A 72,089-nucleotide genomic window follows, 5' to 3' on the forward strand; every position below is an offset into this window, starting at 1 on the left:
AACTACTCATTGTTTAATCAATAATATATCATGATATAACACCTAAACAATGTAATGTTGTATTCTTATATTGTGATTATATTAACATAAGAGTACAATAACGTAATATTATGACGTAATGTAACATCATGCCATACCAAATGCCCCCTTAATGAATCAAACTGTTGAATAATAAGTTCTCCAAAAAAAAAAAACTATTGAATAATTAAACTCACTTTGGTCTTATTCGGTCTCTATTCAGTCCACGTTGTTCTTATTGGGTCTATTCTATGCACTTTAGTCCATTCGGTCCTATTCAATCTACTTTGGTTCTATTCGGTTCCATTTGGTAGACTTTGGTCATATTCGGTCCATTCAGTCCACTGTGGTTTTCATATAAGCTTGTGTGATAGAAGCGTTACAATAGGTTTACCAAAATGCCACTGATGGAGCTGTAACGACCAAACAAATCTCGCGGTAATGACTCTTTCTGTAACCGATTCCGAGTCAACACTACCTCCTCTCTCTGTAAACGCAATTGAATGACAATGACAACAGCGAAGAAGAAGAAGTTGATGTCATCGGCGGCATGGAGGGGCGAAGAGGAAGCCACAGAAGAGTTCCAAGACGACAACGATTGATGATTCCCTTGTCGAGGTAACTACCAGGTCTCTGTTTTGTGGTTTTTCTTTTTGTTTCTTGATGATTTGTGTTCCCGTATCTAAAATTTCAGGACTTGCTGTATCCAATGCCCTTTGTCTTCTGCAAAAGACAGCACTTTTTTCTGTCCACAATAGAGAGACCACTTAATGAGTTTCGGCTTCTAACCCACTAGCATAAATGAGGGAGAGACCATTATAGTGTTAGAAGACCATTATAGGTTGCATCTTCTAGGGTGGATTTCCTGCAAGTGTATATTGCCAAAATGGCCCATCATCAGCAAAGAGTGAGACCAGGTTTACTGATGAGACTGTCAGTCGTTATCATGTTCTGGAAGTCGTAAGATGCTTTGTCTTTTATGTATTCAATTTGATTTGGAAATTATGCTATTTTGTTTTCTTCAGGCAGAATTCCTTTTTTTATTTTTTATTGACAGTATTGGTTGGCTGTTAATATGATTGAAGCCTCAGTTTCATGAAGTGAGGTTATATATTTGAATCTTCCATGATTGTAGATTACTGAAATTATAGCATGTTCTGTTTTCCTGTCAATTGACATTTTTATAGCTTATGCGTCATTCACCGCTTGAGGTTAACAGTTTACTAGTTTACGTCTTTGTTTATTTGGTTTACTCCTCTATTTTCTTAAGGTCCCTCCCCCTTGGGGGCGGGCCATCTAAATCCATTCATAATTGAGTTTGAGATATAATACTTCTTTTGTATATGCAGTTTCTTCAACGAGTAATCGGTATTGACACCATCGTGAAACCTCTTCCACCTGCCATGGCCTACAATGTTTCCCGTAACTTGAACTTCTTCACACGCATTTTCACTCAGTTCTTTGGTAAGTTTTGATTTCTTTGTACATTTTATGGGTAGCAGAGAAGATGGAAATAGTACAATTTCTATATAACAAGACAACATCGTCACTCTTAAATAGTTTTGAGGATTCCTTTTAAGTCCCCGCCCCCTCCCCTTTTCACTGAACCTAGAGTTGTGGTATATCTGCATCATAATGAGTATGCTTGTGAAGCTTCTGAACCATTTTTAATGGATTTGGGGTTTTCAAGTCTACAATTTCATTGTAAATAACAGTTTTAATGGGTTTGATTCCTACATCTTTTTGGACAGAAATATAAATTCAGGGAGATAGTTATTTGTCTGTCTATATCTCAATTAAATATATGACCAGCAAATTACTAAATAGATATTAAAATATAATTGGTTTATAGAGATTCTCAATGTCCAATCAAGTATTTTACCTTGTAAAACTTTTAAGCTCAGAATTGGCTGACATTGCACCTGAACCTCTCAATCAATATTTAATCTTGGACATATGATTGCCTCCAAGTTCATTGAGGATTAGGTCATGTGATCAAACCTTTGACATTTTTCCTTCCATTAATGTATTGATGACTGTAACAGGCTAGCTGATATTGGATTTATAATATAGTTTATTTGATGTGTAGCATTGCAGATCCAGAAGGTATTGCAAATGCCCAGAAATCGCTTGGGATAGGACAGGAAGAGAAAGCTCGTCGTGTTCGCTAAAAAAGAAAGATAAAAGAAAAAAGGCAGTCACTAATGAACTTTCCTATCATGCTTGTGTGTAATTGAATTCTCTACCACTATATATGTTGCGTCTAGCCCTGGTTGAAACCAATGTTGCAGAGTAGAAATTCATTATTATATGCCCGAAAAGACTAGATCTTCTTAAATTTGAATTCATTATGCAATTTTCTTCCTTCCATTACCAAACATGAGAAGGTATTCTTAATTTATTTATCTTCTCATCAGCAACCTCTTAACCAATTTGAGCCAAGTTTTTCTATTGGAAATTTCTTTAATGCCACTCATAAGACACAAATGCTGTCAAGAAAAAATATAATATTTTGCATTGTGGGAGAAAATAAAAACAACAATCAAAGTATACCAAAACTTTGAACAAGTACGAGAAATTTTAATTCCTATCTTAAAATGTTAATAAATTGCATGCAGACGTTTGACATAAATTAGTCCAAAAAAGGTGCAAAGATAGCCTTTTTTCTGCCTTTGGTTTTTTGGTACAAAAATGCAGTAAGAGTTGGCTGGTAGTAAAGTTACAAGCCCCAAAAGATGTTCATAAGACTTTGAAGCGAGAGTAGCAGGGCCATTGCCTTTGCAGTGACTCCCCCAAGCACAGCATATATGAACCACTAGCGTTTTCCAACTTCCATGCACTAGTGGTCTTCAATCAGCCTTTGTTAATGCACTTTGAACGGTCAGGGATTGAGCTTCCATTCAGTTTCAAATGGCAGTAACTACAACAGACTACAATAATTATTCCTGCCAAAACTTGATTTTGCTGCATAGGGACAAAACCAATCCATTTGCAATCTCTCTGCTAGTGCTCCTCAACTGTTAGTAACTCCTCCACAACTAGATACACTAGTGCTGGTACTCACTCTCCAGCAGTTACTTTGATCCACCACTTGTATATCATAGGCTTTTGAATACCTGCAAAACAAAAGATTTAGAGCATTAGCACTTCATAAGCAGACTGTTTTGCACTTGTAAACTTCACTTTATTGCAGAGATTATGAAAAACAATCTAGAGAATATTCTAGTTTATGAAATTCTGGATCCTCCATCTATTGAGCCAACCATTGCTTCAAAGAGGAAGGACAAAATGAAATTGGTTCTATGGGTCAAATCTGACCCAAACCATACATACCGAGCAAGACTGCACTTTGGCAATAAATAATCAAAGCACACTTAGTACAATCCACTATGTTTCATTTCCACTAATCTGTTTTAATGGCCATGTACTCTTGCCAACACTTCCACACAAAAACACATATTCAAAGAAAGCTACAAGCTCCGCAGATTTCTCCATCTAAGAGCCATGAAACTCTGATGAGAATCCATTACCTGATCCCTTACTTCCAACGCATGCAGCAATTGGTAGGCTATTTTGATCAAATATCGTCCATGTGTTACATGAGGCCATATCAGTGTATCAGTTGAAATTTGAGCAGCCACTTCAGGAGAGTATAGCTCCCTAACCAGGTCCTGTTTCCAAGTCAAAGAAGCTAACTTCAAATACTTATTAACAGAAGCAGATTGTTTCGACTTTCTTAAGGATATCCCAAAATATAATACAAAAAAATGGAAATACTTCAAAAAAGAATGATTATTAAAGCATAGCATCTTGCCACTATGAAACATAATGCATCAGTCTAAATAACAAAACTAATTAGAAAGTTTTTGAGAGAACTTAAATTCTAGATATAATAAAACAACGGTAAAAACTAGAACAAGAAGCCTTACCAATCCAAGTAGGCTACCTGACGCAGGACAACCAGAACAAAATTGAAATAACAATAAAATAAAGGGATATGACCTAGAAGTCACCTAGGCCTTGCTTGGATTATTAAAGCGTAGCATCTTGCCACTATGAAACATAATGCATCAGTCTAAATAACAAAACAAATTAGAAAGTTTTTGAGAGAACTTAAATTCTAGATATAATAAAACAACGGTAAAAACTAGAACAAGAAGCCTTACCAATCCAAGTAGGCTACTTGACGTAGGACAACCAGAACAAAATTGAAATAACAATAAGATAAAGGGATATGACCTAGAAGTCAGTACCTAGGCCTTGCTTGGAGTCAACACCAAGCGGGAAAACCACTAAGAGTCAACACTTAGGGTGGACCTGGAGTCAGCATCAGACCAAAAGAAACTAAATGGCCATTTTTTCATTTATCAAAATATCAAATATCTTCTCAAGGAGTACAATAGGTTGCTTATAAAGGATTGCTAAATCCTAGTTCTAATTGGCTAGGAAACCCTAATTGCCTTATTACAAAAATAACCTTATTTCCAAATTAAAATACTAATAGCCTAATAAACTACTAGGACCTAAAACATAAAAATACAATTGACTTGCAAACATAAATAATACTAAATAATAATCTTTTTGCGTCTTCTGCATCACTACCTTCTCCAATTTTCAACCTTGTCAGCACAGTTGCTTACGCACCAGATGATATGATTAGCAATTTATAGTTAAGTCTGCTGTATGGGCAGAATTCTCTACTGTCTACTGTTGTCTTTTACTTCTAATTCTACTTGAGTCTCTTTGACAGGCTATAACCTAATTAAGTTACGATTTGGAGATAGGTCTCTTGGTTTGTTTCATCATGTGAAATAGGCACAGTCAGCTTTGCCTGCCCATGATCTGAAATTGGCATGGACAACTTGCAATGAATAATTTAATTCAGAGCAAAAGTTTCTAAAAAGGTGGAGAAACTTTCAAGTACATCAAGAGGCAAAAGCACAAAAGTCTTATGGTAAAAACTTACATAATCAAAGAGCCGCTACATGTTAAAAGAAATTTAAACTGTTAATATTATAGATTAATGAGGAAATTCATGTCGCAGCACCCATTTTCTTTCAAACTACACTGATATATATATATATATATATATATATATATATATATATATATATATAAATAAAATTAAAAAAAAAATTTATGAAACTCCTAAATGTTTTAAAAGAATAAGGAAACCCGGGGTGGGGGGGGGGGGGGGGGGGGAGGAATATCTAGCAACAAAAAGTAGAGAAAGAAGGGATTGCAATATTATTAAGGTCTCACCAATGTTCCTACACAGGCATTACATAAGACAATAACATGTATCATGATTTCATGGCTAAGGCCATTCAAATATACTTACTATTCAATGCTCTATTATGGTAGATCATTGATTCATCGTAACATGTCCAACAATCGAGTAATATATAGTTGTTCATAGCATTGTTTTGGTAATAGATAAAATTGGAATCAAATGCTTTTTACCTTGAAGATTGTCTCTTGCGAGAGCTTTTTATATAGTTGGTTACTGCACGTCTATGAACAAGCTTAGGTTCCTAATGAAGATAGCTTAAGCAAATTACCAAAAACATAACTGATGCTATGGCCTATGGATCAATCAATTATGTACAATGTTGATGATATTTGGATATATCAAGAACTCGGTTGAATGATTTGGTCAATGATTTGCATATCCACATAATTACTCATAAAAGTACGTTATGATCAAGCTCCTATTGTTTGAAATTTGAACATTCACTAACTGAGATTTGATTCTAAAGTTTGTTGTATTATGAGAATTACAGTAACGATGTCCTCAAACATGCTAATACAAATGATTTTAATAACTTTTATAATTGCTATCCTACATTAAAATAATAAAATTTTCAAAGAAAAAGAAACAAGGATAGAAAAATCAGCTGAACTCTTAAACAGATAAAGTGCATTTTCTTTGGTTGAAGGTTATTACAAAACCATAGAAAATCTTCTATGAGGAAGCTAGATGCTATGTCTTTCCAAACTAATCATTCTAATTGTGATCTATACATGAACAAGAGTGCAGATTTTACCCTGCAATCTATTAGATCGAGTGAAAATCAGAAGCATACGTGCATGCACTTGTCTTCTCTCTTGGCCATGTGACAGTTTCTCCTCATGAACAAGTCCAACAATCCTACATCAATGGGGCAACCAACACAAATCACTGAACCAAAATTACCCTAATCATTGTTTATTTTATAAAACTATTTTTTCTTTTTCTTTTTTTTGGGATTAAAAGAGTAGCTTCAAGAATGGGGATGATTCTTTTACAAATTGAACCAATCCATAAGATCTAATAATACGCATATTAAATTAACTAGGTGTACTACTATGTGTTTTTTGATCAAGGAAACAGACCAGATGAGAGCTGGAATAAGTGCCAATAATGAAGCTAAAGCACAGCTAGTAAAATTATATTTTGAAGTTAAACTTAATTAAGTAAAAGTGTCCAAAGGAAAGAAAAAAATATAGTGCAGCAATCAGCAAAACTTTAAGAAAAAATATAATTGATTAAGAAAAAAGGACAAGAAGTTCAACAATCTTTAATGATTCTTTTGTTGTAATAAGTGCCAATAATGAAGACAAGCTGCAGCTAGCAATATACGATTTAGAATTTAAAATTAAATCAAACATAAGTTCAAGCATATGCCAAAGGAAAGGAAAAAAGATGATGCAGCAACCAACAAAACTAAGAGTAAGAAGAAAGACAATGACTTAGAGGTAATCAATTTTTGTACGAGTGAAGTAAGGGGCAAATTCTCTGTGCAATGGTTTTTCAAATCTTGATTTTGTACCACACTTTTGCTTGACACATTCATTTTTGGAGAAGCAGAATTCTGCAGACTTCAGCTTCAACTTCAGCACATGCCTCCCTCCACTCACTAACTCAATACCAATAAAACCCCCAAAATACAAGATACAATGAAATTGAAAGATTTAAATACATCAAAATTTGACATTGAATCAGCCAACGCTCTAAGATCCTAACACAAACAAAATGGTACTTAATGCTTTTAGCTATGAAGATTGTCTCCTGTGAGAGCATCTTAAATAGTTGGTGGTTTCACATCTATTAACATATAGGTACAAGCATCATAGGTTTCTAATGAAGATAGTTTAATCAGATTAGAGGAAATTTTGCATTTCCAAATAAATTTCTCATAAAAGTAAGTTATGATCAAGCTCCTCATAGTTTGAATTTAGGAACATTCACTAACTACGATGTGATTCTAAAGTTTGTTGCATTGTGACAATTACAATAACAACGTCCACAAAGTTTCTAAAATGCATATATACAATATTTTAGTAACATTAAAAACTGTTGTCCTAGTTTAAAATAATAAAAATTTCAAATTTATTCAATTCTCAGAATTTTTTACTCTTTCATTGATATTTAAATATTAAAAAAAAAACAATAAAAAATCAACTTATATTGAGCTGGACTACTCATTAGTTCCAAAATTTTTGGGAGAAATGCTTAATTCTTGTTGTTAGATGTATTATAAATAAAAATTTGATGTACTGTTATTAGTATTCTTGATGCTTATCTCAAAAATAAAATAAAATCATATGCGTAATGCTGTAGGAAGAGTTGTTTGAAACATTTTAAATAAAGAAATATGTTAAATTAAATTACCTATTTTGTAAATGCCATCCAGAGATATTGGCAACTTCTTTCAAAGCATCTTTCCACCTTTGCACCTCCTTTAGATTCTTCTTAAAACGGATTTCATGTTTAACAAAGGCTCGAACTGTGTTCCTTTGTATCCGTATATCAGATGGATCCACTTTGTACAAAATTGCCTCTGAAACTGAGGAAAGCGTCATATTTCCATGTTGCTGTTGAAGGACATGATGACCAATCTTTTTGGGTACTCATGAAAGCTGCTGAAAATATACCGGTAAATCTTGAAACACAAAATAGATTTTTTTTTTTTATAAAAAAAGTACTATCAATTAAGACTGAAGAAAAAAAATTAAATGGAAAGATAAATTAGAGAAGAAGAAAACCATTTGATGCGTATTTTTCATTTCAAAGAGGGAATAATATGAGAGAAATAAATGAGATGGGTGTGTGCAAAAGTGAAAACTTACTTATTTGTGAAATGGAATTGCAGTACTGATCGTGAAAGCTAGAAGCCCTCTTGAAACATTAATTCCCTCCTTAATTAAGGAATAGGCACTGTAATTTCACACAGAGGCGTGGGGACTCAACACAAGTATTTTTTGCGTTTTTGTTTTTAAGTAGAGTGGAGTAGGCGTGCAAGGTGTCCGCTCCTTCCTAGAATATTTTAGCAAAACGATGACCCAGTGAAGTTTAGCTGATCGATAAGAGAAATGTTATATTACTGCAATTTCACGACAAATTGTAAGTTGTTATTTGGTGAAAAAGAAAAAAAAAAAAAAAAAAAAGTAGTGGCCACATATTAGAACTAATATTACCTAAGTTTTGTTGCCAATATATTATGTTCCTAGGATTACTTAAACAATAAAATTAAAAAAAAAGATGATAAAAATATTACAAGTTTTACTTAATGAAATTTACAAAGATTTCAACTATTTTATAACTGAATTTTGAATTGTCTATTTCTAATTGGTAACAATTTTGTTTGTAAGATCAATACAGTAAAACTTGTAGTACTTATAATACTATTCATAAAATTATAGGATAGCATCTAATTTTATACTCAATTTCACTGCATACTTATTTGTGCAAGTAAAAATGATGGACACTTTATGTCCACTATTGATTACATGAACACATTATTTTTTGTCAATTACCTAGGCAGACTGTCATCAGAATATATTAACCACAAAAAGAGGGGGGGGGGTACAAATTTAACTTTTCAGCATGAAATATAAAATAAAAATAGTGTTAAAAAAAAAATCAATAGTTGAGAAAAAGAATTTTGAACCATAAATATCTTAGTTAAAAACACAAACAAACAAAAAAGAATTGTTTTTGTTTTTTAAAAATTTAGAAAAACACCGAAAGCATCGGTTGACTAACAAAAACCTGTAGTTCCTTTTACCTTAGAATATAGCAGTTTCTCCATTAAATTTCCGTGATATGTACTTTGTCCCTTGTGCTATTGTTTTTCGTGAGTTAAACGGAAAATTTGAATTAAAATTTTTTTTTGGTCCAAAGGCACATTAATTTCGTTTTAATACCCATGTTATTTTGCTATAATTAAAGGGATATTGAAAATATTGAAGTTTTCCATAACACTATTGTGGGAATTTTACAATCCCAGCTTCAAAACAATAAACGGTTTTTTTTTGTTTTTTTTTTGTTTTTTTTAAATTTTAATTCCATATGGATATGGCAATACACATACCATCTAACACACTTGAAATTAAGGACCAAATTTGATAGATTGTGATATATATATATATATATATATATATATATATATATTTTTTTTTTTTTTTTGTAGTAATTTTTTTGATAGGTTAAGCCATTTTATAGTTGTACTCTGATTATGCAATTTATTATAAATCCGGTTTAAAACACTATTATTACTATTTTCGTGTGTATTCTAATAAATATTATTATTTACTAAAAAAAATAGGGATGTTTATCCCACATTGGTTGTATGTGTCTAGTGTCCACTGTTTATAACCTCAGTCTACAACTACAGAGGTTATGTCATTTTGTAGTTGTACTATGGTTATGTAATGTATTATAAACTCGGTTTAAAACACTATTATTGCTATTTTCGTGTATGTTCTAATAAGTATTACCAAATAAGTAATTTATCAAAACTAATATGATGCATCCATTTAATTTTACCAGTTAACTTTTTTCAAATAATAGTAAGAGAAAAACTTTTGTAATTTGCCAATCACAATTGGTAAGTATAAATTGTATCAGAGATAAAACAAAAATGAGACACAAAATCCAGGAAAAAATATTTATGTTCCTCCCCTTTCCCTCTGCTTTCTCGTCATCCAAATAGAAATTGAAACACAAACTAAATATAATTTTTTTTAAAAGAAAAGAAGAAGAAGAAAGAAAACAGAGAATTCGCACAAAACATTGCATAAGAGAATAGAGAGGACCTTGAGGATGCGGACCACGTTGTCAAGGTCAAGGAGACGAATATGCTTGAAACAAACAATTGGCGGTAAAAAAAAAAGAAAAATTCCGTGTGCTCAGTTTGAGAAAGAAAAAAAAAATAGAGAGACAATAATTGAAGAGGAAAACTATTATAGTAGTTAAGTTGGAGAGTTAAGGAAAGTTGTAGAAAGTTTCCTGATTGATATTGCCTTTACTATTTATTACCATATTTTATCTTTGTTTGCTTTTCTCTTACCTATCCCAATCCTAAAAAAATCAAAGTTACTGTCTTTTTGAGTTTCTCTCTACCATATCTCTATTATATTACCCAATTTATTATTTTTCTTGATTACTTGCTATTAATTATTTTAAAGTTCATTTCTTTCAGTCTATGTCAATAGTATACCGTTTTGCAGTGTTGGGAAGTTCCTGGTCGTTTCTAAATAGATTTTACATTTTTTTTTTTGATAAATTGGGATTTTTTTTTAAAGACAATTTGGGAAGGTCACATTTTACTCATATTTTTTGTCAGGTTTGAATTTTTTGTCTTTGCTTTTTGAGTAGCAGATAAGATAGACTATAGTACAAATTCTATAGAACAAAACAGCATGGTCACTCTTAATTAGTTCTAAAGAATAACGACTATTTCTATAACATCACATGAACTCTCTCACAGAGTTGTCATTACTCGTTGGTGCCAATCATGCCATGGCGATGCTCAAAGTCAGAAAGAAGAAAGAAAGAAGAAGGACAAGTCCAAACTCCACGATTAAAAAAATGTATATAAGATTTACTCAGCTAGAGCCATTTTATAGTTTATTGAAATGCCCTTATTTAAATTAACAGGAGAATTTTACATAGATTTTCTCAGAAAGAAACGAATATCTTCTATAATGTCTTAAAATGCAGACACTACAAAGCCATAAATTAGTCTAAAAAATCTGTAGTGGTTTTCTGATACAGTAATGCCAGAAGAGTTGCCTAGTAATAAAGTTGCAAGCTCCAAAAGAAGCTCCTTTGAAGCAAGAGTAGCCAGGCCCTTGTCGCAGTGACTCTCCTATGCACAGCATATATACACTACTAGTGTTCTTCATTTTCCATCTTCTATGCACTTGTGGTCTTCAATCATCGCATGAAGTTGCCAAGGAACCTTCTTTCCCAAACTGAGGTCCTCCACTCCTTCAGTACTTATTGAAACAAGTCTGCAAAAACCAAGCTATATGGACTTAGTTAATGCTTTTCGAACAGCTGGGCGTCAAGCTTCCATTCAGTTGCAAGTGGCAGAAAGGTTTTCCTGCTAAAACATGATTTTGCTGCATAGGCACAAAACCAACCCATTTGCACTCTCTCTGCCAGTGCCCCTTAACTGTCAGCAACACCTGCTATCCGTCCACAACTAGATACACTCTTGCTGATACACTCCTACAATTAATCTGACCCACCACTTGTACATCATAGGCTTGTGCATACCAGCAAAACAAAAGCTTTACTAAGAATTATCACTTCATAATCAGACTATTCTGCACCCTCAAACATCACTTTATTGCAGTGATACCCAAGGCCTGCAGAGTTATGATAAACAATCTGGGGATCATAACAGATTTTTGTTAATGAAAATTTGGATCCTTTGTTTACTGAGCCAACCATTGCTTCAAAGAGGAAGGACAAATGAACTCAGTCCTGAGGGTCAAATCTGACACAAACCATACAGACCAAGCAAGACTGCACTTCAGGAATAAATTATCAAAGTTTTCCTCTTCTTCATTGCATAAGACACAGTATCAATCACTATGTTTCATTTCCACTATTCTGTTTCTATGGCTAAGTACTCTTCCCAAAACTTCCAAACAAAAACTCTTAACTTCAAAGGAAGCTTCAAGCTCCACAGATTTCTTCAAAAAAGGGCTATAACCCTACGATGAGAATCCATTATCTGAGTTTCCCTTATTTCCAATGCATGCATCAATTGGTAGCCTATTTTGACTGCACATTGACCATGTGTTACATGAGGCCATATCAGTGTATCAGAAACTCCTCACCTTCAGATACAGCAAGCTAAATTTGAGCATCCACTTCGGGAGTGTATAGCTCCCTAACCAGGTCCTGTTTCCAAGTCTAAGTGTAAAGTTAAGTTCAAATACCTACTAACAAAAGCATATTGTTTTTACTTCCTTAAGAATAAAGCAAAATATCAACAACAAAAAAAATTGTAAATACTTCTAAAAAGAAGGGCAATTATATAGCATCTTTCCACTATGAAATATAATATGTAATGACCCCACCTCAATTGTGTAGATATTGTCCACTTTGGAGCCCATATCCCTTACGCTTTTGTTCTTCCCCCAAAGCACACAGCAATGGGGAAAAAGGCTTCTACACGTTAAAGGAAGATCACTCCTTATGAACGCATCCCCATGTGCTTCCCTAGGCGATGTGGGATTCCATGGGGATGTGTTTATAAGGAGTGATCTCCCTTTAATGTGTAGAAGCCTTTTTCTCCATTGTTGTGTGCTTTGGGGAGAGAACAAAACCATTATGGGTTTAGGCCACAAAGAGGACAATATCTACTTAGTTGGGGCAAGGTCGTTACATAATACGTCAGGCTAAATAAAAAGACCAATGAGAAAACTTAAATTCTAGATATAATACAACAACAAAAACGACTAGAACAAGAGGGCTTACCTATCCAAGTAGGCCACCTTCTCCATTTTTCAACCTTGTCTATATAGTTGCTTGCCTGCTTGGGTTTGATTACTGTAAAGATGAATATGCACCAGATGACAGAGTTAGTAATTTATAGTTTAGCCTGTTGTATGGTCAGAATTCTCTACTGTCTACTGCTGTCTTTTAATTCTAATTCTAATTGAGTCTATATGATGGTATATAGCCTAATCAAGTTACTATTTGGAGATAGGTCTTTTGGTTCGTTCCATCATCTGAAATGGGCATGGTCAGCCAAGGAGCCATCTTTCCCAAACAGAGTTCCACCACTCCTCTACTACTTATTGAAGGAGCAAATCTGCAAAAAGCAAGTTGTATAGCCTTAGTTAATGCTTTTCGAACAGCCAGGCATCTAGCTGCCTGCCAAGGTTGCATATGGCAGAACTGCAACCACCTACCAAAAATTTTCCTGCCAGTGCTTGATATAGCTACAGCCAAAATCAACCCATTCATACCCTCCCTGCCAGTGTCCCTCAAAGCAACACTTAGCAATCCTCCACAATTAGACACACTTGCCTTGGTACATTCCTGCAGTTACTCTGATCTGCCTGGTGCATTATAGACTTATACATACCTGCAAAACAGAGCTTTACTAAGCATTAGCAGTTCTGAAGCAGACATTTTTGTACCCTCAAACATCATTTTAGAGAACATCACATGCATATTCCAGTTTGTGAAAGGTTAAAATCCTCCATCAATTGCGGCAATCACTGCTTCAAAGAGCAAGGATAAATGAACTCAGTTCTAAGGGTCAATTCTGAACCAAACAATACAGATCAAGACAGCACTGCAGGAATAAATGATCCAAGTTTTTCCCTTCCTCACTGCATAAGACACAACTACTATAACTCACTATGTTTCATTTTCACTATTCTGTTTTAATCAGTTAAGTCCTCATGCCAAAACTTCCACAAAATAAATAAATAAAATAACTTCAAACTTCAAAGGAAGCTTCATGATCCACAAGATTTCTCCATCTAAGAGTTATGACCCTTAAATTAGAATCAATTGTCTTATTTTCCTTACTTCCAATGCCTGCAGCAATTGTTAGCCTATTTTGACCTCATATCGACCACGCATTACATGAGGCCATATCAGCTTATCGGTAACACCTTGCCTTAAGATAGGGGTAGATAAAATTTGAGCAGCCACTTCAGGAGAGTATAGCTCCCTAACCAGGTCCTGTTCCAAGTCAGTGCAAAGATAACTCTAAATACCTATTAACATATACAGATTCTTTTGACTTCAAGATAATGCAATAATATAAATTTTTCAAAAAAGGAATGACAATTATTCATATACATATATTTGAATGATTCTCAAAGTGTAGCATCTTTCCACAATGAAAGATAATACATCAGGATTAGAATAACAAAACCAAAGGGAATGATACTTCAAATCTAGATGTAATACACCAAAGAAAGATAACTAGAACAGGAGAGCTAATCAGGCTTCCTTCAATTTTTAACCTCAACTACTCAGTTGCTTGCCTGTTCGAGTCTGATTACTGTAAAGACGAATATGCACCAGATGATTTGGTTAGTAATTTATGATTTAGTTTTGTCATATGCTCAGGTTTCTCTACTGTCTACTTCTGTACTTTAATTCTAATTCTAGTTGATTCTCTTTAACAGGGTATAACCTAATTATAATACGACTTGGGGATAGGTCTTTTAGTTTGTTTGATGTCTTAAGTGGGAATGAAGATTATTAAAAGGTGGAAAAACCATCAAGTATATCAAGAGGCAAAACACAAGTCGTATAGTAAATACTTACATAAATAAAGAGTCTTGATACAAATTAAAAGAGTTTTAAACTTTTAATATTACAGATTGATGAGGAAATTCATACTACAGCATCCTTTTTCTTTCAAACTCAACCAACATCATATATGAAACTCCTAAACGTCCAGAAAGAAGAAGAAAGGGGTGGGCTGGGGGAAGAAGAAAAGAAAAATCTAAGTAACAAAGAGCAGAGAAAAAAGATTTGTTACTTTCAAATGGGATTGAAATATTACTAAGGTCTCACAAAGGCTTTTACACATGCATTACATAGAACAATGATATGTATGATGGTTTCCATACATTGCAGAATACAAGGAGCACATGACAAAGGCTATTTACTAATAGTTACAATTCCACATTTTATTATGTGGCAGGTCTAATAATCGAGTCATTGACAGCAATGTTTTGGTGACAGATAACATCAGACTTGTTTTTGCTTTGAAGATTGTCTATCGTGAGACCTTTTTATTTAGATGGTGATTGCACATATATATACAAGCTCAGATTCCTAACACTCATAGTTAAGCACTTTACCAGAAAATATCACCAATACTGAAGCATATTGTTTTCAGTAAACCCATGGATTTATCAATTATCAGCAATGTTTCTGATATTTTGATATATCAAAAATTTGGAATGCTTTGAAATTATCCACATGGTTGAACTTTTGATTAACATTCACTAACTGCAATTTGATTCTAAAGTTTGTTGGTTTATGAGAATTACAATAATAATGTCCTCAAACATGCTAATACAAATCATCTTAGTAACTTATATGTGTTTAGCATTATGACTTCAACAGAATTTGTTCCCCAATAATCAGGAATAATGAGATTAGAATAATTAGAAAGAATTTGTAAGAATATATATATATATATATATTCAGGGTTAGATTTGTCAACTTACAGTATTGTTCTTCAATACATTAATGATATTCTCATACATCCATAACCTACTACATTCACCAGGCTCTCTGAGGGATTCACGAGAATCACAACAAACAATTTCATGACCCATTTGTTGTAGCAAATCATGCATCCACAAAGTTCCCTCTTCATCAATGGTTATGAGAGATTTATCCACAAGGACTTCAATATTGTAGTCTGGGTAGTAACCAAAACTTTCTAGAATATCTCTTATGCAAACTTTTTTCTCTCCTTTGAAGAAACATGCAATATCTAAAAACAGCTCTCTCTCTATAGCTCTTAGCCCATCATAACTTATTTGAAGTATATTCAAAATGTCTCTATTAGGTTTTGCTTTTAGGAAATCTAGAGCACTTCTCCATACCTCAAATCTTTTACCAATTAATGAAGAACCTAAAACTTTAAGAACTAAAGGAAGGCCTTTAGCGTAACTCACAAACTCCATAGAAAAAGCCACAAAATTTTCTTTAGGACGGGGTTTGTTGAAAGCTCTCCAACTAAAAAGCTCCAAAGCCTCATCATCATTCAACCCATTAGTTGTATATACATGATCAACTCCATGTTTTCACAACAAATGGCTATCTCTACTTGTTACAATAATTCTACTCCCAAGACCAAACCAATCACATTTCCCTACTAGTGCTTCTAGTTGTTCTTTTTCATCCACGTCATCAAGAACAATAAGAAACTTTTTATTGCGTAGTCTACTCTGTATAACACCGATTCCCATACTAACATTCCATATATTTATTGTACTTTCCATGAGAATCATAGAAAGAAGTTATTTTTGCAAAGAAATTAGACTTTGAATTTTAGTTTCTTCTCTAACATTAGCAATAAAGTTGGAGGTTTCAAAATTACCAGAAATTCTCTTAGAAATTACTTGTGCAAGAGTTGTTTTACCCATTCCACAAATCCCTACAAAGCCAACACCACCCGACGCTTCATCTACATATAAATCCAAAAGTTCCTTCACACGGGATTCTATTCCAACAAGGTTGTTGGAAATAGTACTTTGGACTATAAGATCCAATTCGCTTGATATCCTTTTGAGGATTTCTTGGATAACTATTGATTCATACCTACAAAGAAGATAAAGATAGCAAAATATTAATTTTGATGACTGTATATTCATATCATATATAATATATTAAGGTGTTCCTAAAGTTTTCCTTCTGGCAATATATAGCTTTGTTGACACCTAATTCTTGTTAATAGGGTTTATAAAAAAAAAATAAAGGGTTTGAGAGAAATCTACTACGAAAAGAAGTATGCATGAGTTATTCAGTAATAGACTACCATGCCTCAAACAAAGTAAAAATTCTTCAATCAAACCAAAGTCCAATTTAAGCTTATATATAATTACTCTGCAAAAGACAAATGTTACCTATCATTTAAATGCCATCCGGAGATATTGCCCACTTCTTTCAAGGCAGCTTTCCATGCTTGCACATCCTCTTTGTTAACCTTGGGATCTTTTTCATGCTTCTCAAAGGCTTCAGCAAGTGTACCCGTCTGGTTCCGCACATGAGAGGGATCAGCATGGTAGAAGATGGGCAAAACTGTCAACTTGGTCTCTTCTATGCACTCAACAATCTTTGCTAATTCAATCAAGCACCACCTTGAAAAAGCGTAATTTCTCGAGAGAACGATGATTGCATATTTGGAGACTTCTATTGCTTTCAAGAGTTCCGGAGAAATATACTTTCCTCTCACAAGTTTCTCATCGTCTCTGAAAGTATTAATACCCCTTTTTTCCAAAGCAGTGTAGAGATGGTCAGTAAAATTCTTGCGGGTGTCAACGCCGCAAAAACTAAGGAAGACATCGTATTTCCTAGAAGAAGAAGAAGAGGAGGCGGCTGTATGAGTGGCCATAGAAGGAATTGTTAGCAATTGGATCAGAAGAGAGAAGCAAAGAAATAGTTTTCAGTGAGTAAATTGACGCGCCGTTGACCGGCCAGAATACAGATTATTGCAGGAGAGAGAATAAGGAAAACAAAATTGGTGCATTAATTCATGTATAATAATTATTATTAAATTAGCTTGAAAGTTGAAACAACAGTTTTTTTTTTTAAATAGAAATTTATCGCTTTTTAATTTCTAACTAATAGTAGCTTTTAATAATTGGCCACTTAAGTGAAGGGATTAAAAGTAATCTCTTTTAATTTTGAAAATAAATAAATAAATAAATTACAAAATCACTCATGATTTTTTTTTCATAATACAATACTAGTTTCTATTAGGGAGAGAAGATTTAAATTGAGGCATATTTACAAGGCTCTTGGAAGTTGGAACTCATGAATCAAACTTTAGAAGTCAACCATGTATAAGTTTTAAATTTTATTTTACAATTAATTTATTTGAAGATTTTATTTTGAGATTATTTTATATTATTTATAATAAATTTTATCAAATTTTATTAATACAATTTTTTACACATGAAATGTATGAGTTTGAAGTCTGGCCACTTTTCAATTCAATTTTTCAACAAAGTAAATATAATTGTAGATTCTAATTAGCTCAACCAGGAAAGTTTCTTATCATTAAATAAAAAATCTCAAATTCGAACCCCTCATACAACAAAAACCAACTTATATCTAAGATTGGTGATAAAAAATAAATAAATAAGAAGAAAGAAAAAGAAAGAAAAGAAGTAAGACAATCTTTTTACAATTTTTTTAAAAATTAATCTTTTTTTTTTAAAAAATAAACTTAAAAGCCTTTTCATATGTAGTATCTATTTGGTAAAGATTATTTTTGCCAAATTATTTTACCATTCAGTTTATTCTTGCTACTATTCTTGGGTCTCACTGTACTTTTTGATACTATTCATAGGTCTTACTGTACTATTTCAACTAACTTTTACCTTTATCTACGGTATTTCCAGTTTTAGCAAAATAAACGGATCTCAAACGAACCCGTAGAAAGGGGGATGGGGAATTAAAAAAAAAGAGACAAAAATAAAGCATGTCACAACCTCAAAATTTTAGAAAAATATTCTAAATTGTCTTCCTTAATCCTTTCTATTCATATTGGAGGTGGTAAAAGTAAAAGTAAAACCACTCAAAAGCTATTTTAGCACCTTAAATCATAAAAATCATGTTATATCGAAGTTGTTATATCTAAATATTCTTAGCATTCAGCTATGGTGAACTCTTATAAATAAGAGTTAATTGTAGAAACTGTGTTTTTTTTTAATGATTTTTATTGTCTCTCTCCTCCTTATCTCTTACTGTAAAATCTGTTAATTTTGTAGGTGTGTGTTTTATGTTATTTAAATGGGTGCTTATATTATTTTTAATGGGTGATTTGCTTAAAATAAGAGATAGGCTATAGGGTATATTGATAAGTAAAGTGTTAAAATAGATAATGCAGTTTTTTGAGGTGTTAAAAGCTATTAAATTTTTTAGCACCACTACTGTGGTTGCATACAATTTACATACTTAAAAGTTTAGTTAGTTCTTTCTCAAAAAAAAAAAAAAAGTTTAGTTAGTTTTATATTATCCCTTATGGTTTAAAATTTTAAATTTGGACCCACATTTTTGTTCGAATATTTTTGTCTAAATTTGATTTGATGTATCAATTAACTACCAATTAATCCCAAAATGTTCCCTCAAAAAAAAATTAATCCCAAAATGATATTGGTGCAACATGCCAAGAATAGTCAATTAGAACATGTGGGGGTAAAATATCCACGTCAGTATCTAACTATTTATTTCTTATACGGTATTTTTTTTTTTCTCTTTTATCCCCTCTTCTCTCTCTTTATTGCCAGATTGTTTTTCTCTTACCTTTTTCATGCTCTGGAAAAATGCTTCAGTCGGGGTAGCTTCTAGATAAACAAATTTGAGTAATGCTATAACTACAAATAATTTTACAAAATTTTTATAAATTATTGAAAAATTCTTACTGGTCTTTATCTGGATTCATTGCTAATATCAATTTTATGGTTTTAGGCTTTTAGCATCTTCCAACAAATTTAGATGCAATGTGCATACGTGCTAAAGTGGAACCCGATAAAAAATGCACACATCAAAGTTTGATCAAACATATCAAGGAATGTGAAACGTGGGAATGCTTGAGTTGAGAATGTAAATGAAATTTGTTCAACGGATGAAAAAATGAATTTCCAAGGTAACTAGAAAACCTTATTTATCTTTCTATTAATAGTAGGACTCATGCAGTGAGCGAGAAATTTGCCTGGGGGATGTGAAAAAGAAAATGATCATCCAAGAATATAAAATACTAAAATTCAAAACTGAATTGATACATAAAAAAAACAAAAACCAGTATTTATTAAGTTGTAACAAAATATAAACAAAATTAAATACATAAATAACTATTTCTTAATACGTTTTAATTCAATCATTTAGGATATATCAAAATAGAACTTGACGATTCTTTTAAATTCTGAATATCATCTATGTTTAAATTTGTACTAAATTTTGCAACAATTTTGTTCTAATGGACAAAATCAAAAAGTATCTCAGAACATTTATTTTTAATTGTGAAATCTAGTTTGGATGGACAAAATTGCCTTATGCCCTTTTCACCCAAATTATATAGTCTTTTGCTCCTCTTCCCAAACTAATTAGGGAAATGCCATTCTTTTGAAACTCGACTTTTTCAAAATCAAGTTAAGCCCTATAGTGACGTTTTCAAGGACCTATAATAACGTTTTTAAGGACCTATAGTGGCATTTTGTAACTCGATGTCCATGAAATCGAGTTATAGACAATTTATAAAACGTCACAATAAGTTCTTAAAACGTCATTGTAGGTCCTTAAAAACGTTATTATAAGGCTCTAGAATTTTTTTTTTTTTTTAACTCGATTTTGAGAAAATTGAGTTACAAAAAAGGGGCATTTTCCTAATTAGTTTGGGAAGGGGGGCATAAAGCTATATAATTTGAGTGAAAATGGCATAAGGCCATTTTGTCCTAGTTTGGATTATATCCATAATTGAAAGTGCCCATTTCTTGGTTGTAACAGTAATTGGAATTCTATAAACAAATTGGTATGCTATTGATTTTCTAGTCCTTACAAGCCATTGTCACAAAATTAATTATATGATTTATCCATTTGTTGTTTGTTAGCAATACAAGATTTAATTACATTTTGTTGAGGGGAAAATTTCTGATGTTCCCAAATAGAATATGAGGTAGCCAATCCGAAACTTAACGTTGGGCTCTTGAAATAAAGCCTAAAGGCTATCGATGTGGTGTAAGTCCGCCCAAGCAAGAGATAGAGGCTGCACCTTAACAAAAAGGCAACAATAAAGTATAATAAACACATTAATGTTGTTAGTTTGTTATATTATTAGTCTTTTTACTGCGTCATAGTTCAAATCAGTCCTCTAGTGGTACTGTATTATCTCTAGCGATGGGGGTGAAATTATACTTAGAGTCCAGCAGTCAATGATTAAATAAATTTAGGAAAATGTTCAGTCCTGGGGGTCGTTGTGTGTCTTGGTTAGGGGAACTTATAGTACTTTCAACCATCATTATATCAATGTGAGGGAAAAATTCAATTGTTACAAATACATTATATCCTTCATCATAACAATAATAAACAAGGATTAAAGGATCCATTGTTACAAATAAAAGAAGAAAAATAGGATGGAATGAAGGGAGAGGAGAGATCCCCAGCTCAGTGCAGCAAGTATTAAGCTAAGATTTTGGTAAGTGTGTGTGTATAAGGCATGAATGAGGTGAATGTGAGCTATTTTGAGTGAGTGAGATGGGATTAACACCAAGATCAAGGATTTTTTGTGGGTGGTCTGTTTAAGACTAGTTGAGAAACATTTATGGGTTGTGTTTGTGTGAAAAAGGGGAGAGAACATCTGAGATTAGATGAGTGTGGGCTAAGGATGATGAGTGGTGAGCTTGAGGGAGGCTAAACCACGAGCAAGATAGCAAACAAACCCAAAATTTCAGAGAAGGTCGCTGTCCTTTGGTCAGTTATGGGACGTTTATGGAGTAGGAAGGTGTAAGCAAGGTGGTGAATGTTGGTGTTATGGTGACTATAGACTAAGAAAGGTTATGAGTGAGCTCTAAAGAGCTTGGGGAAGCTTAATAAGGGCTGAATTTCTGCAAAATGTAGTCAATGATAGAAATCTTTAAAGAGGCCTCCTCCCCCCCATGGACTGAGGTGTGCATGTTTTTATAATAGAGCTTTAGAGAAGTATTGATTGACAAGAATCCAAAAATGCATGACTCATCAAGGGTGGCGAAATCAAGGGTGATGAAATCAAGGTTTAAATTTCCTGAGATTTTGATCAGAAGTAGGAAAATCCACTTTGAGGGGTTATCTTGCTTCTTTGGGTAATTATGGGATTTTAGAACTTTTTGCATTAAGTGCCAAGATTTTCGGGGCTAAGCTTAATTATTGTGTATCAAGAATGAATCATAATGCTGTAAACTGAGATTTGGTCCCCCAAGAAGTAAGATTTCAACACCCCAAGCCAGATGTCAAGTTCTAGTCTACTTCAGGGGGTTCCGCTGAAGATCTCTTTATGCCTTCCAAACCACATGTTCCCAAATTTTCCCCTTTAGGATTCATGGGCTTGGTACATGAATCATGTCTTGATCATTTTTTAACATTTATAGCATCAATTTGTTGAAGTTTGGATAATTTGGTTTCAGCTCCCATTCCGTTGAAGGTGCAGTTTTAAGGAAGATCATGGAGTCTCTTCATCCTTTTGACTTCAGTTGATATGACAGCCCTTGGGCACTATTCACGTCAAGTAGAGGGTGGCAGAAAATTGATGGGATAGCCCTTAGTCCATTCTCAAAGGCTTGGTTCCCTTGTATGAGTCTCTAGTTGCCTTTTGGTTAGTTGCTTGTGTTTTTTGCTTGGGCTTGCTCACATGGGCTGGGTTGTGTGCACATGTTGCCATGGGCTTTCATTCCTCATAGATTTTATTAGTAAATATTTTTGGGTTTTTCATAAATACTTGCAATGGGCCTTTGAGCAATTAGTTGTAATGTTTGAAACAATAGGACAAGTTTCAAAATACTTTTATAAATACTATTTACTTTGATGAAATCCATGTTGCAATAATGTTCATGGTTTCTAATAATCGCATCATAACTTAATTGATGAGCTTGTGGGTTTGAATGTTTACCATGAGTGTCGAAGGCATATATTATGGATGTCGCGATGCAAATGATGTCCATGTATTTCATGAGTTTATAACAATAAATATATGTCATGGGTCTAACAATCATAACTTTCCATGGGCTTTTACAAGATGATTGCCATGGGTTTTGAGAATAGATAATTCATAAATTCCATGAACTTGTAATATTATAATAATATGTTTAAGAATAATTATGATATAGTATTTTGCCGAGTATTTAATAACCTTGAGCTTTTGATAGAATAGTGCCAAGTAATTAGCTTGGGCTTTTAATAGTGCCAACACAAGTTGGGCTCCTGATATTGTCAATGAGAATTGGGTTTTGATATTACCAATGAGAAATGAGCTTTAAATAGTGCCAACGTAAGTTGGGCTTTTGATGTTGCCAATGAGAATTGGGCTTTGATATTGCCAATGAAAATTGGGCTTTAAATAGTGCCAACGTAAGTTGGGCTTTTGATATTGCCAATGAAAATTGGGCTTTAATGTTGCCAATAAAAATTGAGTTTTAGATAAATAAATTGCCATGTGTTTAAATCATGGACTTTGATCATGGATTTGAATTCCATTGATAAAATTGTTTTGCCATGGACTTGAATCATGGGCTTCTTAAATATTGCCAAGCATAAGTATTCTTGGACTTTAAATAGAATATGATAATAAAATTGGATAAAATATGAGTTTTGGGGCTTTTTGTGATAATTTATATCATAACCCAATTAGATAATGAGATATGAAACATTTGTGATTAACATAATAATAGAGCAAAAAATATTTGGGAAAACCCCCAATAACTTATTAGTTGTGTTTGAAAATAAATAGGTGGTACCAAATAAAATTAGGTGTAAAAAAAAAAAAAAAAAAAAAAAAGAGTACCCTAACACATTTCATGATAACATCTACTGACACACAATTTGTATCCTATGTACTGCCCAATTATCCTATGTATTTTCAAAGGGGAGTACTTGGCTAAAATTTCACCGGCAAATGTTCTCACAACCCAAATTTGACCATGAATTTAGAATCGGACTGACATGCTAATACGAAGCTTATGCTTGATATTAACACAAACCACCTAACCTATACGAAAAATTTTCTTTTTAAACCTTACAACTGTTCTATCTAATATCATGGAAGAATCTCATAGATCCACAATAGAGCATCTAAAACCATCCTACATAAATATACAGCACAAATGTATTCATCCAAAGTTATAAAACCTAAAAACCATGTACAACGGAAGACTTTGCATAGGAAATGATACACAAGATCACTGGATCTAATCATAAATATCGTCTCTATATATAAAGAGGTACTTCCACTGTTCTATTGCTATACATAGTCTAACATCTATGAATGCTACAATATCACATAGGCTTCTCTATAGCTCTGGAGACTCTTGCCACCACCAAATGATACCTTTGACTAAAAATGTTGAAGGGTGAGCTTATGCATGCTTAGTAAAAGATGAGTGACATGAGAATTAAGCAGTATGCAAGAGATGCATATATAAAAAACAAAATAGCTTGATGTGTGGATATGACTTAATATAAAGTACAGTTCATGCTAAAATGGTTCCATAAATTTCATAAACTATTCATAATCATTTTCATAAGTTAATCTTGCATCGTAAAACCTTAATTCTTAGTTGAAGAGCATTGTTCTTGAGAAACATAAAATATAAATCATAATTCATCTTTGGAAAGCATTCTACGCTTGAAACATATTCATGAGTTTCCTTTTCATAACATCTTTTACTTTACTTTATCATTGTACCTTTCATACTAAACATCATTAGCAAAAGGCTCATAATTTAAACATGTTCGTAAAACTCCAGGAATTTAAAGCTAGCTCTTTACATAACATATCATACATATATCTTTATTTTTTATTTTTATAAACCATATATTAGCCATCTTATTGTAGTGTGCACCCTCCAGACGGTTGGGCCAAGCATCTAGCACCCCCTTGTGCCAAGGTAATGACCCGGGACAAAAACATATACTTCGTTAGTAGGAATAAACCAACTTCTATCCAGGTTGGGCATTTAACCAACATGGACAGGCTAAACACATATTCCTGAGTTTCCTTTACATAACATCTTTAACTTTACTTTATCATTGTGCATTTGTACCTTTCATACTAAACATCATTAGCACAACGCTCAGAACATATATTACGCAAAACTAAAACATGTTCCTTTCGAATACATTATGCTTCCCTAGACAGTTTCATAAATATCCTTGCATATTCATAGTGGTTCAAAACACAAGGCATGCATTTGATAATACTTGTACAATCTCATTTGTTTTCAAGCTGATGCAAGGGCAATTCTTTAAAAACCCAAAACATGAATATCATTGCATATCCACAAGCTTATTCATAACATACGACAAAGTATTTAATAAACTTAGCATAACTTCATTCATTTTCATAAGAAATGTAAAGGATTTTATCCAAGTATATCCACAGTTTACTCATAAGGAAAGCGAGAACGTTTGAATAGCTTTGTACAATAACATTCGTATAAGGATTTATCATAAAGGGTCTTATCAAAACATTTGATGCGAGATTAAACTTTAAAACTAAAAACATGAACCACTAAAGGCTTAAATCACTATCCATTACCTGAAGTTAGCAGAGCCAAGAGTCTTAGAGATGGAAAGGAATCAATGACCACAAAGAACGTCACCAAAACCACAATTACGACGTGTCACTCATATGCTTCATTCTAACTCAATAAATCAGAAACCCTGACTCACTCAAACCTTATTGAACCCTAGGACTCCCTATAACCGTATCCCATGCATATGAGAATCCCAAAACATAGCCATGCCACAACACGGATTCATAGGGTAACCCACAATACAGTGAAACAAATATTAACAACATATTTAAGTATTACACTAACTCTTGAATTAAAGTTATCATGTGCTTGTAGCCAACATTTAAAAGTCATTAACGCACATGACCACATCAGCTAAGTTGTCAATTCATCACTCAAATAACAATGAGCTTGGGAATATATCCTTTATCTAGTCTTATACAGGTGCAAGTTACTGAGTGCCATTTACAAATACTTAGGTATAGCAAGCGAGAACTTAATCCTACATCAATAATTTAAAGACATAAAGACGTGCAACATAGTATTGACATTAGAAAGGTTAACTTTAGCTAGCAGCTAAGATGCGCATTATAGATATAGGTATGGATATGATACGGGTAAGAGTATGATGATACCACATTTTTTGAAAAACCTAGGATACGATATTTCAGGCATACATGTATTAATTACTTATTAAATATATTTTATTTATATATTTATATATTGTTAAGCACATATCAATTTAAAAGCAATAATGAATAACAAAATGAATCTATGTCCTTTAAATGAAGTTTAGAATACAAATCAAGATGCAAAAGACTAAATAAAAGATAACTAGATAAGCATAAGTGTTTAACATTGAAACCAATATATAAAAAATATAAATAAAAATTATTACAAATTTAGGCTATCTCTCACTATCGGGGGTTGGGTTACAACAGTATTCAAACCATATTACCGGCATATATTGGAAATTTTGGCTTCTTCTTCTACTTTTAAGAAAAAAAAAAAATTGCTAGGTACGTATATTAGAGATATATATCCAAAATGATACTGGGCACGGTTACATGAGAAAAATGGAGTATCCGTGCATCCTAGGTTAGCAACCATTACATCAATATGTATGACTAAACCATCAAACTGTAGTACTCAAGTCAAAATGTGGTAGTATTTGTGTATCTGTGCATACTGGTACGAGGCGTATCGGATATGGGTACGTGAGAAAAAACCAAAAAAAAAAAAAAAAAAAAAAAAGGAAGACGGTGAAAGAAAGACTAAAATCATCAAAAAAAAATGTAGTACTCAAGTCATTACATCAAGGAAGATAAATTGGTATGTGGCTGGTTAAAGCTCACCAAAACATTTATATAATTAAAAACAACAAAACTCCTTTAGCTATGAAGAGGATAAAATTATGGGTGACGAATTCATTTATATAAACCTAACGGTATTAGATCAAAGGAATGATAGTGGATGGATCCAAGATGCATGGATGCAAGGTGGACGGATCTAAAGACCACGTGGCATCCACTTGGCTTAAGTGACCTCTAAGGAATCCTAAATGGAACTTGCGACCCATGACTAATCCTAGTCGATAGAATCCCAATATAAAAAGAATACTAACATGAGAAGGATTCCGTAATATACGCCCATTAATGTTGATCTTCCCCATAAGGAAATGCCTTCCTACGCAAGAAACGGAGGTCGGTTCTACACTATTATAAAAACCCAAAGCCCTCAGAAAACAAGGTACGCATAATTGACCCCAACTCTGTCACTCTAAAGTTGTGAAAAGTTCTCTAACTTAACCTTCGGAGGGTCTTTGGCCGGTACTACACCAGTGCTCTCCAAAGGTCTTCTTGTTCTATGTTGTGCAGGTATTGTTTCGAGCGCGAGAGGACTGTGTGACTAACTGACAATTTTTCGGCATCATCAGTTGGCACCATCTGTGGAAACTATTGAGATAAGCCATACTTATTGCTTTCCAAACAAAAAGTTGCATGATACTTACTCATTCGATGACAACAACCACCAACAATCAGGGTGACGAACTGCGCACCACGGCCCTAGAGAGACAAGTTCAAACCCTCGCAGCAGTAGTAGAACACCTCACCAAGCAAAATCATGACCTGGAGGAACAATTGCGCTAGAAGAACGCGGTGCAAAACACTTAAGAGGAAGACCAGGAAGGAACCAGCACAGAAAGAAGGAACTAAGAGGGGCCAAACGGCAGCAACGCCCCAAGTAGGCAAGAATGACAAGATACCAACCGTTTATCAGGCACTGATACAGCTCCCCCTCAGATAGTCGTAGAGATGTAGATAATGAAGGAATAGATGGACTTCATGATGAACGTCCTTAGAGGACGGGTGTCCAGTGACCTCGACGACTTAGTCCATCGAATTGATTCACCATTCACTGCATCCGTTTCATCGTTCCACCTACCATCGAAATTTCAAATACCCCAGGTGGAAAGCTATGACGGATCTAAAGACCTCCTAGATCATCTGGAGTCCTTCAAAACTCTGATGCACCTACAAGAAGTGGCAGACAAGATTATATGCAAGGCCTTCCTTACCACGTTAAAGGGCCTCGCAAGGATTTGGTTCAGCAGGTTGACACCCAATTCCATTAGTACCTTCAAGAAGTTGAGCGCCCAGTTTGCCTCACACTTTATCGAAGGGCACAGGTACAAGAAGTCCACTGCATGCTTAATGAGTATTTAGCAACGAGAGGATGAGACGTTGAGGTCTTACAAAGCTCGTTTTAATAAGGAAGCACTCTTGATCGATGAAGCTAACGACGAGATACTCGTGGCAGCATTCACGAATGGGCTGCGGAAGGGTAAGTTTCTATTTTCCTTATACAAGAATGACCCGAAAACCATGTTAGATGTACTCTACAAGGCTACTAAGTACATGAATGCGAAAGATGCACTGCTAGCTCACGAGGAGAAGCCTAAAAAGAGAGAAAGACAGAAGGAAGTCCGGCAGGAAAAAGGGCAAAAGATGGCCAGAACAGGAGATAGAATGGAGGACAGACGCTCCAAGCCCCCTACAGGAAGGTTCACGAACTTCACCCCACCGAACACCCCGATTGATCAAGTACTGATGCGAATCAAGGACGAAAGGGCTTTGACATTCCCTGGCAAGTTGAAGAGAGATCTCAACAAAAGGTCTAGGGATAAGGACTGCCATTTCCACTATGATCACGGCCACAACACGTCAGAATGCTATGATTTGAAGCAGCAGATAGAAGCTCTCATCAGGCAAGGGAAGCTACAAAGATTCGTTAGTAAGGAAGGGACAAAGCAATCCCAAGGACTGCTCACCTGGAGAGAAAACGAGCACTCTAGGCCACCCTTGGGAGACATAAGGATGATTGTGGGGGGCAGTACGGCTTCTAATTCTTCCAAGAAGGCACGCAAGACATACCTACAAATGGTTCAAAACGTCCAGCCGACGGGGTACGTCCCAAAGATGGCACAAATCGACAACCCTGTAATTGGATTCATGGAGGAAGATGCCCGATGTTTCCATCACCCACATGACGATGCGCTTGTAGTCAGCATATGTGTAGAAGATTATAATACCCACTGGGTCCTTGTGGACAACAAGAACTCTGCTGATATCCTATATTATCCAGCATTTCAGCAAATGAGAATAGAGAGAAAACGGTTAATTCCTACCGACGCACCACTTGTAGGATTTGGAGGAACAAGGGTGCATCCCCTATGAGCGGTCACCCTGCCAATGACGGTCGGAGATTACCCTCAGCAGATCACCAAGGATGTCACCTTCCTAGTTGTTGATTGTTCATCTACGTACAATGCCATATTGGGTCGTCCTACTTTGAATTCATGGAAAGCTATGACCTCGACCTACCATCTGATGATCAAGTTTTCACCGAGTACAAAATAGGAGAAGTAAGAGGGATCAAGTGGCAGCACGCAAGTGCTACATTGCCATGTTGGAGATGGACGACCATTTGCAAACCATGTGCATAGAAGAATAGCAGACGGTAGCAAAACTGGTGGAAGGATTGGAAGAAGTCCCCCTTGACGATTCCAGGCTTGAACGAACGATAAGGATAGGTACTTTGGCCAGCCAACAAGTACGTCGAGCACTCACAGTGTTCCTAAAGGAAAATCAGGACTTATTCGCCTAGAGTCATGAGGACATGCCAGGGATTGATCTGTCAATCATAGTCCACAAGTTGAATGTATCACCTTCATTTCTTCCCATTCGGTAGAAGAAGCAAGTGTTTGCATAAGAGCGGGACAAAGCCATAGCTGAGGAAGTTCAAAAATTACTGGAAGCAAACTTCATACAAGAAGTGTACTATCCCAATTGGCTGGCAAATGTGGTTATGGTCAAGAAAGCCAACGGAAAGTGGAAGATGTGCGTAGATTTTATGGACTTAAACAGGGCCTGCCCCAAGGACAGCTATCCTCTCCCACGGTTTGACACCTTGGTAGACTCAACCGCAAGACACCAGCTGCTAAGCTTCATGAATGTGTTCTCAGGTTACAACCAAATCAAGTTGAATGAGGCTGATCAGGAGAAGACTTCATTTGTCACCAGCCAAAGACTCTTCTACTACAAAGTGATGCTGTTCGGACTCAAGAACGCAGGAGCCACATACCAAAGATTGATGAACAAGATGTTCACACACCAGATTAGAACGAATGTCCAAGTTTACATAGACAACATGTTGGTGAAAATCATACGGGAAGACGACCACTTGATTGACCTCCAAGAGACCTTCGACACCTTTCGTTCTTATAACATGAAACTGAATCCGAACAAGTATGTGTTCAGGGTAATGGCAAGAAAGTTTTTAGGATTCATGGTATCCCAAAGGGGTATCAAGGTCAATCCAGAGAAGATACAGGTTATTATGGAGTTAGCTCCGCCAAAGACGGTTAAAGAAGTACAAAGCCTGAACGGCAAGATAGCAGCGTTGAACAGGTTTGTCTCAAGGGCGACGGATAAGTGCCTACCTTTCTTCCGCATGCTAAGGAAATCTTTCAAATGGACAGACGAATGCCAGCAGGAGTTTGAAAATCTGAAGGCATATCTTTCTTCCCTGCCATTACTCAGCCCGTCTAAGCCAAGGGAAAAGTTGTTTCTATACCTGGCCGTCTCCCCAGCCGCTGTCAATGCGGCTTTGGTCAAAGAAGACGATGGGATACAAAGGCTCGTATACTTTACAAGCCGTGTGCTCCAAGGAGCAGAAGAGAGATACCCCCAAATGGAAAAACTAGCCTTCGCATTAGTAACTGCGGCATGAAAACTCAAGCTATATTTCCAAGCACACACTGTAATTGTCCTGACAAATAAGCCCTTTTGAAGAGCTATGAGTAGCCCCAAAACTGAGGGACAGATGGCATCATGGGCAGTCAAGTTAAGTGAGTTCGACATACAGTATCAGCCACGCACGGCTATAAAGGGACAAGTAGTAGCTAACTTCATCGCTGAATTCACTCACATGAAGGTCAGGGGGCAGAAGAGGTCCCACAATGGAATCCATGCAGACGGATCCTTCAATAAGCAAGCAGGTGGAGCTGGTGTGGTACTCTACACCCTGGAAGGATATAAGATCGAATGTATGGTCCGTCTGGATTTTTCAACGACCAATAATAAATCAAAGTACAAAGTCTTGATAGCAGGACTGGACCTAGCAAAAGTAGTAGGAGCTAAAAATGTGGTCGTATACTGCGATTCCCAAGTTGTAACCAGTCAGGTTAACGACAACTATGAGTGCAAGAATAAACAGATGAAGAAGTACCTCGAGCAGGTGAAGGATCGAATTAGCAGCCTCTAAGTAAAATTTGTTCAAATCCCAAGGGAGGAGAACGAGCATGCCGATAGTCTTGCTAAAGTTGCTTCAGCAGAACACATACCCATCCCCGATCAGGTATTGTCCTTCGTTCAAATCTCATCGCTAATAGATAGTACCAGTGTGCAGGAGATAGGTTCTGAAAACTGTTGGACGACACCAATAGCCTCCTACCTGAAGAACGACATGCTACCGGATGGCAAGGAGGCTGCGAGGAAGTTGAAGGTTCAAGTAGCTCGTTTCACTTTGATTAAAGACATTCTATATAAGAAGGGCTTCTCCTGACCATACTTAAGGTGCCTTGCCCTCGAAAAGGCAGACTATGTTATGAGAGAAGTCCACGAAGGAATCTGCAGGAACCACTCTGGATCCCGGTCATTAGTTCATAAATTAATCTGGGCGGGGTACTACTGGCCAACCATGCAGAAGGATGCCCATGCATACGTTAAAGCCTACGACAAGTGCTAGAGATTTGGCAACCTCATAAGGCAACCAACAGAGGAGCTCACCCATATGACGGCCCCATAGCCGTTTGCTTAATGGGGTTTGGATATCATAGGACCCTTCCTAACAGGGGTTAGACAGTTGAAGTTCCTAGTAGTCGACATTGACTACTTCACCAAATGGGTAGAAGCGGAAGCCCTGGCCACTATCACGGAAAAGAATGTATGGAGCTTTGTATGGAAGAATATCATTTATAGGTACGGTATACCTGGTGCTTGTCTCAAACAACGGAAAGTAGTTCGATAACGACGCATTCAGAGACTTCTGCTCACAATTAGGGATCAAGAATCACTACTGATTGCCTGCCCACCCCCAGGCTAATGGACAGGTTGAAGTAACGAACCGATCCTTGCTCAAAATCATCAAGACTCGGCTCGAGGGGGCAAAGGGTATATGGCCAGACAAACTACCAAGTGTTTTATGGGCGTACAGGACAATGGCAAGGACACCTATAGAGGAGGCACTATTTCGACTAGCATCCGGAAGTGAAACAGTCATCCTGGCAAAAGTAGGGCTCATAAGCTACAAAGTAGGAAACTATGACGAAAGCAAAAATGATGAAGCTATGCGCCTGCAACTTGATCTGGTGGACGAAGTCAAGGCAACAACTAAGTAAAGGTTAGCACGGTACCAGAACCTCATGACAAAGCACTACAACTCCAAAGTCAGGCACATGGACTTCCAGGTTGGAGATCTTGTCTTAAGAAAGGTAACCGGCACCACAAAAGATGCCTCCAAGAGAAAGCTAGGACCTAACTGGGAAGGGCCGTATAGAATTGCATCATGGCATAGGAAGGGAACATACCACTTGGAGACACTAGACGGGCAAAAGTTGCATCACCTATGGAACACGGAGCACCTAAAGAAGTACTTCCAGTAGGCGATGACATGGACAACATATATAATACTCCTCAATTCCAGTTTATTGCTTTCTAGTTAAAGTTTTTATTATTTGTAGTTTCTTTTAAGCCCAAAGGGCGGGTTTTTTAAGGAACAATTTTAAACGCATGTTTACCACAATAAGAGGAGTTATTTAGAGATATCGTGTGTGATATCTACATGTCTACGTATTTCATTAAACTCCTAAAAGGACGGGTTCATCCAAAGGGATAATAATTACGAGGTCCATAAAATGGACAGGTTCAACAATATGTTGAATCAAAAATACAAGTCCCACATAATGAACGGATCCATCCAAGAGGATGACAATTATAAGGAGCATGAAATGGACGGATTCAACAATATGTTGAGTCAAAAATACAGGTCCAACACAGTGGATGGTTTCACCCAAAGAGGATGATAATGATGAAGTCCATAAAGTGGACAGGTTCAACAACAAGTCCACATAGTGGACGGGTTCCTCCAAGAGGATGATAATTATAAGGTCCATAAAGTGGATGGATTCAACGACATGTTGGATTGGAACTATAAGTCCATAAAGTGGACGGGTTCAACGATAGCTTGAATTGAAGCTATATGTCCATAAAGTGGACAGATTCAACGACATGTTGGATTGGAACTATAAGTCCATAAGGTGGACGGGTTCAATGATAGCTTGAATTGAAGCTATATGTCCATAAAGTGGACGGATTCAACAACATGTTGGATTGGAACTATAAGTCCATAAGGTGGACAGGTTCAATGATAGCTTGAATTGAAGCTATATGTCCATAAAGCGGACAAATTCAACAACATGTTGAATTGAAACTACAAGTCCATGAGTGGACAGGTTCAAAAGCATCTTAATCAAAATTACAAGTCCATAAAAGGACGGGTTCAACGAAAGGGACTCATCCTACAGAATGAGTTATATTTATATAACAATAAATCGAACGGATTTATCCACAAACGTAAAAGTAGACGGATAATAGAATAAGTAATTAAAAATTACTTAAAGCCCATAAACGGAGATGTCTACATACAGAAAGCAACGATTAAATTAAAACATAAACTGTTCTTCAAAACCTTTACCATTTAGCCATTAAAAAAAAAAAACTGTTGAACAGGAGTTTCATTTTTCTCTTCAACCTCAAGGTGACAGGTGTTGTCCTCAACTGTCTTAGCTTGGCTTTCAACTTGGGCTGCCTCTCTGTCACCACAGGGGTCCTCAAGAAGAGCGTCGTCAGTAAATAGGTCATCCGTACCCTCTGAGAGGATTGGCTGAATAGAGGTTTGGTCCTGGGCTTCAATAGTGATATGGGACACGTCTAGGTCCGTATAAGAAGTCTTAACCTAACGGAGGGCTTCATCAAAACCTTCAGCAAATGAGCCTCCGAGCTCTGCCAGGAGGGCATCGGAGTCATGATACTCACGTATTGCTTCCTCCTTCGCCTGATGGAGCAGGTCCTTGGTGTCTGAGATCTCTTTTTCCCTATCTTCTAGGACCTGCCTCAATAGCTCCATCTGCTTTTCGAGCTCTCCCTTAACTTGCTCAGAGTAAGCAAGTTTCTTCTCCATGCCCGTCTTCTAGGCCTTCAGCTCGTTCAGCTCGTCCTCCGTCGAGTTAGCCTTCGCCCTGATACGGTCCAGGGTCGTTTCATGGTTCAAGCAACGACCCATCAGCCCCTTCATCATCAACATTGCCTGGAAGCAAAGGAGTTATAAATAAGGCAAGTTGAAGGAAAGAAAAAGAGAAAGGGGACGAACATGGTTACCTAAGCAATGCTAAAAAGTCTCATCTCCCCCATGGCTTCAGTAGCGTGGTTGCTCAATTCCTCGTAGTAATCGGATGTGATGATGGACGAGAGCTGTTCCAACGCATACTTAGAATCCTCACGGAGGAGGACAGGTGGTTTTTCCGTGACGGAGGCAGGGCCCTTCATGAAACCTTTGCCCCTTCCTTGCCCAAGAGGGGTGACCGTCTTCTTGGTTTCAGCTTTCAGCCCTACGAGTGGCTCAGGGATAGTCTTAGGCTTCTTAGGAAAACGGTTGGATTTCTCCGGCTACTTCCTTTTTGTAGACAGGTTGGCTGAACCCGTCCCCTTGGAGGGTTGACCACCCTCTTGCTTATTTTTCATAGCTTGCTGCTTAATGAAGGCCATTCTCTTGGCATCGTCCATCTCTGCAAAAGTGGACGGATATACAAAGTTACATAATGTAAAAACAAAGAAAAGAAATCAAAGTGTTAGGTGATGGACTTACGTTGGCGAACTTGAACATCGTAGTGACGGGTGGCTACAGTGGGCTCTGATTCGTCACAATACCAGAATAGGGTAGCTAGGGTGACCAACTTACCCACGTCCTCTCTTCTAGCTTGGTTTCGTTGAAAATCTTCTCCAAAAGGTTTCACTGCTCAAGGGAGACTTGTGGACGGTCTCGAATTGTAAAAGAAGATAGTTAGAGTGACATGTAAAAATAAAACAATTAAAGGCCTAAATATAGACAAGTGCATACCAGATGGAGGCATTATGCCCCATGTTGTGTCGATGGGCATGTATTCATGGTCACTAGGACGACACATCCATTCGTTGCCTTCCATAAAAAAGTACCAACTCTTCTAGTTCCTGTTAGAGTCGGGGGTATCACACACGAGCCTCAACAATGGGCTCCTGGGCACAAAGCTATACATGACCTTTGACCGAGTAATCTCAGTCGGACGATAACAGTGAAAGAATTCTTCCACAGTTAACCTCCATTCTCTATAAGACATGGCCCCATACAAAACCTCCACGCCAAGGAAGATCCTCCAGGCGTTTAGGGAGATTTGGGTAACAGCCAAACCTAGGTATTGAAGGAGGCGATGGTGGAGTGAAATTAGGAGGAACCTTAGCCTTGCCTTCAGCATCTGCTCATAGACCCCAACGCCTTCAACACCTTCGTAGTAACATTTCTCTGAATTATAGGGTAGACGAAGGGGTACGTTGACGGGTATTTGGTACTTCTCCCTAAGTGTTTTAAAGTGAGACTCTTTGATTGTAGAAGTAAAATCGTTAACCATCCATAAGGGTAGCATTATAAACTCCCTAAATCCATCAGGACCTATGACGGATTGGATTGGGGGCTTCGCGCCAACTAGGCCGTCACTAGAGTCACCCTTTGACCTATTCATCTCCAAACCCTCATGCCTTGAAAAAGGAGAGGTGGCCGATGGATTCCTCTCTTCACTTGAAGTGCCAGGGTCTTTTTGACCTGACGGGAACACTTCATCGTAGCCCGCCCCGTCGTGAACACACGATTGGTTACTCGACGCACTAGACATCTGTCACCTACACATGACGGTAAACCCTAAGAAACTGACTTATCTACATTGATGACGGGAGTACAAAGTCTAAAAAATGATAAATTTAATGAAAGGAAAAGAATACTTATCAATTGACGATGAGCAACAAAGAAGGTATAGATGACGGATGCACTATGTGTACGGTATGCTTGATTGGCAATGGTGACAGTAGCAAGCTAATCGTAAAATTTTTGAGGAAAGTAAAAAATGAGTGAAGAGGAGGTAGGTTTATATAAAGGGAACGACACGGAAGACGAAGGGATGCTTCGTTCCAAGAGATCGACCATTGAATAGACGCCATGTGCCCCTACGACATTAATAACCCTAGGCCAGCCTGCCAGTCTGGGCACGTTACTTAGGAGATAGAACAAACCGTCACTCCACGAGTCCGTCCAGGGGGGATCATGGACCCATGGAGTGAGAGGGCAGCTGAAGAGGATAAAATTATGGGTGACAGATTCATTTATATAAACCGAACAATATTAGATCAGAGGAATGAGAGCGGACGGATTCGAGATGCATGGACGCAAGGTGGACGGATCTAAAGACCACGTGGCATCCACATGGCTTAAGTGACCTCCAAGGAATCCTAAATAGAAACAACTTGCGACCCATGACCAACCCTAGTCAATAGAATCCCAATATAAAAAGAATACTAACATAAGAAGGATCCCGTAATATACGCCCATTAATGATAATCTTTCCCATAAGGAAACGCTTTCCTACACAAGAAACGGAGGTCGGTTCTACACTACTATAAAAACTCAAGACCCTCAGAAAACAAGGTACGCATAATTGATCCCAGCTCTAATATTTTAGAGTTGTGAAAAGTTCTCTAACTTAACCTTTGAAGGGTCTTTAGCCGGTACCACATCGGTGCTCTCCTAAGGTCTTCTTGTTCTGTGTTGTGCAGGTGTTGTTTTGAGCGCGAGAGGACTGTGCGACTAGTTGACGATTTTTCGGCATCATCAAGCTATAAATATATATATATATATATATATATATATATATATATATATATATATATATATATATATATATATATATTTGCAACGTATTCCACCAACAAATATAAATAAACAAAAGTAAGCATATAAATCTTTCATGACTAACTACCCACACATAGACATACAAGTATACCCATTTCTTTTAGGGGTTATTACATTTTACCATTCTAAACTATACTTCAAATTACACTTTGCATTTAAAATTTTCAAAATGCACAATTAGCACCTTAAACTATAACCCACGATAGACTTTATACCTCACAATTAATTCTGCATTTATCTTAGATGAAAGACGGAAAATCAAAGTTTAAGGTGCAAAGTGTAACTAGAAGTATAGTCTAGAGTGATAAAGGAAAATTTCTCATTTATTTTTAAGGGATTGAGAAGAGGGGCAAATGAGTCTTTTCACATGGTGTCATATTTTTCCGTCTAAGTTAACAACTCAACTGACAAAGGGGTAAAAGTAAACACATGTTATAGTTTAGAGTAGTAACCGTGTATTCTTAAAGTTTAGGGTACAAAGTGTAATCAAGAATATAGTTTAAGATAGTGAAATGCAATTTCTCCTATCTTTTAAATACCACTATCACTTATTATGAATGCTTAAAAAAATAAAATCCCCATATTACCATATCAATAATTCTTCAACTAATTCCAAGCAATTACCCACAACCAAGTTTCAAAGGCTAAGGTAAAACAAGCACGAGGAAATCAATAATTTTTCAGCTGTCGTGTACCTTTGGCTTTGGAGATCGGTTCATATATAGCCACAATTAAACAATTTTTTATTTTTTATTTTTTGATTAATCACAATTAAACAATTTCTAGCTCTTTATACTTGAACTTAGGTCTTAACTAACATTATCTCGCATCATTATTTAAGCCTCCATAGAGATGGAAGGGAATTCACCTCAAATAAGGGTTGTCCCGGAGAGATATTTTCCTTTCAAAATTTTGATGTTCATTGGAAATGGTTGCTTCAAGGACTAAAACCATGAGTCGGGTGGTAAGTATTTTGGGCCGTGGTTTGTTCGGTATAACTACCAGTTGACCCTTACAACTTCTCTCAATTTATTCTTAACCCAAGCACTCATAAAATTGCACACACAACCTTATGCATTTAACATATTCCAAAAGGCCATAATTTATCCATTTAGACATTAATCATATTACTATATCTAGGTTAAAGCATGGTAATTAGTTATATACTTTCTCTCTCTCTATTTTATATTGGTTAAGAGGGTACTGCATTAAAATTAACTAGCCATAAAAGGCGATGTTCTGGCTGAAAGCCTTAGAGTATACAAACCATCAGCATCCACATTTAAAATATTACATAAGCCATCATTGGGCGGTGCATCAAGTACAAAAAAATTTCCAGAAAAAGAACAGCCTGCTCTAGCAAGGTTATCGACGCATCTATTCACCTCCCTAAACACATGGATGACCTTGACATGCTGGAACTGCTCCAGGAGGTACCTGTCGTCATGGAGCAGAGCAGCACATGAGTTATTGATAGCTTTCTTAGACAGCACAAGATTTACAACAACTTGGGCATCTAATTCAACATGTAGATGGTTAATGCCAAGTTGGGCCGCAAGCATCAGCCCATCCCTCAAGGCCCAAAATTCAGCAGCCACACTTGTAGCCTGCCCAATAATATAATTAGGGTTAATGGATAACATGTGTCACCTCTTGGTGATATGTTAGCACTTAGCAGTGGCATTCCACGTGTCCTACGTGCACGAGAGCTTGTAAAGTGGATTCCAAGTGTGCTAACTTAATTGGCCCTAATGGAGGTGAATGTGACATTACTAGTTTACCCTCCCACTTATACATATACAACACTTTAATATCTATATATATATATATATATATATAGATATATTTTCTTTTTTTTGAGGAACAAATATCTATATATTAAAGGTATTGTTCAAAGTAAATTTATATAAAACATAGTTACCCATTGTTTATATACCATATGGAACTCAATTAAGTATGTTGCTCAAGGAATTGACATTTAAATTAACTTCATCTTACATTAACTAGTTATTAAAGGGGTTTTAAATGGTGCAAGGCACCACAAATGTCTCAAAACCAAACCCCCTAAGGCACGATTTTCTTTTATCCTGAGGGAATATGCATCATGAGAGCAACCCCATCAGCTCATACAAAATCTTGCAAAATACAAAAAGTAATCCATTTTACACACTTTGAGCAAAAAAAACACCCATATCAGTAGGTGTAAAATTGTGCATAAAGGCACAAGTACTATAGTAACCGTGCATATATGCACTATTACTGTAGCTCGTGCATTTAATATTTTAGTATTTTTTGATAATGTTGGGTCTGTGAGAGAGAGGGGTAGTGAGTGAGGAAATAATAAAAATTTGTAAAAGAATAAATATTTTATTGAATAGATGTATAGAATAAATAAACTGATATGGGTGTTTTGTAAAAATGGGTGTGTAAAATAGAAAAAGTATTTTTTTTTTTTTTTTTGTGCAAAATAGACGGAAAGTTTGCATGAGCTGATGCGGTTGCTCTGATATTAGTTTTCTAAAAAGCCAATAACAAATGGGCAAAACCTGAAAAGGATGCAATGAATACTATTATATAACAATAAGATATAGCGAATACAATCACAATACAAAATGGATTTGCAAATAGCAATGTAAAACAGCTATGCAATCAATGGTAAGTAGCTAGTAACATGATGTAGGACATAATTTACTATTTAATTTTTGTAATTTATTAATTTTGGTATTTTTATGTAAAAAAACGTTATTTTAGGTTTAGGGCATTTATTTCCTTTTTTTAGGTGCTTTTAATGCTTTTTAGGTCAAATTTGGTTTCTATTATGGTTATGTATCAATTAGGAGTTATTTTACATTACATTTTCTTGTCTGTCAAGTTTTACGGAGCCCTTAAATAGGCCCCTAAGTTTGTACACAGTTTTTGAACAATTATTCAATCAATAAAATTCAAACTCTTGTCTTTCTATTTTTTGGTAGATTCCAGACCCTTGTGGATTCAAAGAATCCTCGTGAATTCGAGGTTATTTTTAGAAACAAATGTGTTTTGTTTCTTGTTTTTTAGAAGTAGACGTGTTCTACTTCTTGACGCTTCCGCATCTCGCATCAGTTGGTATAGAACCTTGACTTATCTTGGTCTGGTGGCTGACGTATGAGATAGTAGCAATTTTGGTGATAGAAAACTTAGCAAGTATTACATGACGTACAACTAGCACTCACAAATATCTTTGCTAGGATACTGTTGTTGGAGCATGGAAACAATAGGGATAGCTGTCACAAAGACATAACTCACAAGCAACCTATGGTTAAGGAAATTTCATATAGACCTTATAAGAGAATTGCAATTTTTAATGGTTATTTTTTAAAAGAAGATTTTTCTTGATTGGTTACTTAATCTATAGGATTTATTTGACTATGAAAATATTTTTTATGAGAGATAAAGTTGGACTTGCTTTGTACAAATTTAGTAAGTATGCCTTACGTCAGTGGGAATGAGTATAATCTAATAGAATCCAGCAAGGTAAAGACAAAATTCGTTCATGACCAAGGATGAAAAAGATGCTTGCTATCAAATTTTATCCTTTGGATTATGAAGAAATCTTGTTGTATACAATACAAGATTATTATTAGCCAAGAAGTTTACACTCAAATTATTTTGAAGAGCCATATATTCCACCATTAAAGGAAGAATTACATGTTGAAGTAAATATTATTAGTGAAGATTATATAGAAGTCAAAAGAAAAAAATATAGAGATTTTTAAGGAAATTAGTGAAGACATTGTTATAGAAGAAGAACTTGAAATCAAGATTGTGGAGGAGATTAATGAAGACCCTATTATAGAGAAAGATCTTGAGGTCGAGATAGTAGAGACCATTAAAGAAGAAATTATAGAGGAATTTGTCAATGACCTCAATGAAGTCAAGTTAGATGATTGCAATGTTCAGGCTCTTATTATTTTGGTGAGAGACACCGAAACAAAGTTTATTGATTTAATTGGGTGGAAAGATTTGATATGATTATTGACTTTTATTTGGTGAATATTGTTAATTGCATGAAGATCAAAGGACACAAAGTTCAAGTTGCTCAATTGATGACTTTCAAGTTTGGTAAGAATACAAAGAAGATGAAGTATTCACAGTATTTGTTCTCTTGGCATGGAAGATTTTCAGATTTCAACCACCAACTCAAGGACGAAATTGTTTCAAGTGGAGGGGTCTGATGTAGAACAAAATTTATTATTTAATTTTTGTAATTTATTAATTTTGGTATTTTTCTGTAAAAAAACGTTATTTTAGGTTTAAGGCATTTATTTCCTTGTTTTTAGGTGCTTTTAATGCTTTTTATGTCAAATTTGGTTCTGTTATGGTTAGGTATTAATTAGGAGTTATTTTACATTATATTTTCTTGTTTGTCAAGTTTTACGAAGCCCTTCAATAGGCCCCTAAGTCTATACACGTTTTTTGAACAATTATTCAATCAATAAAATTCAGACTTTTGTCTTTTTATTTTCTGGTGAATTCTAGACCCTTTTTCCTTGTGGATTCAAGGACCCTTATGGATTTAAAGAACCTTAGTGAATTCGAGATTATTTTCAGATACAAAAAAGTTTTGTTTCTTGTTTTTTTAGAAATAATCGTGTTCTGTTTCTTGACGCTTCTGCATCATATCACATGAGCAGAACCTGCAAAAAGATGTGATAAATACAAATATATAACAATAACATACAGCATAAGCAATTACAGTACAGAATCAATTTCCATGACGTGCAAATAGCAATGTGAAAAAACCATGCAATCAATTAGTACCAAGAAAAGCCTCCGAGAAGTTACTGATTCTTAATATGCATCCCTGGATGAATTTGGCAGAATATCTCATTCTCAGCTGTTTTCCAATTGGTGCTACCTCAGTTTTCATCATGTGCATTTTTTGGCTTGTAGTCATATCTCAATGTCTTGATTTCAGCTTATTACTAGCGTTGCACAATATTGAATGTTTGATATATAGACAACGTGGTAAAAGTATTACTCTGCAAGCAAGCCCATTTAAAACCTTTGACACATCTAATTACATTCTGCATGGCCATGATTTAAGCATTTACAAAATATTTTCATCATCTAACCATCTACACCATTCGCAATTAGACTAGATACTAATCAGCTGCTATTACCTTGGGAAGATACACGTCCAAAACATGACCAAACTGACTGAAATGCAACCCAACATTATCAACAGTAACTTCAATTAGAATAAATCCTATGACAAGCCTGTTTCCCCATGCTGAAGCTGCTGAACTCATCAAAGGCTTAACAGCAGAGTCATCAGCAGAAGCAGAACCAATCACTATTTCTGGTGGCAAGTCCTCTTTTATGTCCAGAAGACAATAGTCAATTCACTGGCATCTGCCCAGTTACATGAGCATGATCTGCAGTGTCAACACCAATCTACAAAGATGAGAATATATTTGTATAATATCGAAAATATTTTCTAATTTAGAACAAGGACATCCATAATGAGTGCAGGACTGTTGGTGGAACTATTCGATGCCCAGAAAAATAGAGCAACAAACCAGAAATTGCAAAGTTGCTTGGAAAATTTAATATGGTCATAGCTTCTACACAAGAAAGTTTAATTGTTTGTTTCATTCACAGAGGTATGTTCAATAAATCACCAAAGAACCAATACATTTAAGTATATTTAAAACTGTGGTTTTACTAGCATTGAGGCTTTTATTGTTGTTGATAAAAAATAAAAATAAAAAGTCATTGTTTAAGTTAAAGAAAAATAAAGTATACATAAGGGCTCATACAAATCTTGAGAATATATTTTTCAGTGAGTTTGAGATACAAAGAAAAGTATAAATCATGCACATGAGATCTCTCAACAAATTCCGAATTGGAACATTGTCCCAAAAATATTTCTGTGGATATTAGCAGGGTTCCCAATCTCACACAGATCATATGTACAAGCAATATGCTTCTCTCATTTGTTACTGACCACTTAAAATGATGTGAAGTGCTAGCAAGCAATCACATATTCTAATTTACTTCTAAAAAAAAAATCACATATTCTAATTTCATTTCTGTATGTGGAAATCTAATTCAACTATAACCTACAAACAACAATGAACCTCTTCAGTTTTCAATGTTTATGATGTTTATCCAAAAGAATAGAAAATATATACATAATACATATTGGTAATTTTTTTTTTTTTTTTTTTTGAGAAACATATTGGCAATGTCAAACTATCTATTTCTGAAAAGGCGTTATTCCCCATTTTGCAATAAAATTTTCCATTTTTATAAAATTCTTAAATTTCAGTTTTCAATAATCAACACCTGCAACCTACCAATAATTAATCGGTATGGCAGAGTGTTAAGTCAATATGACTGGCCAAAAACCACATATGATCTAAAGTCAAATTGTGATGCCCTCAACAGAAGTGCACAGATCTAAAATCAAATCAAACAACTAAAAAAAAAAATTATCATGTAGAACATTATTCAACTTTGGAAAATTTAGTTGACGGGAAAATTAAACAGAGCAAACACAAATTTCAGAAAAAATATACATACATACATATATACATACATATATATATATATATATTATATAAATGAAAGAATTCATAGTATAATCATGATTCTATTTATTAAATGCCAAACTCCATTCCAAGGTGAACTTGAAGCATGTATAATCAGAAAGCCCTGTCTTAAAATCTAGAATAACGACGAGAAATTGCATACATGAGCACTGAAAACCTATAGCCTAACCCCCTTATCAAGGCCTGCGCACCTACCACTTCAGCCAAGCCAAGGAGAACACCACTCCATTATTGTGCAATGAACCAGCAATATAAACTACAAAAATTGTCTCCAACTTAAATACAACTTTAAACTAAACATCAAATTACAAAATCAAACAAGATAAATAGTACCTTACCTGCTCAACCAGAGCCACTGAATGGGCGAGAAAGATGCATATGTTCTTCTGGGGATTCCTTATTAAGGGACTCAGCTCATGTATAAGCAGTACAGAAATGTGGGTCTTCCCACAACCTGCCCCAAATAAAAAATTATATCCTCCAAAGCTTTCTGGCATAGCTCCAACAGGTACCTTTAGAAAACAAACAAACAAAAAGACATAACCCACAATAAGCTTCTCCTATCTTCTTGGGAAAAAAAATGCATTTTATGTAAAGGAAAGAAATTTCCAACAAAGCCAAACATAACTGACTTGCTTGAGCCATGCTTATGTGTTCTGAAAACAAAACCATAAGAAAGCATAAACCCAACATTTTGTCACTCATCCAGTTTCTATGAAAATTATAGGATAAGAAAACAAAATTTATATGTTTCAAAGGGAACCCACAAAGTTGAGAAGTCAAGAACTAATTTTCAGCCCATATTAGTCAAGCATTACAATTCCCAAATCTAAAACATCAAAACAAGATAGAATTCAAAGGCTTTGTACCTTTTCTACATTAATTTTCCCCAACTTTCCTAGCCGTCAAAGATAGAAATAGTCACATAAACAAAAACAAATGTTAAAAAAAAAAATAATAAATAAAAAAATAAATAAAAATAAAAATAAAAAAATAAAAACGTATGTCTTATATTGGTTTCTGAATGAAAAATATGATAATGAGAAGTTTCTAATTCCAAATTGTCAAGAATTGTGTCTGAATGCTCATGGACTGAAAAAGAAGTGCATAGATAACAAGTAAAACTAAATAAATAAAATAAGAGTTTGTGTTGAGTACAACAATAAAGATTATTATAATCAGCAATAACACAATTTAAGATATTAAATTCTTAGAAGATAATCCATCTACTACAAATGTTTTAAGAAAATAAATCAATAATACTAAACGAGAGCTTGCTTGCCCTCTACACACTATCATCAGATATTCTAGGCAAAATTTCATTTCTAAGATCAAATTGTTTAAATGAAAACAAAAAATAATAAACTTTAAGTTTCTTATATTGGGATTCAGAAAAATAAAAAGCCCTCCACTTCCAGGGCAAACTCAGCACAAAATCAAAATAAAAAAAGAGAGGCAAATTTCCAGCTTTCTAATCACCAAACAGAACAAAATCAACAAATTTCATCATAACCTCAGAGAAAATCAACAAAACAACAGATAAATTCTCAATTTTTAGATTTCAAAAGGGTAGATGTAGTGAAAAAAAAAAAAAAAAAAAACAGATCACATGCCGTTTTTTTAATAGGCCCTAAGAGAACTGACCTTTGGGGAAAAGGGCCCAAATTTCCTGCTTTCATTTGATTTTACTACAAAACTGAAGTGGCATGCATATATTGTATTCTCCTATGAATAATTGTAGTAAATTGGTACAAATAGAGCAACAAAAGTGCTGATTTTATCCTCTAGCATGATTGAACAAAAATGATCAGCACACAGAAATCAAACTTTTAATATACATGACCACATTATTGGCAGGAAAAGGATCTGCCTTCACAGTTGCCTTATTCCTATAAGACCAATTAGACGTCTTGTTCCTATAAGACCAAATAGACCATATAATAATGACAAATGACACCAAGAAATACTTTAAGTTCTCTAATTGCCCCCAATACCTTCTGCCAGGTCAGGATCCATGCCTGAATCCAGTAAGGCTGAATGAAATCAGTTCTAATGGATAGATCAAACCAAACCAGAATCCTAGATTACAAGAAAAAAGAAGGAAGCCTTTTAATAGTTCAAAAAAAATAAAACCCCTTTGCATACTTCATATTAGAGCAAACCAAATCATATAGAAAGGACAAGAAGGAAAAAAATAAGAATTAGAATTCTAGATTTTTCATTTTGAACTTCCTGTCAATCTTTCATGCCTTTACTAATGAGCTTGTGCTAATGGACCTCTAAATGAGGACAACCCAGAAGCATAATTTTGAATGGAATAAAACAATATAGGATACAACCATAAATTAATACCTTGGCAGTAAAAGCTTTTCAATTTTGATTTATACTTGCTTTCCAGCAAATGATTTCTACTGCTTTTAGAACACCAACAAAAAGCTCTTTCTAGCCATTATTTTTAGGTACATTGAAACAAAAGAACCAACACAAGAAGCAAAGAGTACAAGATTAGGAGTTCACTGTCTGTATCCAAGCTAATATGTTCATAAAGAACTTAGAGGCAATGGTTGCTAGAGATCAAGCCTCTGCCGGACATCTGTTGACCTGTCAAACCCAAACATTTGTAAAATGCTGAATGTCCTTCGCAGCTTCACCACTGCCTCTCTACTAGCTAACTCTGCCACCTCTTTGTTACTTCTAAGAATAATAACAGAGAGAACTCGCAAAGCTTGAAGCTTCAACAATCCTTCACAGAAAGCCAAAATAGCTGCTCTCATAGAATCTTTAACAACCCAGATGAAACAACCAGCCATGGACATGCACCTTCTCTATTTTTACAAAAGAAACTAGATCCCCTCTATTTTCTTCTCCTACCCTTGCAGCTTTCCTACAACATGAGTGGTTTCCAGTTGGAACACTCTCTAAAGGTCTGGATTTGCTTATCCTGCTGCTGTCAAGGCTTTTCATTGTTTTTTAAATTGTTAGTTACCCAGCACATTGTAACCAAACTTTTACAATACAAGACCACATTAATGGCAGAGAAAGGCTCTTTCTTCACAATTGCCTTGTCATTTTCTAAATTTCCCTGATTCCCTTTGTCCATGCCTGAATCAAGTAAGACTAATTGAAATAAGTTCTAATGGATAGATAATTAAAAAAAAAAATAGATATCTCTGGATGACAAGAAAAAATATATATAGTCTAAGGTTTTAGACTTTTAGTATCTTTGACACAAAGGACATAAGTCCTCAGATGTCTTCACAATTCTGCCATCACAATTAGAAAATATAATAAAATCCTCCAGAGAATGACAATCATTTTAAATGGTAATTGTAACCTACATAACTAGTTCCAATACTCAAGGTCTTCACTTAAGGTTGTGCCAGTAAGATCACCAAAAGACCTGGCAGCTTTGTTTATATAATTGCTAGTATGATATAGCCATTATCCTATTTCAACCAAAGAAGCCTCAAATTTGGAATGAGCCCTTATGAGCTTGTCAGAGACACAATCGGGAATTTGTAAAATTCTTTCAGCATCATTTTGACTCTAGAGTGACTAATTCAGAATTCCACCCGAAAGTATCTTTGACCAGCACATCTACCACAACTTTCAGAGAATCTACCATATGTATATACTTGGATGTTTATAAAGGGGTATTATCAATTCACAATAAAATGTAATATATTAGGCTAAAATGACAAAATAACAAGGAAAATGTGACAAAACATAAATTAAAGATAGAATGCATCAAAACAACATAACAAGTAGAGCAAGGCTTACAAATCTAAGCAGACTACCTTCTCCATTTTTCAACCTTTTCTACATGGTTGTTTGCATGCACAAGTCCAATTACTGTAAAGGTGAACATGTGAAATGGGCCTAGGAAATGTCAAGAATATCAAGAGCCCAAAGCACAAAAGTCATATGGTAAGAACTTCCATTTTAAAAAGGAATGGTATGTATGAAATGAGTTTTAGACTATTAATATTACATATCAATGAGGCAAATCATGTGATAGGGGCTGTAGCACCCTTTCCATTCGTATTTGACATTACAGACATTCTAACTAACAAATTGCAGAGGAAAAAGATGTGTCACTTTTAAATGAGATTCAAATATTATTAAGGTCTCAGTCTCACCCATGCCTCAACACATGCATCACATGGGATGATGAGGTGTAAGATGTTAATCTAACATTGCAAAATAATTACAGCACATGGCCAAGGCCATTTAGTAATCGACTCAATAATATCTATTATTCATAGTATTTGTTGATTTTTATTTGTGACATTATAAACTTTACGAATTTTGTTGTCAATCACAATAAAAAAGCTTTTCCTCTTCATTCTTTGTTCTTTCAAGTTAAATTGCAAGGAGTCTCATTGACAGCTCTAATCAAACATATGGTGGGCAATCCATTCATAAACGTACACTTAAGAGAAAAAGATAGTGCAACAATCAATAGAACTTGAATTAAGAAGAAAGACAGTGACTTACAGGTAATGTAGAGAAAAAAGTTGATTAACCTTCCCGGTCACTTTCACTAGATTCCTCCCAATCACTTAACTCCTCACCACATTCTCTATACTCAATAGACTCCTCACAATCCGTTTTGGGTGTGGTACATCATTAGAGCTTCCTTCTCCATTAGGTCTAGCCCCATCATAGTCATCACGGGTTCGCTTGGCATTGCCGAATTTATGATGGACAACATCCAAACCCTAATAAGGAATGGTGCTATTGTTGCTACACTGAGCCATACTTCGGTTGACATCTTCAATGTCTTTCTTATATACCATACGGAACCCGCATCTCTTCACCTCAAAGACTGAACAATGAGTCATAATTCTAATTCCAACCCGAATGAATCCATTTGCATCACATTCCCACAATAATTTTATTTGTTTCTCTTGGTAGTATTGAGGAAGCAAATAAAGTAGCCAGATGTGATCCGATAAAACAACAATATGGCCAGTGTTTGGTGCAGAAGACATTTTTTTTCCATTGGCTACCAGCCAACAGGAAAGTGAATCACCATTGGGGATTTGGTGATGTGGATGAGAACAAAATACAACGCAGACAGCGATCCCCATCCACTCATTACACAAACGAGAAAAAGGTTCTTTTATATTCACTTCAGCCCCTATACTTTGATGCCTAAACCATTTCGGAATTTTACTTCCAGGAAAAATGATGGCATATTTCTTATGCAGATGTCTGTCGTCAAGAGAATGTCCCTGTAACATACAAAGTAGGGTGCTTAGAACACACTCTGAGTAGAGAGAAAAAGAGAGAGTGAGAAGGAGAGATTACATGTAACAACTTTTTTATCACTGCAAAAAACATGTCAATAAAGCCTTGATTGTCACCTAGTTTACTGCAATCTGAAAGATTGAGGGTTGGCTCAATTGAAGAATTTGGTTTCAATAGATCTGGTACCGTTTCCAATGAGGTACAATTAAATCCCCTAATATAATCAATACTTAATGGAAGCTTTGGCAATGATAGAAGACTCGTGCAATTATCCAGGTTCAAATGTCTCAAACTAGTTAGTTGAGTGATGCTTTCCGGAAGGTAACCAAAATCATTTCCACTTAGATTTAATATGTTTAATGAGAATAAGCAACCAATATCATTGGGGACAGCCCTAAGATTGCAGTCTCTTAGATCCAATTTGATTAGAGAACATAATCCTGATAGAGATAGAGAGGACAATTCCACAGGATCTGGACATCTTGGCATTGAATAAAAAGGGAGGAAGTCATACCATGATTTAGATTTAGATGATGATAACCCCTTACATCCGCGGAAAGATAGTTGTTTAAGGTTCTTTAAGAGACCAATGGAAGGAGGCACTTGTCTTATAGCAGTTCCACTCACATCAAGCTCCTCTATACTTTTTGCATTCCCCAAATTCTCAGGTAGTCTCTCAAGTTTTGAGCATCCGGAAATATCCACATCTTTAAGCAACTTCAAATTGAAAATGGTATTGGGTAGACACACAAGATTTTTGCAATCTCTTAAATTAATTGAAGCTAGGTCAGTCAAATGCTCAATTGATGTGGGTAGATTTGTAATAGCAGTACCATCCAAGTAAAGCTTACATACACGTTTCATGTTTCCCCCAAATTCTGGAATTTGTTTTACTTTTGAGCAGTTAGAAAGAGTAAGAATCTCAAGAGACTCCATTTCAAACTTGTTTGGAAGAGTTTTGAGGCTTTTGCAGGCTTTTAGATCAAGAAGAGTTAGCTTTTTAAGAACTCCGATTGATGTGGGTAATTCTGTAATAGCAGTGTCATCCAAGTAAAGGTTTAATACAAGTTTCATATTCTTCCCAAATTCTGGGATTTTTTTCACTTTTGAACAACCAGAAAGAATAAGAATTTTAAGAGACTCCATTTCAAATTTTTTTGGAAGACTTCTGAGATTTTTGCATCCTTTCAAATTAAGAATGGTAAGCCTTTCATGAACTCCGATTGATTGGTGCACCCCTACTAAATTTATACAATCTTCTAAAAACAACTTCTCAAGAACTGGGATTTTGGTGACATCAGGGGTTTCAATGAGATTTTGAGAATTGTTTAATTCGATGAGTTTCAATCTCTCAAAAGACTGTTAAAAGACCCCAAAAAAAAAAAAAATTAGTTTTAACCAAACCTTACAATTTAATGAAACCTAAAAAAAAGGTTGTTTCTAGTTAAGTAAATACCTTTGTTCCTTTCCAAAGTCGTTCAATGTAGCTACAGCACATGTGAAGTTCAATAAGCTCGTTTGATTGGAAACTTGATGGCAAAGATTTTGAAGAGTACCCACGCCAATCAAGATATCTTAAGTCATTGGAAAGATGTTTAGGGTCATGCATAAGGTGAACATTATTGATTATGAGCAATTTTAAATGTTGCATCATTAAAAAGGATCTAGGATTCCAATCTGCCTCTATTAGTTTGGGTAAATTTAGGACTATGCCTTCAACTGCTTTTGTTCCCTAATAATCAAAAACAAAAAGGGATTAGTAAATTGCAAAATGTATGATTACCAAAACTATTCTAAGTTAAGCTATGTTGAATAATATAATAAGGTATATGTTCAGGCTCTTTCATACCGTATTTTTTGTCAGCACTTGGTCAATGTCTTTATACAACCACAATTTACTACGCTTCCCAGGATCTTTATGGCACTCATCATGAACTATGCTCCAACCCATTTCTTGTAATAAACCATGCACCCACAATTGATTCCAATACAATTTTATGAGGGATTTCTTAAATAGAACATCTAATCCAATTCTAGGATGTAGGGCAAGACAATCTAGTATTTCTATGACCTTATCTTGATCCATATGATTAAAGAAACATGCAATATGTAGGAATATTTCCTTCTCTACTTCATGTAGCCCATCAAAACTTATTCTAAGTGCTTTGATAATATGATGTTCAGGAAATGTTGTAAGCCTATTTAATGTACTTTTCCATTGATTGATACTTCTGTTAAACAAAAGGGAACCTATAATCTCAATGGCTAAAGGAAGTCCGCATGTATGATGCACAACATCTTTGGAAATCTGCAGAAAATCATTGGGAGGATGCAATTTTTTAAAAGCTTTCAAACTAAGGAGATGAAGAGATTCATTATCATTCAATCCTTTAGCATCATATATTCCATCTACTCCAAGTAGTTCTAGTAAATGCTTATCCCTTGTTGTTATAATAACTCTACTACCTGAACCAAACCAATTATGCTCCCCAACTAACTTATTGCATTGGTCTAATTGATCTACATCATCAAGAACAAGAAGAATTCTTTTATGACGTAACCTATTCTTGATCATGAAAACTCCCTCATTAACATCTTGTATACTTATCCTTTCATTTGATATTTTTGAAAGAAGAAGTTGTTGCGATCGAATTAAACCATCTTTTTCAGAAACCTCCCTAATATTAGGTAGAAAGCAACAACCTTCAAACTTCTCCAAAACCATTTGAAAAACAACTCTAGCAAGAGTTGTTTTACCTATTCCCCCCATCCCCCAAACCCCTATAAAGCGAACATCATCGGACCCTATAGCCAAACATGACTCCAATTCCTTCACTCGATATTCTATTCCTACAAGATCTTCAAAATCTTCAAAGTGTGCATAACTTAATTTATGCCATAACTCTCCCACAATATGCTGGATAAATTGTGTCTTAGACCTGCAATTAAGAGAGAATGATAATTAGTGAGTACCACCCATAAATGGGACCAAAAAAGAAAGCACAGACCCAGTGTTCGATTTTGTTGGCTTAAACAAGAAAATGTAAATATTTTGGTGCAAGTAAAAATTGAAGGAAATACAAAAATGTAAATTAATTAGATCAAGTCAAAATAGAAAGAAGTGCGAACATTTATTTGAACATTTAAAGGCAATTAATATGTCAAATTGGATTACCTATCTAGTAGGTGCCAACCTTTGAGATTTGCCAATTCTCTTAAAGCAACTCTCCATGTTTGCACCTTCTCTATGAAGTCCTTGAAACATTCTTCATGTTTAGAAAAGGCTTCAGCAAAAGTGCCTGTTTGTTTTCGTACATTAGTTGGATCCACATCATAAAAAATTGGAAAAACAATTGTTTTCATCTCTTTCATGCATTCTATGATCTTTACAAGTTCATCCAAGCACCATGTTGAAGATGCATAGTTTCTTGAGAGAATGACAATCACAAATCTTGATTCTTCTATTGCTTTCAAGAACTCTGGTGAAATAGATTTTGCTCTCTTAATTTCTTCCTCATCTCTAAAGATGATTATGCCCTTTTGTTTCAAAGCAACGTAGAGATGGTCCGTAAAACTATTACAGGTGTCATCACCTCTAAAACTAAGAAAGACATCATATTTCCATTGTGGTGTTGAAGATGAAAATGACAACAAAGAGGAGGCATTTTGAGTGCTAATGGAAGACATTGGAACTATGTCGGCAAATCTTGAACTACAAAAAAGATAATAATAAAAAAAGTACATTAAATTAAAATTGAAAGAAAAATTACAAGGAAAAAAAAAAATTAGAGCAGAAGAGAACAATTTGATGTCGATTTTTTCATTTCTTTGAGTGAAAGTATTGAATAAAAGAGATGGACGTGTGAAAAGTGAAAACTTACAAATATGATAAATGAATTTGCAGCAGTGACATTAAAGCTCACTATTCTAAGAGATCGTGGGCCTATCACTATCTCTTAGAAAGTAGAAACAACACATAATTCAATTCCTATTATATAATTTTATTAAATAATAATTTCTTGTTTAATAAAGGAATAATCACCATTCTTTCCTTTGTTTGTAAGTTTGTGAGAGAGAGGAGGGAGGCATTACTAAAACTAAGGCCACCACAAAATTCACAACAATCTTACAACTACATTCAATTTGCCCACTGCCTCACACATGGTCCATTAAAAAAAAAAAGTTACGGTGATAGGCCCAAGTGAGGCCAAAGTGGATGTGCAAAGTCTCCCTCTCCTTCCAGGAATCTCAAACTGAAATTATTACTTTTGCAGAAATTTAACTAACTAACGTTAAATCATTACAAAAGCATCCTCTGTGTTTTTAATGATTTCTTTAAGCATCAATCCTCTTGATCCTATATACAGTTAGCTTTTCACAAAATGGTATTAAGAGAAGAACGTTTGTAATTTAACAATCGCAGTTGGTATAAGAGGAGAATTTCAGATACTAATACTATAAAACAAAAGTGAAACACAAAACCCAGGATAAAAATCTTTGTCATCATCCAAATATAAATTGAATCGCAAACTAAATATATATAAAAAATAAAAAATAAAAAAAATCAAAGAATTCACACAAAGCATTGAATAAGAGAAAAGAGAGGACCTTGAATGTGCGGATCACGTTGTGAAGATCGAGGAGACGAATAAGCTTGAACAAATGGTGATAAAAAAAGCTTTCCGTGAGGTCAATTTGAGAAGAGAAAAAACAGAGAGAGAATAATTGAAGAGGAAAACTATTAGTATTAAAGAGACGGAGAGTTGAGGAAAGTTTGTTGGAAGTTTGGTGTGCGTGCTGAGTTTGGGAAAGAGACGGGAGAGTGTACGTCATTGAGAACTTGTGGACAGTAAGTCAGTAATAGCAACTTATCTTTTGGATCCTAAAAAAAAAAAAAAAAGCACTTTTAGAAATAAGTCATTGACTATTATTCAAAGCAATCATGTGGCTTCGTTTTTTTTTTTTTTTTTGTATAATCATGTGACTTCGTGACAGTGATTAAATTAAAATAATAATAAAGAAAAAGTGACTCGTCGTGATAACAGTGATTTGTTTAATGGCTGGCTCAAGCTATTTGGGACCAAAGGTGATATTTTTATTATTTAAATGTCTATTAAATATTAATAATTTTTTATTTAAATTTTATTTTTCTTATATTTTAATGTTCTTATCGAGAATTTTTATATTACAATCTATTTGAACATCATTATAATTATTTTTTATTCCCATTTTCCTGTTGTGTCGTTTTATTTTATTCTAATAATTTTTATATATAAATTTCTTATTTACTTGTGAGATTTGTGAACTAAATATTTTGTTTTAACTTCTTTATTGATAGTAAAAAATTTATGAATAATACTAGAGATATAAATTTTTTTATAAATTGTTGATGTAGTGAATGATTATTGGTAAACGAAAGAGTGATGTTAATAATGGGCCTAAATAAAAACTAATAAGAATAGTTTCTAAAAATTGTAAAATAATTTGTAGTTGTAGCATTACTCAAAATTTATTTAGATATATTTTTCTAAATTCAGTTAATTGTTTTTTAATTATGTTAGGCCTAAAAATATTTTTGGTGGTCACAAATATTTTTTAAAGATAAAAAAATCATAATATTTTTAAAAATTATATATGGTAATTACTTTTTTCCAGGTTAGATATGAAAATAAGTATTATTTAGAGAAGCTGAAAAAGTAAAAAATTAATTTTTTTTAAATGACACAATATGATTTTAATATGAGAGAGAGAGAGAGAGAGAGAGAGAGAGAGAGGATGTGTGATTAGCCAAAAAATTAATTTACAACTGCATGCCTAAACTGATCTACTTAACTAACTAACTGTCAAACTAGCCATTCTCGCTCTAGCTAATAAAACCAATTGAATTTACAAATAACATGGATCCAATGACACATTGACATAGTATCAAGTGTGTTGCTCGCTCTTCTTTAATGGCAAAACAATGTCGACTCCGTCACGCCATTAAATTACAAAATAGAGCCATTTAATGTAAAGAGCCGTTAAATTCAAAAATAGGAAGTGGGCTTTCTGTGTTTTAAAGAAAGCATAATCATAAACAATTAGGACTATTCTACTAATAAACTTATGAATGGGCATTTGGTATTGGAATCAAAGAGATAGAGTCAACAAATCAATTGTTTAAACAAAGCAGGCGTGAAAGTGAGAAAAATTATTCAACTATGTAAAACGAAATGAAAGATAATTATGAGAGATTAAAATGACAGTGTGTTTGTTTGTCGTCATCAAGATATATGATAAGGAATTTCTCTCTAAACAACAAATGTAATCTTAAAATTCTATAGATTTCTATTTCTTTCTAAATTCATTTTAATGTATGTTTTGTATGTATATATTACAGTTATATTTATTTTTTGAAACATATTCTAAAGTTATGTTAAATATTATATAATAACTTAAGTTTTATAATAGCAAGTTTTTAGGGGGAATAATTGAACCAAAATGACCCTAGTCACTTTATTTTATATAATCACAAGTTTTAATTTTTAAATTTATTTTTTGGATTAAATAAGTGGCTTAAGGAAGAGAGTTGATTCTCAAATAATTAAAACATTGAACATGCCAGATTGTTTTTTTTTTTTTGGGGGGGGGGGGGGGGGGTGGGGGTGTAATATAGTCTAGGTGAAGACTATATATTGGCAATTTTTCGATTTAACTCTATTTGCCTTTTTATGTTGTCAGTAACTATTTTTACATGGTTTTTCATATCTAAAGATTTTTTTTTTTTTTTTGGATGGAAAATCATATCTAAAGATTGAAAATTGATCTACTTAACTAACTGTCAAACTAGCCTTTGTGGCTCTAACATAACTAACAAAATTTACGAATAACAAAACGCCAGGCTTTGTCAAATATTAACATAACTGAAAACAAAACGCTGTCATGCCATTAAATTAGAAAAACAGTGCCGTTTAATGTAAAGAGCTATTAAACGCCGTCATTTTTTTTTTTTTTAATTTTTTTTTATATTTTATAAGATAGAAATTCTACTCTAACTTAATATAAGTGTATATGTGTGTGAAGCCTCTTTTTGGAGACTTGAACCCATAGTACTTGTCTCTCACACTCTACAAGTACCTATACTTGTAAAGTGATTATCGTGTCAAGGGTGAGCAATGATGGCAATTTCATGTTTTAAAGAAAATAGAATCATAAACAACCACTAGTATCATTTTACTAATAAATATAAGAATGGGCATTGGGTATTGGAATCAAGGAGACAGAGTCAACAACTCAATTATTTAAACAAAGTAAGTGTGAAAGTGAGAAAACAAGGACCAAAAATTATTCAATTATGATTAATGAAATGGAAGATAATTATGAAAGACTAAAATGACAGCGCGACTGTTTGCTATTAGCAACATATATAATAAGGAATTTTACTCTAAATTATTAAAATTCTATGGATTTCTATTTTATTCTAAATTCTTTTTAATGTATGTTTTGTATGTATATATTAAAGTTATATTTATTTTTTGAAACATTTTCTAAAGTTATGTTAAATTTTCTATAATAACTTAAGTTTTCTAATGGCAAGTTTTAGGTGCAATAGGCTTTAAAAAGTGAAATAAAATTCGTGGGACAGTAGGTTTAGCTTCATGGTTATTCGCGGCAATGTTTGTTAATATTGCTTTCTTCAATTTATACATTATCGTATCTTGAACTGCATATATGCTCTAGTGGAAAACTTTTTATTTTATTATATTTAAATACCAGGGTTAGTGTTTTCTCAAAAAAGAAAAAAGAAAAAAGAAAAAAAAGAAAAGAAAAGAAAATACCAGGGTAAGTGGAAAGTAGAAAAAGGAAACTTGATCATCAATAAATGAATGCCACTACTTTTGTGTGCAAGAAAAGTAGTAATTTACGGATTTGGAGAATTGCAGCAATTGGTTATAAAGCTCTACAACCTCTTGAAACAACTGTCCTGGATATGCAGGGGGAGGGGGCTTAATTCGAGACCACCAGGAAAACTGGGTTAGAGGATATGCCCGGGCTCATGGATACACTAGCAGCACCATTGCCGAGCTATGGGCTCTCCGGGATGGACTGGAAATTGCCAAAGATCTTGGGCTTAACAACCTCATTATTGAGATGGATGCCTTAAGCATTGTCTTGCTAATGAATAACAGTAAGGCCAATCTTTCATTGGAACCTCTGCTATCTGATTGCAGGAAGCTGTTAACTGCCATTCCCAACAAGAGGGTTGTGCACATATTCCGTGAGGTGAACCAATGTGCAGACGTGCTGGCGAGATATGGAGGAAGTTCCACTTCTAATTTTGTTGTTTTTTTGAACCCACCACCTGTGGTGGTTGATATTCTCCTTGCTGATAAGCAGAACTCCTTTTGTAATAGGCTTGTTCCTGCTTAGCTGTTTTAATGTTACCTTGTCTTACCAAAAAAAAAAAAACAACTGTCCTGGATACAGTACTAGTTCTAATTAATTGAACAACTTATTATTTTGTACTATTTGTTTTTGTGCTTAGGCAATGCTCTCAAAAAATGAAAGATTGGGGGGTGTTTGATATGTGTGTTTGAAAATATTTGTTTTATTGTTTGAAAACATATGTGGAAATATGTGTGGATGAAAAAGTGTATAAAAATGCGTGTAATGTTGTTTAAAAATTGAAAATGTATGTTTGAGTGGGTGTACCAATTACTAAAAATGCATTTACTCTTGACTTTGCTTCTTTTTTTTTTTTTTTTTTTTGGGTTTCTTTAAATGTGTCACATGGGATGAACTTAATTAGAGCTATATGCAAGTGATTTACTCCCCCATCAAGAAAAAGAGAATTCTTGGATTACCTCTTTTTCTATTCACCAAAAAAATAAAAATAAAAATAATATAAAAAATTGAGAGAATTCTTGCTTGTTTGCTTGAAATTGTGTATATTTGGTTACCTAATTTATAATTTCTTGATTACTTGCTATTGGTTGTTTATAAAGTACAGGTCTTTCTCATTACTGGTGGACCCTATAGTATTATTGGCAGTTGGGTAAATTAGTGGTTGTTCTTTGTTGTTTTAAATATGATTTATGAGTTACATCATAGATTGTAAATGTGAGAGCTGTACAGATTTCGAAGTTTAAAAATTCCTATATTCTACCAGTGGCTGATGTGTTGCAACTCTTTGATATTTCTCTGGGTTAGGGAACTTAAAACCTTAATATTTAGTACACTAAACCAGAACTGAAAAGATTTTTTTTTTTTTTTTTTTTAAAAGAAAGAAACAAAAAAAAAGAAAAAAAAAAGAAAAAAGAAAAAGAAAAAAGAAATGTCATGCTGTTTCATACCCTTTCTTTCATGCATAGCAAATTTGAAGTGCAATTGAGTGATACTCCCTTCTGTGGTTAACAAGAAAATATGCTTGCAGAAGTTTTCTTCTAGATTCTTTTGAATTGAAACACTTTATGATCAACAATCAACATCCTATCTGAGCCAAGTCTTTCTATTGGAAATTTCTTTAACATTACTCATAAGAGATGAATGATGCAAAGCTAAACAGCTAGGCATCTAGCTGCCACTCAGCTGCATATGGCAGAACCACAACGCCTTCAAAATTTTCCTGCCAGCACATTATATAGGCAAAACCACTCCATCTGCACCGTCTCTGCCAGTGTCGCTTAACTGTCAGCAAGACCAGCTATCCCTCCATAATCGGGCACACTCACCTCGGTACTCTCCCACAGTTACTCTGATCCAAATCTGCATGATAGGCTTGTGCATACCTGGAAAAAAAAGCTTTACTGAGCATTAACAATTCATAAGCCAACCTGTTTTGCAACCTCAAAAATCAATTTGTTGAGGTTGTACCACAAGGCCAACAGATTTATGATATGACAATCTAGAGAATATCACATTTTCCTGCTATTGAAAATGTAGATCCTCCATTCACTGAGTCAACAACTGCTTCAAAGAGCAAGGATAAATGCACAAAGCTCTAAGGGTCTAATCTGACCAAAACCATACAGACCTAGAAAGACTACACTTCAGGAATAAATGATCCAAGTTTTCCTCTTCCTCATAGCATAAGATATAATTTCACTCACCATGTTTAGGAGTTGTATGACGCCATATCAGCTTATCAGTAAACCGATATCATTAAACTGAACAATCCTGCATAAAAGGAGTTTTTAGCCATCTATATTACAAATTAACAGGGCACTTACATGTGGCAGCACCCATTTCCATCAAAACTTGACATCAGACACACATATATGATGTAACCTATTAAACTCCTAAATGTTTGGGAAAAAAAACAAAACAAAAGAAAGAAAGAAAGAAAGAATAATATAACTATGACTTCTCTCATGGTAAATCACTGATATGACAAATCAAGTCTAACAATCAAGTAATATTAGCCATTCACAAGAATTTTTTTTTTGGTGACTGATAAAATGGAAGTAAATGATTTTAGCTTTTTAGAATAGCTGTATGAGAGATTCTTATTTTGTTGGACAGATCAAACCAAACAAAAAAAAAAGCCCTTTAAAAGTTCCAAATAAGTAAAACTCCTTTGCATACTTTAACATAAAGCAAACCATAATATATGGAAAGGACAAGAAGGAAATATATACAAATTAGAATTCAAGTTTATTCATTTTGAACTACCTGTCTGTCTCTCATGACTTCACTAATGAGCTTGTGTTTATGGACTTCTAAATAAGGACAACCCAGAAGCCTAATTCTGAATGTAAAAAAAAAAAAAGGGATAGAACAATAAATCAATATACCTTTGGCAGTGATAGCTTCCAGTGTCGATGTTTACTTGCTTTCCAGCACATGATTTCTACTTCTGTTTAAAACACCAACAAAAAGCTTTGTCTTGCCATTCTTTTTTTGTACATTGAAACCAAAGCAGCACAAGAAGAAAAGAGTACAAGATTCAGAGTTTGCCGCCTGTTATCCAAGCTATTGTTCATAAAGAACTTAGGGGCAATGGTTACCAGGGATCAAGGCTCCGCCAGGACATATGTCCACCTATCAAACCCAAACATTTGTAAGCTGTTGAATGTCCTTCACCACAACCTCTCTATTGGCCAACTTTGCCACCTATTTCTTAATTATAAGGATACAAACAGAGAGAAATCTCAAAGCTTGAAGATGCTATAAAGGAAGAGTTGGACAAACTAGAAGAAGTGATGTAATAGCCAATAGAGAACATCCTGAAAGCTGGAATATATATTTTTGTTGATTAATTAATATGTGCCACTCTCATGATCCCCATTTCTGTTTCAATGTGTGTGTGTCAAATACATTCGCATTTTTTTTAAGGGGAGGCTGTCATTTTGACCATCCAAATAGTTTGAAGTTAAAGAATGGATGGCATGTCAAGTAGGCTTTCCTGGAGCTTCTAGATCAGTAATAGATTCTTTTGCTTAAAATTTTCATTTTATTTATTTATTTTTATGTTATTTACATTCCTTTTTTGATATTATAGCTATGGGGATCACTTCTAGGTGTGATCCCTGTCAATCTATATGTGAATAGCAATCATTTAACGATGTTATGAAAAGGTACAAAGTCACTTGCTTGGTGTTAGGACTTGGGAGGTTCAAAGGGGAATGCAATATCTACATAGAGGTTTTGTTCATGTATAATATGTATTTGGCTTGCATGCATGCACATACAATTAATGGAATTTATTCTTGAAAATCTGCGGCAATATCTACTAGTGGAAGTGTCATGTTATTTTGTGAATATCCACAAAAAGATTAAAAATGAAGAAAAAGCTCAGCTGAAACAACCAGCCATGGACATGTACCTACTCTATTTTTTCTAAAAAAACCTTTGATCCCCTGTATTTCCTTCTCCTACCCTTGCAGCTTGACTCCAACAGGATTGGTTGCTAGTTGTGACGCTCTCTAAAGGTCTACACTTGCTTATCTTGTTGTTGTCAAGGTTTTTCTTTGTTTTTTGAAATGTCAGTTACCCTGCACACTGAAATCAAACTTTTATACAAAAACACATTAGTGGCATGGAAAGGTTCTTTCTTCACAGTTGCCTTGTTCTTGTAAGTCCAAATAGACCATAAAATAGAGAAAAAAAAGGCAATGATAAGTACTTTAGGATCCCCAAATCTCCCTCCCCTTGGTCCAACTCTTTAACCATGCCTGAATAAAATAAAGCTGGATGAAATCAGTTCTAATGTACAGATCAAACCAAACCAGATTTCTCTAGATGAAAAGGAAAAATATATATGGTCTTTCAGCATCTTTGACTCAATGGACTAAGTTCTCAAATGCCTTCTCAATTCTGCCCTCACAAGAAGAAAATTCAATAAAATTCTCCAAAGAACAACAATCATTTTAGAAGGAAATTGTAACTTACATAACTGGTTCCAAAGCTCACCTTCTCAAGGTCTTCACTTATGGTTGTGCCAGTAAGATTAATAAAGGACCTGCCAGTGCTTGCTTGGTTTCTACAATTCCTAGTATGCAATAGCCACCATCCTTTTCAACCAAATAAACCCCAGATTTGGAATGAGGCCTTATGAGGTTGGCAGCAACACAAAGAGGAATTTGTAAAATTCCCTTGGAATCATTTTGGCTATAGGGTTTTCAAACTAATTCAGAATTCCAACTGAAAGTATCTTTGACTTGCACATATGCCACAACATTAAGCCTAAGCAATTTCATTTGTCATCACTTTTCCTTTGGGGAAAACCAATAAAATAGGAACCTTATATATATACACATACATACATACATACACACACCCACACACACACTTACTTTGATGTCTATAAAGGTGTATTATCAATTCACTATGAAATGTATTTCATCAGGTTAAAATGACAAAGCAACAATTGCATCAACAGCAATAACAAGTAGAGCAAGTTTTACAAATCTAATCAGCTCTCCAATTTTCAACCTTGTACACATTTGTTTGCCTGCATGAGTCTAATTACTAAAAAGACAAATGAAATGAACATGGATGGTTTTCCTTGGTTATGATTTGAAATAAGTCTGGAAAATTTCAAGAATATCAAGGGCCCAAAGCACAAAAGTCATATGGTAATAATTTCCATAATTAATGAACAATGTTATGTATAAAATGAGTTTAAACTTTTAATATTACAAATCAATGGGCCAATGCAAGTGATAGGCTGATACCAGCCTTTCCATTCAGAATTGACATTACAAATATTTTATTAAACTCCTGAATGTGTTAAAAAAAATATACCAGGGGAAAAAAAAATAAAGAAAGGAACAAAAAATCTAATTTACAAAAATATGTCACTTTTAAATGAGATTCAAATATTATTAAGATCTGACCCATGCCTTTGCACAAGCATTACATGGGATGATGAGGTGTAAGATGTTTTCATAATGAAAGTTCAAAAACGTGTACAAAACACCTTTGAACGTTTAAACCCCCAAATTACAACTTAACCAATTCAAGCAATATGTCAAACAACTAATGTGCGGAAACTTAACACATGCTATAATATGAAATTGGATAAAATCTATCTAAGCCATAACATAATAAAACCACAGCAGATAATATAAAGGCAAAGATAGAGAGGAAGGAAGATGCAAACACAAAGACAACACGCGATGTGTTATCGAAGAGGAAACCGAAGTCCTCGGCGAAAAACCTCTCCGTCGCCCTCCAAGCGGTAATCAATCCACTAGAAAATACAGTTGGGATACAAGGACAGCAATAGACCCTCCAAGCCTAATCTACCCAGTGCACCTAAGCCCTCCAAGCTTCTTGCTCCAATGAGGTTGCGCCGAACCTTTTTCTTTTCTAGCTTCCCGGATTCCGCTACTAGACCGTAGCATCAACCAATGAAGATTGGCTCCTTCCTAACTGCTTCCCAGAAATCCAAACAACTGTCTCACAGAGATGATAATGGTGAGAACCAGGTTTGGTATAATGCCTCTCAAGGATTTGACAATGGAGAGGAAGAGAGTTGAGGAATTTGAAGAGACTCTAAGGTAGAGATTGTGGATGAAGCAATCTTGTTTTTCTTTAGGGTTTCTCTCTCAAAATTCTCTCTGGAAGCTCTCTTTCAATCGTGGGTTAAAGGGGTATTTATACTGGAGTGGGAGAGGAATGTGAAACGTCAGGTTTTACAAAACAGGGGTGGCTCGCGGCTTGACCAAGTCGCGAGATCCAGTCGCGAGTTAACCGTATGGCCAGTTGTCCTGTTTTGTCCTGTAGTGCTCTAGCTAGCTTGACTGTTCATCTTCCAGCATGCTTGGCACGTGTGCTGCTTCTGGCGGCTTGCAGCCACGAGTCCACCCGCGAGTCCCAGCCGCGAGTCTCTGTTTTCTTGCACACTCTTGAGCAAACTTCACTCTATCTCATTCACTACCCTTACAACAAACCCACCTAAATACAGGGTTACTAAATGCTGAATTACAAGCAAATTTGGCACGGAATAAAGCCAATTAGATGGTTGAATAAATTCAACCTTACAATCTCCCCCTTTGGCTATTCCATGACAAAACCCTAAAACAGACTCTAGACTTAACATGTGAGTTGGGAACAGTTGAACAAAACTCACTCACACCTAACTCTAGAAGCTGTGAAGCACTTGAATCATATGAACATAATACTCCTGAAACACAACAATACACCATGATTATTGTAAGCAGAAAATTATAAATGCATATGAAACAGGCAATATGTGATCAAGCAAAGATGGAGTTAATAAACAAACCATGGCTTGATCAACCAAGTGAACACCACAAGGTAGTGATCACAGTGCTCATTCACACTTGGAATGAACACAAGGACATACAAGTTAACAAGCACAAGGCAAGACACTTGTATGCTCAACACTCAACCAATGCATAGCACACAAGGCATATGCATCTAAGGACAATCCTACAAGGGCACAAGAGTGACAGTACATAAACCAAAATGCAGAACATTTAGATTAAAGTACTGATTTCAACATAGCATAAAGGCTGCACTAAGCAAGGTACATACCATAAAGCCTACAAACTACGCAAAAAAACATTAACCCTAAAAGCTTACAGAAGCACATGGGTACAAACCAAAAACATCCTGAATAACAGTTTACAAAACACAATATATCAACTTAAAGAAAAAAAATGAAACTGAAAAAGAATGTAAAGACACTCCCCCTTAAGTAATATTCTCCCCCTTTGATCATGCCCATCACTCCCCCTTTTTGTCATGGAATAGGCTAGTCATCCTCTTCCAGCTTTCTCTGAATTTGATCCAATTGAGTTTGAAGAGAAGTAAGCTTCATATCCCATCGAGTGCTGTGATGGTGTAGAGAAGCTGTGAGTCCAGACATCTTTGTATTCAACTCGTGGACCGAGGATACAATGCGATTAAGTTTCTCATCAAGGGAGAGAGTGCTAAACTGAGAGTCACTGTGAGATGCAGAAGTTTCTGGTTTGGCTCTCTTCCAACTATGTCCAACGCTTGCATTGAATGTACGCATGTTGATTGGACTTGGTTTGGAGAGAGGAGTTTCATCAGCTGTTGGATAAATTCCCTTGAGCTTCAAGATCCGTGAAATAAGACAGCAGAAAGGAATGCATGTCCGAGACTCAGTTTGAAGAACAGTTTTGCACAGAACATGAAAGATATGAGCACAGATGTCTATTTCCACATCAGAGATTAGATCATGAAGAAACAAAGCACGTCCGAGGTTCATATACCCAGTGCTTGATAAAGGGTACAAATTGTGAAACATCACAATTGTAAGCACTCTCAGCTTTGGAGAAAGGGAGGAAACACTGATGGATTTGCCATTGGGTGAGAACTCCAAGTCTTGACCAAAACTTTCTTTGAGAAGCTCCTCATCAGGACAGAGATCATCATAGACCGGTGAATGTCGGAAAATGGGTCTGTTGATGTGAAGAATTTCTGCCAGATATGTAGGAGAGACAGAAAAGCTCTTGTTCCGAACCCAGCACTTTAGTTCATCTCCTTCCACAATTGCGTTAGCATAAAATTCTTTTACTAACTCTTCATACACGACATCCGGATCAGATAGAAGGTAATTCCAATCCTTGTGAGCAAACCATTTCGGAATGTCAGTGTCGTGAAGTGAGGACTGATCCAAAGCTCTTTCTAGTAATGGTGTGGCATGTAGAAAGAAATTCTCATAAGACTGATAGGCTGCATAAGATCTGAACTTGTTGGGATCGAATCTCCTTGATGAAGAGCGAGTCCCTTTTGGCTGAGGTGGATAATCATCAACATCAATTACTGGTTCCTTCCCTTTGGAACTACCTCCTTTCACAGCAGCTTTCTTGAAAGGCGACATGACTAGTCTGCATTATGAACAAAGGAAATGACAGAACACAATCCAACAGACTAAATTAGCAGTGGGTTAGTGGAATTTTAGGGACAATGAAGAAACCCTAATAGCTGGATGAGAATGGTCAGAAAATAGCAATGAGGGACACCAATGGCCCAAATTTGAGCTACACAGTATAGAGAGACCAAATAGAACCACATAATCAGCTGAAAAAGGACCAAATTCAACAACACATCAACATGATACCACACAGGATCATAGTGAAACACGATAACAACAGCAGATCAGACAAAAATAGCTAACCCTAGCTAAGCACATGATGAAGAACACAACCACCAACATAAACTAGCTCAAAAACAGAAACACAAGCATCCAAGCGAAGCATGGACAAAGAATAATAGTTGAGCTAAAAACCCATCACAAAATCACAATCAAATGTGAATAAACCAGAGGGAAAACCATAACAACAGGTAAAATAGAGTGCAGGACAGAAAACCATACCTGTTAGTCGACGATTTTGAGCTGAAAAGAGACAAGTATTGTAGATCGAAAATGGAGACACGGTGACAATGTGTAAGAGCAGATGAGGGAGACAATGAACAGTCACAAAAAGATCGAGGGAAAAATAAAAAGTTTAAAAACTGCCCCTGTATATCCAAAACATGCGATTTTCGCGACTGAAACGAGTCGCCAAAAAGTCGCCAGATCAAGCCGCCAAAACACTCAAGGACAAAAAGTTGAAAATTTTTTCTAAGTGTTTTTCGCGACTGGAAGGTCTACCCGCGAGTGAGTCGCGAGCTGAGCCGCGAAAATCTCTGAGTGAACCTCGCGACTGGACCTTCCACTCGCGAACAAGTCGCCAAAAATGACTAGCGAAGATGCGACTAAGGCTCGCGACTTGACATACCCGCGACTGAGCCGCCAAAACAGGGCAAAACTGGATTTTTGAAATTTTCAGATTTTTTAACAAAATACTTTCCAAAAACACCTAAAACACTCAAAAATCTTTTTGTGCTTGAATTAACAAAGATTGAGCATGTGAAAACATATTTCATCAAGTACAATCACACAAATGAATATGGCATTTATTGAACATAAACTTGTGTGTTGTGTGTGGATATCAACAATGAGATAGTCCTTCGTCTAATGTGAAGCTTCAATGATCAATTCAACCAAGGCATACACAATTAGCACTAGATCATGTGACCCATCTCAATTATAGAAATATGTATATATGACCTCCCACACAACTTGATAACATAACTTGGAGCTTATCATTTGACTCCACTTTCAATCATAACATTTGATCTTTTGAGGCAATCATCTCTCATTGTGAGAGTAATATATAACATTTCTCTTTGAAGAACAGGCCTTTGGCCTTTTTGAATGAACATTCACTTTAATATAAGGTCGCTTACCCTTTTTCCTAGTCAAATACTAGAATGTGCGACAGGCTTTTGCAGCTCAATATCTCTTTTCATTTGGAGATTTACATTTGGTGAGCTCTTTTTAGCAAAAAAAAAATAAAAAGTGGGAAGATATATAGATTTCAAGATCAACATAACCATTCACTAATCATTCATGACAAGTTTGAAGATCTATTTACAACAATTACATAGATTTCAAGATTTTTCCCACAGTGATATAAGTGCATGAAAACAAGCAATGCTCGAAAATGCACAAAGCCATTAGCACAAAGGTACAAGGCAAAACAAGTTTTGAGACAATACTCAACAAAGTCAATCAAACTTTTTGATTTTCTAATTTTTATGTGATTTTTGGATTTTTGACACAAGAAACAAAAATGATTGAGCAAACATAAAAAGAAGCAACAGTATACACAAAAGGACAAACAAACAAGAAACATGTTGCACAAAAAGCTAATCAAAGAGGTGTGTGCCCCAACACAGACAGACTTATCATATTATAAATATGTGAAGCACACAACACACAAGAGAGTCAAAGAATTGTACCAACACCAATGGTCTTACGGAGTGATTCAAACCGTGGACCATCGAGAGGCTTGGTGAAGATATCCGCCTTTTGATTGTCGGTGTGTATGAACTCAAGACACACAACTCTTTCCTCTACCAAATCCCGAATGAAATGGTAACGTATCTCTATGTGTTTGGATTTTGAATGCTGGACAGGATTCTTGGAAAGATTGATGGCACTGGTGTTGTCACAGAAGACACACATTGTTTCTTGAGGAATTCCATAGTCATGAAGTAATTTCTTCATCCAAAGAAGCTGAGTGCAGCAACTTCCAGCAGCGATGTATTCTGCTTCTGCAGTAGATAGAGACACTGAATTCTGCTTCTTGCTCATCCACGAGACAAGATTGTTACCGAGATAAAAACAGCCGCCTGAAGTGCTTTTCCGATCGTCTACACTGCCAGCCCAGTCAGCATCTGAATACCCAGCAAGACAAGCATTTGAGTCTTTTGAATACCACAGACCATAGTTTGCAGTACCATTCACATATCGAATGATTCGCTTAGCAGCAGTCAGATGAGATTCCTTCGGATTAGCTTGGTACCTGGCACAAACGCCCACACTGAAAGCAATGTCCGGTCTACTGGCTGTAAGGTAGAGCAAACTCCCTATGATGCTCCTATACAATGTAGGACTTACTTCAACTCCCGACGAATCCACATTCAATTTAGTGGAAGAGCTCATGGGAGTGGAGGCATGTTTTTTGGAGTCTAGTCCAAACTTCTTGACAATGTTTCTGGCATACTTCTCTTGAGATACAAATATACCCTCCTTCTGTTGTTTGACTTGAAGACCCAAGAAGAATGTGAGCTCCCCCACCATACTCATCTCAAACTCCTTCTTCATCTCCTCAGAAAATTCAGTAGCACGATCTTCGATAGTTGCCCCAAACACTATGTCATCAACATAGACTTGTGCCACAAGGAGATAATTTTCATCATTTTTGACAAACAGAGTTCGATCGGCGTACCCTCTCTTGAAACCTCTATCTAGAAGATAATGTGTAAGACGATCGTACCAGGCTCTAGGCGCTTGTTTTAAGCCATAAAGGGCTTTCTTCAATCTTAATACATGATCTGGAAAATGAGGATCCTCAAATCCTTTTGGTTGCTCAACAAATACTTCTTCATTTGGATATCCATTTAGAAAAGCGCACTTAACATCCATTTGATAAAGCTTGAAATTCAAAGTGCACGCAATGGACATGAGGATTCGAATGGATTCGAGTCTTGCCACCGGAGCGAATGATTCGTCAAAATCCACTCCTTCTACTTGAGTGTATCCTTGAGCTACTAACCGAGACTTGTTTCGAATTATCTCTCCATCTTCATCAGTTTTGTTTTTAAAAATCCACTTTGTGCCTATAACATGAACGTTCTCAGGCCGTGGAGCAAGTTCCCACACATCATTCCTCACAAACTGATTCAGCTCTTCATGCATTGACTCAACCCAATTCTCATCTTGAAGAGCCTCTTCAACCCTTTTTGGTTCAAACTGTGCAAGATAACAGTGATATGTTACATGATTGGCTAGCAGAATATTTCCTTTCCTGAGGCGAAGACCGTCATCAAGAGATCCTATGATATTACTTTCCGGATGATTCTTGATAACTCTTGAAGATGGCCTTTTTGGAGTGGAAACTTCATCACTACGAGAGATAGGAGGATGAACTTCTGGAGGAGTAAGAGGACTTGAAGTTCTAGACATCGATCTCGTTTCCATTCTTGGGTTGATGGGAGTCGATTCTACTTCTGGTATAGGTTCTTCACCTTCTATATCCAAAGCTTCTACCTCAACATCAGGCTCTTTGGTGCTCGGCCCTTCTACATCATCAATCATTTCCACCTTAGGTAAGGCATCATCAATCTTGACATTTATGGACTCCATCACAGCCTTTGTTCTCTTGTTAAACACTCTATACGCTCGACTTGTAGTAGAGTAGCCAAGAAAAATACCCTCATCACTTCTCGCATCAAACTTCCCAAGATTCTCTCGATCATTTAAGATATAGCATTTACTTCCAAAAACCCGGAAATACTTCACTTTAGGCTTCTTCCCATTCCATATCTCATATGCAGTCTTCTTTGTACCAACTCGAAAGAAAATCCTATTTCCAATGTGACACGAGGTGTTGACAGCTTCTCCCCAAAATTTTTGAGGTATTTGCTTGTTAAGCAACATGACTCTTGCCATCTCCTGAATCACACGATTTTTTCTCTCTACCACTCCATTTTGTTGTGGAGTTTTGGGAGCTGAAAACTCTCTTTTAATTCCATTCTTCTCACAGAAGGACTCGAATCTTGCATTCTCAAATTCCCTTCCATGATCACTTCTAACTTTGGCTATCGGAATCCCCTTTTCGTTTTGTAGTTTCTTGCACAGAATCTCCAACCTCTCACAAGCTTCTGATTTTTCTCTAAGGAATTCAACCCAAGTGTATCTTGAGTAGTCGTCCACAATGACCATAATGTATCTCTTCCCCCCTAGGCTTTCAGTTCTGGTGGGCCCCATCAGATCAACATGAAGTAACTCCAAGCATCGAGAGGTGGCTATCACATTTACCTTGTGATGACTTGCCTTAGTTTGCTTCCCCATTTGACATGCACCACAAACGGTCTTCTTCACTTTTCCAAACTTAGGAAGTCCCTCGACTGCTTCAAGTTTGGAGACTTTTGCTACTTGTTTGAAGTTGGCATGCCCAAATCTGTGATGCCACAGCTCCAACATATCCACCCGAGCACTTCTACACGATATTGGTGCCGTGGGAACTATTCCATAACAATTATTTGTAGTCCGATTTCCTTCCAAAACCTGAATCCCCTCTTCATTGATGATCAAACATCCTTTCTTAGAGAATTGTACCAGGAAATCGTCATCACAAATTTGAGTGATGCTCAGCAAATTTGCCTTCAGCCCTTTTATGAACAGCACATCTTTCAACAGAGGCAAACCAGGTATCTCAATGGTTCCTTTGCCTAGGACTTGAGCATGGCTTCCATCACCAAAGGTCACATAGTCACCAACCTTTTCTTTGAGTGACTTAAACAGTGACTTATCCCCTGTCATATGGCGAGAACACCCACTGTCAAGATACCACAAACATGCATTAAACACCTTCAATGAGGTATGCACAAATAGGTTCACATGTGACAGACATTCTTGACCTTCAAACACAAACTCATCATCAGTTTTCATGCTTCTTTTAGATTGATTTTTCATTTTCAGATTCTCAATCATCTCACACAACATTCTATTCTTTCTTTTATATTTCTTAATCAATGATTTAGATTCAGATATGCTACTGTGTAAGACAAGATTCTGATTTTCAAGATATTCCAGCATGTGAACAATAACTCTAGCATGTTTCTTAGTTTTTAATAACTCTACAAGATCATCAGTAAGACACCTTTCAGACATATGCATAGAGTCATTTTCACAAACACTTAAGCTACAATTCAGCATGGTATAATCCAAAACAACAACCACAACTCAGGGGTCTAGGATCACACTTAGGTAATAAAACCACAACAAGTGTACCTGCTCTGATACCAATTGAAAGTTCAAAAACGTGTACAAAACACCTTTGAACGTTTAGACCCCCAAATTACAACTTAACCAATTCAAGCAATATGTCAAACAACTAATGTGCGGAAACTTAACACATGCTATAATATGAAATTGGATAAAATCTATCTAAGCCATAACATAATAAAACCACAGCAGATAATATAAAGGCAAAGATAGAGAGGAAGGAAGATGCAAACACAAAGACAACACGCGATGTGTTATCGAAGAGGAAACCGAAGTCCTCGGCGAAAAACCTCTCCGCCGCCCTCCAAGCGGTAATCAATCCACTAGAAAATACAGTTGGGATACAAGGACAGCAATAGACCCTCCAAGCCTAATCTACCCAGTGCACCTAAGCCCTCCAAGCTTCTTGCTCCAACGAGGTTGCGCCGAACCTTTTTCTTTTCTAGCTTCCCGGATTCCGCTACTAGACCGTAGCATCAACCAATGAAGATTGGCTCCTTCCTAACTGCTTCCCAGAAATTCAAACAACTGTCTCACAGAGATGATAATGGTGAGAACCAGGTTTGGTATAATGCCTCTCAAGGATTTGACAATGGAGAGGAAGAGAGTTGAGGAATTTGAAGAGACTCTAAGGTAGAGATTGTGGATGAAGCAATCTTGTTTTTCTTTAGGGTTTCTCTTTCAAAATTCTCTCTGGAAGCTCTCTTTCAATCGTGGGTTAAAGGGGTATTTATACTGGAGTGGGAGAGGAATGTGAAACGTCAGGTTTTATAAAACAGGGGTGGCTCGCGGCTTGACCAAGTCGCGAGATCCAGTCGCGAGTTAACCGTATGGCCAGTTGTCATGTTTTGTCCTGTAGTGCTCCAGCTAGCATGACTGTTCATCTTCCAGCATGCTTGGCACGTGTGCTGCTTCTGGCGGCTTGCAGCCGCGAGTCTACCCGCGAGTCCCAGCCGCGAGTCTCTGTTTTCTTGCACACTCTTGAGCAAACTTCACTCTATCTCACTCACTACCCTTACAACAAACCCACCTAAATACAGGGTTACTAAATGCTGAATTACAAGCAAATTTGGCACGGAATAAAGCCAATTAGATGGTTGAATAAATTCAACCTTACACATAACATTGCAAAACAATGGAAGCACATGGCTAAGGCCACTTTGTAATACATCATGTTCAATACTATCTATTATTCACAGAATTTGTTGATTTCCATTAGTGACATTACTACCTTTTTTAACTGTTTTTTCAATTGCAATTATTAATTCATGGTGCATGCCTCTTGCATCTTCATCTAATTGTTGATTACAATTAGTGACATTATTAACTTTTCGAACTTTTTCCTCAATCACAATCATAACTTCATGGAATTCTACTTTATTCATTTTGAAGAACCTGCCATGGAAACAAAATGAGGTTGTGCTTGTGGATTCCTAAAATGAGGACAAGGAGGGCAGTGAGGAGGGTGGGGAGCGACTCAGAGTTTGCATACTTTGCAGATCCAAGTACTAGAATCCATAGATTTGGGAACCTAGAAG

The 72,089-nt window shown here is 35.5% G+C and overlaps 3 protein-coding genes and 2 long non-coding RNA genes across 13 annotated transcripts; 2 read left to right on the plus strand and 3 right to left on the minus strand.

Moving 5' to 3' along the window:
• The first annotated feature begins 332 nt into the window (after positions 1 to 332).
• On the plus strand, positions 333 to 2,339 carry LOC126700470 (uncharacterized). The gene is made up of 4 exons (XR_007647184.1): positions 333 to 636; positions 713 to 978; positions 1,368 to 1,482; positions 2,108 to 2,339. It is a non-coding gene; the product is annotated as an uncharacterized LOC126700470 (long non-coding RNA).
• A 238-nt stretch (positions 2,340 to 2,577) lies between these two features.
• LOC126700457 (uncharacterized) lies at positions 2,578 to 8,371 on the minus strand. 3 transcript variants are annotated; one of them, XR_007647164.1, is made up of 5 exons: positions 8,131 to 8,371; positions 7,673 to 7,920; positions 6,105 to 6,169; positions 3,549 to 3,689; positions 2,578 to 3,134 (listed from the first exon to the last, which is right to left on the minus strand). It is a non-coding gene; the product is annotated as an uncharacterized LOC126700457 (long non-coding RNA). The 3 variants fall into 3 exon arrangements; XR_007647163.1 differs by having other exon boundaries at positions 6,066 to 6,169; positions 7,673 to 7,923; XR_007647162.1 differs by having other exon boundaries at positions 6,066 to 6,169; positions 8,131 to 8,370.
• Positions 8,372 to 10,865: 2,494 nt separating this feature from the next.
• Positions 10,866 to 17,481, minus strand: LOC126700440 (toll/interleukin-1 receptor-like protein). 6 transcript variants are annotated; one of them, XM_050398623.1, is made up of 5 exons: positions 16,915 to 17,481; positions 16,411 to 16,609; positions 13,216 to 13,999; positions 12,779 to 13,115; positions 10,866 to 12,199 (listed from the first exon to the last, which is right to left on the minus strand). In XM_050398623.1, exons 1-3 carry the CDS (start codon positions 17,400 to 17,402, stop codon positions 13,865 to 13,867), a joined length of 822 nt encoding a protein of 273 aa, XP_050254580.1. In that variant the 5' UTR covers positions 17,403 to 17,481; the 3' UTR covers positions 10,866 to 12,199; positions 12,779 to 13,115; positions 13,216 to 13,864. The 6 variants fall into 6 exon arrangements, with proteins under 6 accessions (XP_050254580.1, XP_050254582.1, XP_050254583.1 ...); XM_050398625.1 differs by having other exon boundaries at positions 13,216 to 13,391; positions 16,389 to 16,609; XM_050398626.1 differs by having other exon boundaries at positions 12,779 to 13,391; positions 16,431 to 16,609.
• A 10,676-nt stretch (positions 17,482 to 28,157) lies between these two features.
• On the plus strand, positions 28,158 to 29,009 carry LOC126699811 (uncharacterized). Its single transcript, XM_050397785.1, has one exon. It carries the CDS (start codon positions 28,158 to 28,160, stop codon positions 29,007 to 29,009), a length of 852 nt encoding a protein of 283 aa, XP_050253742.1.
• Positions 29,010 to 43,494: 14,485 nt separating this feature from the next.
• LOC126700434 (disease resistance protein RPV1-like) lies at positions 43,495 to 53,392 on the minus strand. Of its 2 annotated transcripts, XM_050398595.1 has the most exons (5): positions 51,910 to 52,685; positions 50,584 to 51,673; positions 50,191 to 50,466; positions 47,979 to 48,718; positions 46,276 to 46,583 (listed from the first exon to the last, which is right to left on the minus strand). In XM_050398595.1, exons 1-4 carry the CDS (start codon positions 52,476 to 52,478, stop codon positions 48,203 to 48,205), a joined length of 2,451 nt encoding a protein of 816 aa, XP_050254552.1. In that variant the 5' UTR covers positions 52,479 to 52,685; the 3' UTR covers positions 46,276 to 46,583; positions 47,979 to 48,202. The 2 variants fall into 2 exon arrangements, 1 of the variants encoding a protein (XP_050254552.1); XR_007647141.1 differs by lacking the exons at positions 46,276 to 46,583; positions 50,191 to 50,466; positions 50,584 to 51,673; positions 51,910 to 52,685 and adding exons at positions 43,495 to 43,993; positions 53,343 to 53,392 and having other exon boundaries at positions 47,979 to 48,309.
• Between the last annotated feature and the right edge of the window lie 18,697 nt (positions 53,393 to 72,089).

The sequence above is a fragment of the Quercus robur genome, chromosome 9, assembly GCF_932294415.1.
Source record: "Quercus robur chromosome 9, dhQueRobu3.1, whole genome shotgun sequence".
Lineage (NCBI taxonomy): Eukaryota > Viridiplantae > Streptophyta > Magnoliopsida > Fagales > Fagaceae > Quercus > Quercus robur.

Coding starts and splice junctions, on each gene's coding strand:
- LOC126700434 (XM_050398595.1), bottom strand. CDS start 52,478: ATGTACTTTTTTTATTATTATCTTTTTTGTAGTTCAAGATTTGCCGAC. Junction 51,674..51,909: donor GGTTGGCACCTACTAGATAG/GTAATCCAATTT, acceptor TCTTAATTGCAG/GTCTAAGACACAATTTATCC. Junction 48,719..50,190: donor GACTTTGGAAAGGAACAAAG/GTATTTACTTAA, acceptor TGTATGTTACAG/GGACATTCTCTTGACGACAG.
- LOC126699811 (XM_050397785.1), top strand. CDS start 28,158: ATGTTAGATGTACTCTACAAGGCTACTAAGTACATGAATGCGAAAGAT.
- LOC126700440 (XM_050398623.1), bottom strand. CDS start 17,402: ATGGCCACTCATACAGCCGCCTCCTCTTCTTCTTCTTCTAGGAAATAC. Junction 16,610..16,914: donor GGATGGCATTTAAATGATAG/GTAACATTTGTC, acceptor TCTTCTTTGTAG/GTATGAATCAATAGTTATCC. Junction 14,000..16,410: donor GTAAAACAACTCTTGCACAA/GTAATTTCTAAG, acceptor GACTTGGAACAG/GACCTGGTTAGGGAGCTATA.